The following is a 72,089-nucleotide window of genomic DNA, read 5'->3' as shown; positions in this document are numbered from 1 at the left end:
ATGTTAAAAAAAAAAAAAAAAAAAAAAAAAACCTGCAGATCTTAGAACACTATAAGGAGCCAAAGAACTAAGGTTGCAGTTGAAAATATCATACACTGTATAATTAAAGACTATCCTGAATTTTCTTTTAAAAAGAGGATATTCAATGAATTATTAGATTTGGGGAATTTTGTTGCAAAAAGACTTGAACTGAATAGAAAAGTTGAAATATAAGATCCAGGAGAAATATCAGGTAAACATCAAAGATTAATTTCAAGAGATTTAATAAGGACAAACTGTTTATGCTTTATATGTAGAAATGTAAACCATATTCCAAAATTATCATTAATAAGTGGGTAGTTTGAAAGAAAGATTGGAGTAGAGCTGAGTAAAATGTGCTTCTAAAAAGCAAGTACATGTAGTAAAAAATAAAAATAATAATTAGATTATACAAGATTATACAAGTGCTTGCTGATCAGGATATCAGTATTTTGGGATTTCAAGATTTAGCCCTATGCTCAGGTTAAGTGCAGTTGATTCTAGTGGAAAACTAAAACTTACAAATAGAAAAGATTCAGTCTCTAAACAATATGATACAATGGGTGGTCTTGTAACCTTTTTATACATCTAATACTATATAAATACTGGTTAATGTTAGAGTATTGGTTATTGTGATTTGTGGCTATTATATAAAATCTTACTTGTTTCCTTGGGGTGTTTCAATTGAAAATTATTTAGTTAGCTTCTTCTGTAAAAAATTCTTAAAGATTTCTGCCAGGGGAAAACTGACCTTGTCCTATCATCATTAAATCAAATACCTTAAGCTTTTGTCTGGGCCAAAAAACAGTCCTTAAGCTAAATTCTTATAATATTTAACCAAGCACTCTTTAAGTTACCTAATAATAACATGTAGGAATTTAAACTGGTAAAGCTTTATCTATTTTCTAATATTGCTAATGTAAAATTAAATACATATTTTTATTTTGAAACCTGCTAATATCAACAATTTTTTAATGATTCTCTTCTAATTTAGATACTGTTAGGTTAAAAAAATTCTTTCTTTGTTGTTTTTAATCTAATATTTGACATGATTATGATTGTTTCAATTCTGCCAGTAACAAGTTCTAAATTCTATAATGTTTAAGTGTAATAGTTATAGAAGTAAAACTACCCACAATACTTAATTAAAATGAGAAAGTTCATAGATTAATTTTATATAAGTTCCACTTAAACTTATTCATAATTTTCTATGTAAAGTAATGTAGAGATGCATTTAGCTGAATGGAGGTATCAACTAGAAATTGATTTTTATTTTGTTTTATGATACTATGCAGATATACTGTCAGAATTATACTTTTCTAATGCAGATGTTGCTACATTATAAACTAAAAAAAGGAAGGAAGAAACTGTTTGGAAATTGTAAATATTCTGAAGTATTTGCCAAAATAAAAATGAAGTTCCATCTAAAATTATTTGGCTATAATGTATGGAAATTATTAGACTTTTGATTTTTAAAGGTTACTGTAATAATACTAATTTGATTAGATATGTTTTTGGCATTGCTTTGTTTATAAAATTAAATCCCTTCCCTCAATGCAAACACCTTTTTTTTTTTTACTAGAGGGGACAATAATTAGGAATTTATTTATGGTAATTTATACTTTAAAACTATTTTTGTGAATTTTGATTATATTCAGAAGCTATGCTTTCAAAACAAATTACTCCTAACAAATGAAATATTAAAGATTCATTTTTTGATTTAAGTATTGAATAAAATCTCTATCAGGTTAGAGGTTTACAACTATATTAATTACTTCATGGAATTATAATAACTTTTTTACATTACAATATATTTTAAGCTTTTTCTAGAAAAAAAATACTAGTAGAAAGAAATGTTAAGTAAATATCTTTTTGTGTGTATTTTTTGAAAGTCTGACAAATTTTATGCTAGACAACATCTTGAATAACTTGAGTATTAACAACATTTGGGTCCAGTCCTGTGATTAGTGATACTTTACTGTTAGAAATAAAACCTTTTTGGGTCCCTGAACATTGTTTTTGAACTTCCTTCTTATGTTTATTGTGTCCTTGAGTCAAACTTAAATGATCTCTCCAAGAAAAATGTGAGCAGCTCAATGGGAGTGACATCTGAGATTCAAGGCTAGTAGATATCTATTGCTGAGAATAAGTTTAGGAGGGCAACCTTAGGAAGGCTGAGATTGGACTCTATTAATTCTTCTTTCCATACAAAATATCTTCCCTCTGGGTTAATATGAGCTAGGCTGTGTTATAATCAAGGGACTACTTCTTCCTTCTATAGAAAATCTCTCCAATCAGGGCAAATTAATCAGTGATTTTTTTTTTTATTTTAATGACAAAGCTTTTATTCTTTTCAGTCTGAGAGTTTAGTCAATACTTGTTATCAAGGATATATGATCCTTAATAATTGAACCTACCCAAAGGTATGATTATTGGAATTTGTTGTTTAAGACCTTATAAGATTGTAATTTATATTATTATGATTATGATTCCATGTATGATCAGCAAGAAATGCTATATAATGCCAGTAACTCTGTAGGGGTGAACATCTATGAACTTCAGGTGAAGTTCTCATGAAAAAGGCTGAGAGAATGACCACTGACATGTGCCAAGGTAGGTTTCTCCTGACTCAATTTCCCCAGAATGATATTTCCTCTCAAATGGAAGCTATCCCACTATTTAAGTCTAGCTGTGAAATTGATACCAAGTTAGGGGAACATTTTCTCCTTACTATAAATATATACCTATTTTCTTTTGTAGCAAATTTTTATAATTATAAACACAATATTAAATTTTTATTTCATAGGCTAATACTGGAGTGAATCTGAGCTACTAAAAGATGTAGATATTAGAATATTATCATTTCTATATCCAAAAAAACTAAGTAAATAGCATTTGGCCTTGTCACCTGCCTGCTACTAATTATATATTCCTACATAAGATAAAGTCCTTTAATGTCCCATAATATTATGAAGATATTTAGGCAACAATGGAAAGATTTGTGAAACCAGTATATTTTTAATGAGGTTAACATCATAACATGTTTCTGTTCTGGGTTAAGAAAAAGACTTTCAGCACAATTGAATATCTTAAAATAGTTATTTGTGGTTTATTTGTGTTACCTTAAAGAGAGTTCTAGTTTTACTTACGGGTATTCATTTGAACATGGTTAGTAAATGAAAATGTTTTATTTTAAAAGATTTATTTGATACTATTTGATATTTTGAAATTGATTGCTCAATATATTCATACATTTCATCCCAGAATTTTTTGCCACAAGTAAAGTTAATTTAGCAACTTTTGAATAAACTCATTCTTTTATTAGAGGTCATCTTCTTATAAAAAGTGTTCTGTTATTAGAGTTTTAGTAGAATTTCATCCTTCTAAAAGGGGAGGAATGAGCAACTAAAATATAACTAGAATAAGTAAGAAAAAATAGAGTAAAAATACTCGTTTTGGTGAAAAGTTTGTTTTAAAAAATAATGGAGAAAAAGATGAAGGAGGAAGAGGAGGAGAAAAAGGGGGGAAATAAATAATTATATATGACAAATATAAAATTTGGGCTCCAAATTTGAATTTCTTGAATATATACAACATGACAATTTATTAATATAAAAATATAAATTCTTTGGTCTAGAGGTTCTGAATTTGATGCTCTTATTAGAGCTATAAGTTTTGAGCTAGTTTTCACTACCTGATCTGGTTATGGGCAAAGCAAACTTAACTTGTATTAAGATCTATTTTTCTTAAAAAAAATTTAACAGAAAAAGGAATCTCTCCGCAAGTGATCTGAACCAAAGAAACAAATCCACTAGAAGCTTCTCTGCTTCTACACATTCCAGTATGCCTAAGGGGATAGACTGACTAAATGGACAGAAACATTGTCCCATTACACTCTCTAAGGTCTGCTTGCCAAAGGTGATTGACCCCAATAACTCCTATCAATGTGTTAGTCACTTTCTCTGGCATGGTTTCTCATCATAAGTTCCATATTTGTTTCTTTACAATCCATTGATGAAGCATTTGTCATATTAGTTAGTGATTCACTGAGAAGATGGTGTCCCTCAAAAATATCAGAGGGGAATGAAACAAATTATTTTACTATTATATTAATAATCAATTTTTAAATTAGTATTCAGACTTTTCTCCTCTGGTTTTTTTTTTTTTTTTAATTGAAGCCCAGCTCCACTGGAAGGTCAGCCTCTATAGGATACAACTAATTAAAAGTACCATTACCCTTATAGAACATGATTTTTTATTTTAAGTGGAACCCTATCCAAATAGGAGATTTTATTTCTTTTTAAAGTGTAGAAAAAATCCAGTATGGATTAGTTCTTATCCCAAAGAAAAGAATTCTTGTACACCACCATTACAACACAACTCATGAAAGAGAAAACCAACCAGAGTGGTCTGGATGGAGATGAATTCCCATATCCAGATCACTAGAGGTAGTTAAGTCTCATGGTCAAGTCAGCTTTCAGCAAGAGGAGCTGATGACTTCCTCATTAGATGTTCACCAATCAGAGTTGATCTTCAATTGTCAAAAAAATCCTTTTCAAGGATTATTTAAAGCTATTAGGCTATCCGTGTTTTGTCTTTGATTGCTGAGAGAAACTACTAATCATTACTTTATTGATTATTAATTACTCTGAAATTTTATCTCTTGGATAGGAAGGGAGGGAGTAAGGAAAGAAAGAAGGGAGGAAGGGAGGAAGAAACAAAGGAAGGAAGGAAGGAAAGAAGGAAGAAAAGAAGGAAGGAAGGAAGGAAAGAAGTAGGGAAGGAAGGAGAAAGAAGGAGGGAAGGAAGAAGAGAAGGAAAGAAGGGAGGGATGGAGGGAGGGAGGAAGGAAGGGAGGGAGGGAGGGAGGGAGGAAGGAAGGGAGGGAAGGAGGGAGGGAGGAAGGAAGGAAGGAAGGAAGGAGAGGAGAGGAGAGGAGAGGAGAGGAGAGCAGAGGAGAGGAGAGGAGAGGAGAGGAGAGGAGAGGAGAAGACAGGAGAGGAGAGGAGAGGAGAGGAGAGAGAGACTGGGAAGGAGGATCTTGACAAAGCAGATGAAAGGGGCAAATAGATTTTTGTTCATTTTTTTTTTCTCAGGGGAATGGAATTTCTGGGAATTGAGAAGGAGGATTTAAAATCTCTAGCTTAAATAAGATGATTTTAAAATATGCTTCCTCTTAAAGACACAAATGAAAATGATGGAATTTATATTATGAATTTTGCAGTATTCTTTACTAAAACAGTATTTGTAGTTACTAAATATCCACATTGAATGGAGAAGTGAGAGGTAATGGATTTTTTTTTCTGAACAAATGCACTGAACAATGATATCAAGTTCTTTCCATGTTGTGAATCAGAAATTCATACTGGGCCTTGTTTCATTCAATATTTTTTTGGCAATTAAACTAAATAATAAGCCCACAAGGCAGATAAAAGGATTATCTTCATTTTATTGCCTTATTAGTCATAATTTATGTTTTAATCACTTAATAATTTACATATTTGCAATTCTTTAAGGTTTTTAGAAGTACTTTCCTTAAAATAGGCAGTAAAAATCATTATTGCTTCTATTTTGCAAATGAGGATGTTGAGACTCAGAAGGATTATGTGACTTCTCTATAATCACACTGCTAGCAAATGTTGAGCCAAACTATTAATCCAGATCTCTTGACTCAAATCCAGCAGTCTTTTCATGATAGCCCCACTGGCGTTCAAAATAAAGCAAGAGAATAGTCAAAAACACTGTTTTCTACCTCCTTCTGCTTCATTCCTTCCTATGATGTTGATGTATTTGTTACATTTAAATAATGTACTTGTTCTGAAGACGTCACTCTGGCCTTTATTCTCAGAATTTTATTCTTCCTATTGCTATTTTCATGTACATTGCATTATCAGAAGCCAATTCAGGTATAAAAAAAAAAAATGGATCAGCTTTCTGCTAAAGCTCAAAACTCTATTAAGGAATAAATGAAAAGAATTGGAGGTAGATGGTTGTTTCTTACTGTGGTTCAGTGTACAATGGCCCCACTTTGATAGATAAATGACCAATATTTCACAAAGTCGTCTAGGTACATTTTCTCAATAGAGCAAGAAATCTCTTCTTACCATGTGGAGCATAAACTATACATCTGCTCTGATTGCTAGTAATGTTACAGACCGTATGATTAAAAGAATATTTGAATGATCTTGCTTGCATTGTAGACAACCTGAAAGAGAGATCTAGAAGAAAAATTACATTCACAAAGGAGACATTGAATGGCCTTTTATCCCCCTTTTTTTGCCAACAATAAGAGCAGTTGCTTTTCAGCAAGACACAATAACACTAGGAAACAAGATGCTGAACTTAATTAGTATTATCACAAATGGCTTTTAAATGAAAGACTGAACTGACAGAGGGAGCCATCTGGAAGTTTAGAAAATTCCAGACAATTCAATCATTCACCCTAACTTCTACCCATGGGATCTTGGTTGTTGCTTCTGCCCCATGTCCTTCTTAAACAGTTTTTACAAAAAGAAAAGGATTTTAAAAAAAGGATTCCATAGGAATTCTTAAGTATAAGTGAAACAAATTCAAAGTGTCACACTTCTGGGAGAAGGGTCAATAATGGATAGCTTAGAAATATAATGGAAACAGATCAATATCATTACAAACTCAAATATCATAATATTTAATAAATAAATAACAAGCATTTATTAAATGATTACTATGTGCCAGATACAGCTAGAAAAACAAAGAAAGACAAAACAATCCTTGGTTTCAAGGAGTTTACATTCTAATATATGTAAAGAATGGAACCATTTTTTTTTCATTTGTATAGCTTTTTATTTACAAATATATGCATAGGCAATTTTTCAGCATTAACAGTTGCAAATCCTTTTGTTCCAACTTTTTCTCTCCTTCTCCTAGATGGCAGGTTGACTAATACATGTTAAATATGTTAAAGTATAAGTTAAATATGATATATGTATATATGCCCAAACAGTTATTTTGCTATACAAAAAGAATCAGACTTTGAAATAGTGTACAATTAGCCTGTGAAGGAAATCAAAAATGCAGGTGGACAAAAATAGAGGGATTGGGAATTCTATGTAATGGTTCATAGTCATCTCCCAGAGTTCTTTTGCTGGGTGTAGCTGGTTCAGTTCATTACTGCTCCCTTGGAACTGATTTGGTTCATCTCATTGCTGAAGATGGCCACATCCATCAGAACTGGTCATCATATAGTATTGTTGTTGAAATAAATAATGATCTCCTGGTTCTGCTCATTTCACTTAGCATCAGTTCATGTAAGTCTCTCCAGGCCTTTCTGAAATCATCCTGTTGGTCATTTCTTACCGTACAACAATATTCCATAACCTTCATATAAACCACAATTTATTCAGCCATTCTCCAATTGATGGGCATCCACTCAGTTTCCAGTTTCTGGCCACTACAAACAGGGCTGCCACAAACAGTTTTGCACATACAGGTCCCTTTCCCTCCTTTAATATCTCTTTGGGTTATAAACTCAGTAGTAACACTGCTGGGTCAAAGGGTATGCACAGTTTGATAACTTTTTGAGCATAGAAATAGAACCATTTTTAACTCTACTTCAAAGAAGCAATGGATCAACAAGCATTTATTAAATTCCTACTACCTTCCAGACACTGTGTTAGACTCTGGGATTACTTTATGTCCCATGAATTTATAATCTATAAAGGGAAGAATATATGTATGAATGTATTTATAAAAGACAAGATAATGTGAGAGGAAGCACCAGCAGTTAGAATATCAGGAAAGTCCTCATATGAAGGTAGTGATTATGTGAGAGATGAAGGAATGTGTTCCAAGTATAGAGGGAAGCTAATACAAAAGTATAGTGATGGAAGATGGAGTGCAATGCATAAAAATAATAATAAATCCAGTGTACTTAAATTATAGTGTGTAAGGAGGGGAGTCATGTATAATAAGCCTATAATAATGAATAATAATTCCCCTTAAGTTTGGGGCCAGAGTGTAAATGGCTTTAAATGCTAAACAGAGGAATTTCTATTTGATCCTAGAGATAACAAGGAATTGTTATTGAGTAAAAGAGTAATGTCTTCAGATCTGAGTTTTAGGAAAATCAGATATGGCAGAGATATGGGAAATAAATTGTAATGAAGAGATATTTAAGGCAGAGGAACCAAATAGGAGACTTTTAAAATGGGACAGGTGTGAGGTAATGAAAGCCTAAACAAGGGAGATGATTGTGTGAGTGCAGAAAAGGGATAGACTTTTCTCACGTGATATTGAAGAAGTAGAAACAATAAGATCTGTGTGTTTAATGAAAGTCAAGTTGAGAATGACACCCACATTGTGAATCTGAGTGATTAGAAGTTTGATTAAATCATCGACACAAATAAGGAAGCAGCAGGATGGTCCTTGACACAAATAAGGAATGAGGAGGATGGGCAAGGATAAAGGAGAGCCATAGATGTCACCATAGGGATAGGGCTGAACTAGAGTATATCAAGAGATGTTAAAGATTTAAGTATTCAGTTAAAAATTTAAGTATTCATATGTAAATATGAAAAGTCCCAAGATCATCACTGTATATTTGAAGGCTAATTGCCACATATCTTTGCATAATGCCTAGGAAAATCTAGCTATTCCTAACTATTCTTTATATTCTTTTTCTTTAGTGAAAACCCAAGTTCTTTTGATAGTAAAAAGACCAACGCTTTGCTTCCTTTCTGAGTTCTTTGTCTCTGCCTTTTCCCTGGAGCCTCCAGTTCAATAGCATCTGAAATGTTCAGCCACGCCAACCTTAAATGAGGAAAGGAACCATTCATTTTTGTTTTTCTCTTCACCAGCAGTGGAAAAGGAGACTATTGTTTTCTATGGTTTTACACAGGGTAATATTATATTAATAGAACTGCTTTGCATGCACTTTGTAAATTAAATTGAAAGCAATTTTTCACTTAAATATTTCCCCATAGTGCTTTTTTAGCCTAGTGTGTGAAAGGCAGTTAGTAAAACTGATTATAAACAGACAAATGTAGTTTCACTGCCTATACTGCCAAATTTTTAAATATGTAGTATTTTCCTAAAAGTATCCCTTAAATTTTGATTGCCTTTCTGACCTATATAATACGAGTGAAAAGTCTAGAGAGTAAGTTCCTTATTAAACGTTGAGGATTGTGCTGATCCATAAACAATTTATAAACAATTTCCTCAGCAACATCCCCCACAATCTAGTTTGAAAAACAAACTCTGTCCCATTTTTAAAAATTTGTAAAGATTTTGTCTTTATAAGATCAGTGATGTATATTCAATGCAACTGGAGAACCATCCTTAGAGTTAATTATTGGTGTGGGGAAGAAGTGCCCATATTTCTTGTCCCAGTATTTGGGATCTGTTACCTTCTACTTCTTGATGGCAGTGAGGAGATTTTTGCTCTATTGGTGATCTAGGAGTCCCACTCTCCACTCCACTTCCAGGCTGTACTGGCTTTGCTTTTAAGCCTTTCCTCCCTTTTCCATCTCTGTCTTTTTTTTTCTTTCAGAAGTCTTATGTTTTTCTAAATGGAATTGTAGGAATCAACAGAGATAAGGACTTTGGGGACCTTTCAAATTTTTTGTGTGACTATTTTGTTGTTTATTCTTGAAGAGGACTAAAGATATGCTGAAGATGATGTTTTGACTTGCACATGAATTAGATCTAAGTGAGATTCAAGAAGTCATCATTCCTCACTTCCCCGGTCATTAAAGTCCAGTGGCAAAACAATGGCAATGGCCCAGGATGCAGTGGGGAATCTTGTTTTTTCTAAAATAGGTAGGTCTCTCACAGAATTCAATTTGTCTGAGGCAAACCCCATTCAATGACTAAGAGCTAGGTAAGAACTTAGATTAAAAAAAGGCCCAATTGGCCATTACAAAATGATCACTCTGGGAGTTTTGGGCCAGAGCAAAAAAAAAAAAAAAAAAAAAAAATGGCTATTCACACTCATTCTAAGCCATCAGAACCTAAACAATGAGTCACAAAGGCTTGGGTAGAGAGGAGCTAGATTATCACGCATTTTAAATGCCAAACTGATAAGATTTTGTATTTCATGCTAGAGCAAAGATTCTTAAACAGGAATCCATGAGCTTGCTTATTTTTAATATTTTTATGAGTATATTTCAACACAATTGGTTATCATCATAATTCTATGTATTTTATGCATTTAAAAGCATTATCTTGAAAAATGGTCAAAGACATGGCGAAGATCCAACACATAAAAAGGTTAATAATCTCTATCTAAAAAGAAATAAGGACCTATTAAAAATGTTTCAGTATCAAAGAGTGCCATAGTCAGAATTGTATTTTAAGATTGCTAATTTGTTAGCTGTATGATTGATGGATTGGAAAAAGAAGAAATTAATGGTAAGAACCACTGAGATTATTTCAATAACTGACTAAATATCAGTAGAAACAAATCCAGAGATAGTTCATTAACTATTGTTCTCTTCTTGACATCTTGACATACAAGTAACAATTTCTATATAATTAGTCATGTAACAAAAGATTTGGAATTAAGATCATACTAGTTAGGGAAGTGACAAAAGAAATGTTTCCTTTTGTTTTATATCTCTAATGTAATACTCTAGTTACCTGTTGGGGGCAACAGCATAATGGAAAAAAGTGTTTGGAGACAAGAAGACTTGGGTTCAAATATCTTCTCTGATACACTCTGGCATACTGAGAAAGTCACTTAAAATCTCAGTGCCCCACGTACTGAGACTATAAATTGCCAAACACTTGATTCTTTCCAATGACAGAGGAAGTTTCTTAGCAGGTAGTTCTCTATATCAGTGAAATGCTTGCCCTATTCAACTACTAGATGATAACCCCTGAAGTCAGAGACATTGACTGAATTTGAATTGTCACCTACCCCCAGAACATGGCTATATAATAGACATTCTATACTAGTTTGTTGAACCGAATGAGTGACTGATTCCTCAAAATGTGGTCATATTATACAGTTTCTAGATGAGTTAAATCAAAGGAGTACATATATCCTCCCAAGTAGACCTTTTTCTTTTATTTTTGTTATTAGAAGTAAATAATCCATCATTTGCTTGAAGCTAAATTGACAAAAAGAGGTTAGAGTAAAATTTTATGGAAACTCAAGGTCTAGAGATGACATTTTCTTTCATATGGCTTTTGTAGTTAATTTGGGTGTTTATAATATCAAATGACTTAGTCACTCAAAGTTCTTCTTAAAACAATATTGTTATTATTATACACAATATTCTCTTGGTTCTGCTCATTTCTTTGTTATTTTGTGCAACTAATAAAAGTATATATCAAACATGTATTTTACATACATATACATACACAATTCACCCAATATAGGCAATTCTACTCTAATTTGAAATATGAATTACCAAAAAACATCATGATGAGCAATATAAAAAATAAAAATCATATAACTTATAAGAGAAATAGGACTAGACTCACAATACTTAAAGGCTTCATCAGTGACATAAAAAGATAGCAACCTAATAAAAATGGTGGCATCTTTTTATGCATGTTAAATGGTTAATGAATACATAAATGCTACAAAATATATTGGGTACAACTAAGGAGAGGTACAACTCTGGACCTGAGAACTTTGGCTGGAAACTATGGACAAAGGAGTTAGAGAGGAGGAAGTGCTAAAGATTAGTATTTCCCCAACCACAAGTTCTACTGCACTAGAAGATATATAATACATAAGCACTCTACTTTAACAAAAACCTGAAGTTTGCCTGTGGAAATGGATGTCATCAAAAGATTGTAGCTTATGAGTTTCTGTAAGTGGTTCAGCTATCTGTATTATTATTATTCTCAGAAGAAATCACACAGATACCAATTTAAAACTGGAGTTATGCTCAAAATGTCCCTAAACACATCAATTATTTTGAAATAAATTTACATTTTTGAAACATGCATCATAGTAGAATTCACTGTATTTTTGAGTTTCTATGATTCAAAAGAATATTTCAAAGGAAGATAGAATGATATCTGTGTAGCAAAACAATGATGCTATTATTTAATCTGATCAGAAGATCAGATCAATATGATCAGGAGAACATCTAATTAGAAACCCTGATCCAAAGGAGAATTTGAAATAATAATATTTGCTAATAATGGTAACTGACTAGAAGGTAAGTTTTGTTTCCAAAGGGCAGGAAAAAACAAACACAGGATTTTTTATTTCTAAAAAAATATCCAGGAGCAGCTAGATGGCTCAGTGGATAAAACAGCAGCTCTGATGTCAGGACAAAACAAGTTCAAATCTAGCCTCAGACATTTTATGTTTCATAGCTATATGACACTGAGCAAGTCATTTAACCCTGATTGCTATAAGTGTGTATATAAGCACATACACATGTATATATAGATACATATATGTGTATAGATACATATATCTATATACACACAGAGTTTCTATTCTGTAGTGTCACTAATGCAAAAGAGAAGAAGACGTAGGGTACCATGAAAGGGGATTTTGCTTTTTCCATCTCAGATAGATTTATTGGTTCACAGATCTGGGATCTCTGATGTTGTTTAGTTCAACTCCCCACACTATAGCTAAATTAAACTAAGGCTGATTTCTCAAAAGCAAATAAAACCTATGTTCAATTCTAAGTGTTAAGTTTGCAATCATTAATAATTTTATTATAGAAGTCTAAAGAAAAAAATTAATTGAGCTACTAGACAGGGGTGGGATAAAAGGGCTTGTATACAACTATGAAAGGTACTTATTTCAAATACAGGAGCAAACAAAACATGAATTTTGCAAAAAGGACTGATTACTGCCTTATTGGGATGTGCAACTTTTGGCACATCCCTTTTAAAAAGTAATCTCTCTAAATGTACAGAAACAAAACCTCTTAAAATTCCCCAGGGCTCCAAATAAAGGAATAAAGTTTTGTTCTATATAACTTTCTTGTAAACAAATTAATTCAATATCCCAAGAATTACAATAATCTGACTGTAATTCACTAAGAGCCCCTTAAAATCTTATTTCAGGACACATTATAGAGCTTCACTCCAAAATTTAACATATGATGTTTACCCTACATACTATTCCATGTACAAGCAACACTACAGATTGGTATAATGCATCATAATCACAAATACAAAAGTCTCTTAGGCCTTGGTGATGCATGTGGGAATCAATCGGGCTAGAATGACAGGGAAAGATAATGTGAAATGTTGAAGAGGATGTGGGAAAACAGGGACACTAATACATTGTTGGTGGAATTGTGAACACATCCAGCCATTGTGGAGAGCAATTTGGAACTATGCTCAAAAAGTTATCAAACTGTGCATACCCTTTGATCCAGCAGTGCTACTACTGGGCTTATACCCCAAGAGATACTAAAGAAGGGAAAGGGACCTGTATGTACAAGAATGTTTGTGGCAGCCCTGTTTGTAGTGGCCAGAAAGTGGACACTGAGTGGATGCCCATCAATTGGAGAATGGCTGAATAAATTGTGGTATATGAATGTTATGGAATATTATTGTTCTCTAAGAAATGACCAACAGGATGGTTTCAGAAGGACCTGGAGAGACTTACATGAACTGATGCTGAGTGAAATGAGCAGGACCAGGAGATCATTATATACTTCAACAACAATTCTATATGATGATCTATTCTGATGGATGTGGCCCTCTTCAACAATGAGATGAACCAAATCAGTTCCAATAGAGCAGTAATGAACTGAACCAGCTACACCCAGCGAAAGAACTCTGGGAGATGACTAAGAACCATTACATTGGATTCCCAATCCCTATATTTTTGCCTATTTACATTTTTAATTTTTTTTCACAGGCTAATAGTACACTATTCAAAGTCCGATTCTTTTTATACAGCAAAATAACAGTTTGGTCATGTATACTTTTTTTGTATTTAATTTATACTCTAATATATTTAACATGTATTGGTCATCCTGCCATCTAGGGAAGGAGGGAGAGGGAAGGGAGGGAAAAATTGGAACAAGAGGCTTGGCAATTGTCAATGCTGTAAAATTATCCATGCATATAACGTGTAAATAAAAAACTTAAAAATTAAAAAAAAAGAAAAATGGAGTCAATAATTTATAATATATCATTAGTACAGAATCCAATGCAGTTAAAAACATTCATGAAAGTATCACCCCCACTTTCATCACAGAATATTTATTATATATATGGTACTATAAAGTGGACAGAGAAGAAGGAATAAGAGAGAGAAAAAGAGTAAGAGAAAAAGAAAAGGAGGTTATAGAGGTGTGGTGGAGGAGCAGGAAAAAGAGGAAAAGGAAGAGAAATATTCAAATAGCACTTTAAGGTTTGCAAAGTACTTCACAACAACAGTGGGACATTGGTGCTACTACAAAGTAGTAAATTTAAAGTAATTTGATATTGTCTAAAAATTAAAGAGACTGAGTGGAAGAACAGATCAGGTGCATAACATATGTAAGCAAATGTATCTAATACCTTAGTATTAGTATTGAATAACTACAAAGATCCTGTCTATTGGGATAAGCGCCCACTATTTGCTGGGGGATAAGGGGTGTCTTTTAGATCTATGGAAAGGAAAAAATATTAATGATCACACAAAAGGTAGAAAGGATTACAAAAGATAAAATACTTAATTTAGATTACATAAATTAGAAAGTTTTTACAGAAGATAATAAAGATAAGATTTAAAAAGAAACAATTAAAAAGGAAAAAAAAATCTTTGAAACAGGTATCATTAATAAAGATTTCATTTCCAAGATATATAAAGAACTGATTCAGATTTGTAAAAAACAAATAAAAAAAAAGCTATCCTCCAATTAATAAAAGGCCTAATGATATGAACAAATAGTCTTAAGATAAGATATCTAGGTTATCTATAGTATATGAAAAAAATACTCCAAATCATAACTAATAAGAAAAATGCAAATTACAGTAATTCTGAAGTTGATCTCACTCACACTTGCAAATTGGAAAATATGCCAAAAAATGGAAAGACAAATGTTGAAGGGACTATGGGAACACGGCCTATTGAGACTTTGTTATACCTATAAATAAGCACTGTCTTTCTGGAAAGTAGTTTTACATTGTACCAAAAAACTTACTAAAAAATGAGTGAACTTTGTCACAGAAGTATGACTGCTATATCCAAAAAAATCAAAGAAACCTGAAAAGGGCCTATATGCACAAAAATATGTACAGTAGCTCTTATCTGGTAATGAAAAAGGAAACTAAAAGGATATGCATCAGTGGAGGAATCATTGAAAAAACTATAGTTTAGGTATGTACACAAACACTATTATACTCTAAAAATGAGGAAACATTTTCAAAGAGACTTAGACTTATGTGAAATATTATTGGGTGCAATAAGAAAAAACAGAACAATGTATATTATAACATCAATTCTAAAAATTAATAATTTAGATTTTCACAAACTTATTAAGAATGAAATGAGTAATGCCAGGAGAACAATTTACATAATTATAATACTGTAAAGACAAACTGTGAAAGCTTTAAGGACTCCAGAAGACCAATGATAATATATATTATCTACCTCTTGACAAAGAGGGGACAAATAGGATGCTGAATGATATGTAAATATATATATATATATATGTGTGTGTGTATATATATATATATATATATATATATACATACATACATACATACATACAGCCAATGAGGGAATTTGCTTAACTATTCATATTTTTTTACAAGGAAAAATAAAATATTGTTCTGTAGCCAAAAAGGATAATTTGATTTGATTTTTTTTTGTCATTTCCAGAATTATGTAGATTTAACCCCCATCCCTAATAGGACTGATGAAGTAGGCAGAAGTTTAAGGGCATAATAGAGACAAGGCAAGCTTTAGAGCAGGGATGATGTAGGACAAGATATGTGTGCTAATGGGCAAATCACTCAATCTTTCAATAATCCAAACATTTGCCTAAGATTTTGTTGTATACAATTTGCCAATATGAAAAAGTATAGAAAATTTTCTCACTAGGAGACTTGTAGCAACAAAATAGAGTGGCTAGTTAACAGAATTGAATTCTAGCTCTTCCACAGCAGGCCTGAGAAAATCACTTAATCTCAGGACCTCAGTTTTCTCATTTGTAACTGAGAGGATTGAAGATAGTCCGACAGTGCAAAAAGCATGGCACTCACTATAGAACCCAAGTTCAGATCCTACCTCTCATGTTTGCTATCTTTGAGACCTTGTCTGAGACTCAGTTTCTCATCTGCAAAAGAAGAGGATTGGACAAAGCATCTGAAGTACCTTCTATATTTAGATTTTTACCACAATTTCCTCATCTGTAAAAGGAGGTTATTGGATTTTATATCCTCTATGATCCTTTCCAGCCCTAAATTTATACCTATGATCTTATGATTTCTTGCAGTTAAAGAAATCTATACCTACTTAATAAGTCCTATTTGTTGGAGGCAAATCTAAAATGCCAAAAGTGGCAAAAAAAAAGTAAAATGATCTTTTAATTTTTTTTCTTTTATTTATTTATCTTAAACATAAATAAAAATAGGAAAAGAAAAAAATTGCCATGTGCATAGCAGAATATGAGAGGATTCAAAATAAAAAGCAATAAATTTCAATTTCATGAAAGTCAATATAATAAATACTATACATTGTATTTAGAGCTCTCTCTCTTTGCTTCTTTGTAGGTTTTCTTTTGTTCTCTGGAGTACACTTTTTATTCTATTCTTTCCCCCCTTCCTTCTCCCCTCTTTCTCCTCAAAGAAGGCTACAATTAAACATGCACACACATGTATGAGTATGTTTATATATGTATACACATACATATATTACATAGGTGTATACATATTACACACGTATAGATATATATAGACACAGAAACATATTTATGCATACATAAATACATACATACACATAAATACACAGATATCTATGATCATACACATATATACAAAAATACATTCATATGCATCTATATAAAACTAAACTATGTCTGTTATTCCTTTGTTTCTCTGAAGGTAGATAACAGCCTCCTTCATAAATCTAATTCTTTCTATATTTTTCTAATAACAGTAACTCGTCATTTCCTATACCACAGTAATAATCTAAACAGTATTGATTAATAAGGCTGACATATAGTGTAGTTTCCTTATTTTTGATGGGAGATTTTTTACAGAGAAACTCACAAGCAAAGAATCAAGTTTTCAAGGTTCAATTGTGAGATTGCATTAAGAGGCTAGAATAAGTTGTAGAATGTAGCCCCCCCCCCCAGACCCAATTCTGTATTCTGTATATTTGATTTAACTGAACAATTCACTATGAGCAGCGGGACCACTGCTACTTCACTGAAATGTATTCATCTCTTGGAAATAGAATATTTATGTCCCCATTAATTGAATAACAGCAATATAAGCCACAAATGTCTACATTCAATTCCAACTTAGAGATAAAAACATTATCAGAGGTAAGTCCTTTGGGGTCCTAGTCACAAGAACACAGAATGAAATCTCAATGCTATTAAAACAGATAGCTGTACCATCAAAAATAAAATAAAAGAACTAAAGTCTTTTTTTTTTTCTATGTAAACTACAGGAAACCTTGCAAGATTTGGATGAACTAAAATTGTTGAGTGTTCAATGTGGTCTATTATTTTTGATTCATTGTTTTGAATGACTGTATATTATTTGCAGGGTGCTAAAGGATTCTCAGATTGCACCATAGGATAGTTCTTCATTCCTACCCACCCACACATACACACATTCACATACACTACTCCCTCAGGATCATCCGGAAAATGAAATGTACTTCTTGGGAGACCATGCAGAGAGAAAAACATCTTAAATAAATACTATAAGCTAAAGCTCAGTGAGATCTGAAGTGGATAAAGTACTAAAACCCCAAAGTAAACCACTATGAAAATTTAACAACCTGAAAAAAATACAAAATGGGTGTCTAAATATAGTTAATTTAGAAGGAGAGAAAATATCTTTTTAAAGGAGAAAGAGAGAGAGAAAATAAAATCCCAATAAAATAGTTTACTATTTTTTACTTATAGAACCTCAAACCATCAGTGAATTAGGGAGAGGTCTACTCCAAGAATGTGAAAACTTCCTCCCTTGAAATAAGTGGATAAGAATTATTTGTCCTAAAGGCCATGAAGTCAGCTGAAGGAGGCACTATGGAGCACTTGGAATTTAGTAAGCTATGGAAAATCACAAGATCATCTCCTGAATCCTTGGCCATTGCCAATCATCATGATTTTTGTCTTGCCTCTGGACTAAAATGACTTTGGAAGAGAGAGTGAAACTAACAAAATCTCTGCAATTCTACCTTACTTAAATCCAGTTTACATTTGAGCCAAAACATCTCCCTGTGTTACCATTGGTCCTCTTCAAAAACAATGGATGAATGACAACAAATTTTTTTCATATATAACATCCATTCAACTGAAAAAATAGAGATTACTTCTCATTCAGGACTATTTTAAATGAAATGATGATTGGTCAGGGCTATGACATACTGGGTATGGCCCACTTGGGAATACTCAATGCCTGCCCAATGCCTTTCTCCCTCACCCCCTTATTATTTACAAGGTGAGGATGGAGATGCTGAATCCCTGCTATGTAAGCATCTACTATTGTTTCAAGTTCTTAATGATTATAAATTATTCAATCTAGAATTGGAAAGGACCCTCTGATTTTCCTTTCATCATTTAACAAAATAGACCTAGACAGATGAGTTAATTATTCAGGGTCATACTGTTGCAAAATAGCATAAGTGAGATTTGAGCCTAGGTCTTCTAATTCCAAAATCGGTTTTTTTTCCTCTGCACCCAACCAGTTGACAACAGACATTTTGCATTCTCTAAACAATTCTTTTTGTATCACATCAAAGGAATGTAAGGAAAACTTCCATCTAGCTTCTTTTTGAAAGTCTGTTTCCCTCTCTAGGGATATCAGGTTTTGATCACCATTTTGTTAATAATAATGACTCATATTTATGCGTGCTTTAAGAATTATTGTCAAAGTACTTTATTGACATTCTCTTAGTTGATCCTCATGTTGCTGCTATTATCACCCCCAGTTTACAGAAAAAGAAAGTAAACAGCTCAGAGAAGGTAAAACTTACATATTTGGTAAGCATCTCAGGAAAAATTTAAATCTAGATCTTCCCTATTCCAAGTCTAGTGTTTTAGTTACTTTATGACACTGAACAATAACATAGTGTCAGTCAGTCAAAAAGCATTTGTTAGGTACTTATTATTGTCGGATACCATTATAAATAACGGATTCAAAATTAACACTGTTGACTGACTGGACTGATGCTGATTTGACAGTCCCCTCAACCAGGGCATATGTAGCATAACTATTTCTTTTTACTCTATATTCTTTCTTTTAACCTTGTATGAGATTAACAAGAGGGACAAACTAGGAGAAATAGGCAGGAGTTACAAAGCAGCAAATTTCAGCTTTATGAAAGGGAAAACACCCTAACACAGAGTTATTATTAAGTGGAGTAAGACATTTCAGAAACTGTGCCCCCCACACAGAGGCCTTCATGCAAAGGATAGAAGTCCAAATGTTAGGTTATTAGCTATATTTTAGTGGGGATTCTTTTTTGGGGGGATGGAGGTCACAGTTTGGACTTTATAATCACTGGGATCCTTTAAACCCTGAAATTCTGTAATTCTATAAAGGCTTTGGAGGATTTTGTTTATTTTATTTTTGAGATTGCCCCTGTAATTTTATTGGTATAGGAATTCCTGGTGGGAAAACTGTCTCTATCAGTACAAGTTGTGACCTGTTATACAATTTAGAACCTTGAATGGAACACTAGGGTGTGCTTCCAGCCCAGAGCCCAAGGCCACCATTGAGGGCAGAAATAATTGGGGATAAGGAGCTAACCTTCATCAGTACTAGTAACAACGACTGACTAACTCCCACAAACATGAAGAATTGTAGCATCTCTCATAATCCTATTTCCAATCCAGCCCTAACAGTCATCCTTCAGAGAAGTACCTAGGGAAGGGACCACTCATCCCAACCAAATGCCTGCCAACTACCACACAGAAGACATATATGCCGGCTCAACTAAATCAAAAGTGGAGAATGGAAGGATAGAGGGGGGAGAAATAGAGACAGAGATATAGACAGGGAGACAGAGAGATAGAGAGACAGAGAGAGAAAGAGACAGACAGAAAGAGAGCGAGAGAGAGAGAGAGTGTGTATGCATGTGCCACTTTAATCATCATTTCCCATTGGATCTCCAATGGAGACAAGACCTTGAACCCAAGAACTTTTAAAATATCAATGTTTCCAGTCCTCAGTCATCAGCCTGGGAAGCAATCCATGTAAAAAAGCACCATGGCACCTGCTGAGTTCACAACCTCTGGAGACCCAAAAAAGAAACTTCTTGCCACCACTGCCAAATAGTTTAGCATCAGAAGCTGAGATCATTTTATCAGTATAAAGGATATTAAAAAGGAAGCTTTACCATTCAGTTTGCTGCTGCACTATAAAGACTATGGGACTTTCCCATTTGACTTTTAGCTGAAACGTTCCATATTTGCTGTCTCTGCCATAAGATCCTAGAAGAAACTTACTTTTCAACTTACATAAACCACCTAACTCCAATGCTTTGCACATAGTGACTGCTTAATAAATGTTTTATTCATTCATTCAAATGACTTGCCCAGTGATACACAGGGCATGAACCTAGTTTTTCTGGAGACTGACTCTACATCCAGAAGATCCAACTGCTTTTCATGAAGGTTTTTCCATGGTGAAAACTGAACTGGCTTTATGTGGTATTCTTAGGTTGTACTTGGAAAGATTATAGTTCTAGAATTAAAGTGAACCTATACTTATATTCTGTGTATTTGTATGCAAAAGTACTGAAAAGTACACTGTGTATCTTTTCACCAGCAATGCTGTTGAATATGCTCACTTGGAGGTTCTGACTAGGGAAACATTTCATACAACCAATATAGAGTTCCTCTTCCTTGGGCAATTCAATTGCCTTACTTCTTTCAAACCATTCAGGGTAAGAATCCAGACGACAGACCAAAGGGAACCTACTCAAAAATGAATTTGTGGTGTTTTTAGTCTACCTACAAATCAATGGATGCTCTTAAAGACCCCTCATGGATTCATCTCAGAGGCTGGCAGCCAGTAGGCTATAAGGCATGCCCTAGTTGAAAGCTCCTAGTGATGGCTGCTTGCCTATAATTGCATAATCAAACAACATGCTTAGAATGTTTTTCTGTTCCATTCTATGTTTTCATAAGGTATCCTTCACATAGAAAGATCCCATGGACTAACCTACAGAAATGTTATCGTCTTATTGAACCCTTAAAGAAAAGCTTTCTATTTTAGCACCTACTTGACTACTTATTAAACAGAAATCCATGTGAGACATGTTTTGTGAACCTGGAGAAATTTCATTTGGCATTTCTTCCTAACCAAGATTCTCAGTGATGACTGATTCTCAAGATAAGGTCATGTTTCTTATTTATATTGACCAATACAAGGCTCTCAAGGTGGGATGATAGAAATATCTATCTGCCTTAAAGGACAATTTCCTTGTCAAAACACTAAAATATAACATCTAACTTGACACTGTCATATTAAACACTAGTTCTTGCACAAAGGAATTGGAGGAATTTGTATTAGTGGGATCAGTCAGAGCTATAACCAGGATAGAACAAATGAAGATTTACTCCACTGTGCTAAATTTAGAAAGTGCTATCAGTACTTGCAGTTCTTTGGCAGCAAAGAAACAACATAGTTTAGTTAATAGTTAGTAAGAATAATTTGTTAACATCAGGAGCTACCATATAGTAAACTGGGAGGAGTTTCTTCCCCACTCTACCCTTGTTCTCCTTCCCTCTTTCTAATCCCTACTCCATATTTCACAATGGTATCCCAGCACCTCTCTCTCTTTCCCTTTCCTACAAAAAGAAGTAAAGATGCTGCTGATGATTATGCTTCTTTCCCCAGGTGCAAAAATCCCTAGTTGTAGTTCTGAATAGGCTAAATGTAGAACCATACCATTTCTTGCTGTTTCTATACTAATTGCCGGCTCAACTTGAAGTTGTACAATGTTGAAATTAGAATATAGACCTAAAATAGAAGGAGAAACCCTGAAATCTATGGTCTTAATCTATAACAATGTTACCCTGGGAATTTGGAATGATAGAAGTTCTTGGTCTCATTGGTTTCATATCATAAAAGAGTGTAAACAGCCAATATGTCAAGTAGAAAAGACAACATTAGAACAACTCAAATTTCTGGAATGATTAAAAAATGAAGACAACTGATTTATTCTAGGGTTTGCTTATTTTAAATTAATTTTAAACAATCATGTTTACACACACACACACACACACACACACACCTTACCAACTTTCAAAGATACAGAAGGAAATTGTGCATTTGTTGCCCTGTCTGATTTCAGTTTCATAAAACAAAATGCCTTTGCTCTAGGTGTATCCTGGTTTCTCCTTCATTTTCCTAACTCCTTTTGTATCTTCTCTCCCCCTTTAGAATATAAGTTTCTTTAGGGCAGGGACTGTCTTAGTTTTCATTAATTGTATCCTTATCACTATGAATAACTCCTGGCATGCCATAGGCACTCAGTAAATGTTTAATGGATTGGAATTAAAATTGTTCATTTTTTTTTTCATTTGTGTCTGACTCTTCTCGACCCTGTTTGGGATTTTCTTGGCAAAAATACTTGAGTAGTTTGCCATTTCCTTTTCCAGTTAAATTTGCAGAGGGCAAACTGAAGCCAACAAGGTCAGGTGACTTACCTAAGGAAATACATAGGGTCCATGGCTGGATTTGAACTAAGGAAGACGAGTCTTCCTGCCTCCAAGCCCTGCACTCCATTCGTTGCACTACCAAATACCCAGCACTAAAACTATTGTGAACATAATTCAGTTGTTTTTTTCTAATTCAATAAATATTTATTAAACCCCTGTTATGTATAAAGTTACTATGTTCTGGCAATAAAGATATATCTTACAAAGAAACTGCTGAGATGAGTAAATAATATAATGAAAAGAAAGATTTCTAATAGTTATGATATAAGGGCACATAAGATAAGTGCAAAATCCAAGCAGAAATTTGAGAGTTGATGCATGGCTGTAAGTTGAGGATGGAAGACTAGGTCAGTGAAAGCTTCATAGAGAAAATGGCAATTGAAGTGGTCCTTGAAGAGTGACATTTCAATAGACCAAATGAGGTTTGATGGATATGGAAGGAGAGGATTCCATTCCAGGATCAAAAAAAAGAAGGAAAGATCAAGAGAGAAGAAAGAGCAAGAAAAGAATAGAAAATGAATAATAATTCCTTATGGGAAGAATATAGAATTATTGTTCATCCTTCATTCTGGAAGAGGCCCAATGATGTCAGAGGGAGAATGTTTTAGCTTGCAAGTGAATTGGAATATATTTGGAAAGGAGATGAGAATAACAGGTAGCAGGAAAAGCAGGATAATCGAATAACACAACAATGAATCTTACAGATCATTCATTCTAATGAGCTCAATAATTTGCCCAATCTCACACTGGTAGTAATTGGTAGAAATCCAGCATTTGACTTCAAGTCCATTGATTCCAAATATGGAGCTTACAGGTTAGGGTTAGATAGTGAGGCTATTTGAATACTGAGTGTTTTATTCAATAGACAATAGTGAATTACTGAAATACTTGAAAAGAAAAGTGATGACCAGAATAATACATAAAGATTAGTTAGGCAGTACAGTAAATAATACTCTGAAGATGTGAAGAAACCTAAGAAAGAATGCTGGGTCTTTGATGGGTAAGATGAAATGAAAGTACATCAAACTCTACTGCTTGATATAAAAGTACATCTTGCTGTATCTCAGTTCACTATTTTAAATGCCAATTTAACATAAAATGTTAGTCTCTTTCCCATGATCATTCTCTAACAGATTCTAACATTAATACTATTAGTTTGCTGAATGACCTTGAGTAAGTCCCTAAAATCTCTGCTCTTAAATTTCCTTATGTATAAAATGAAGGTATCAGATTATGTGACCTCTTGATCCTTTTTCAATTCTTACAATCTATCTTCCGTGAATACTTGTAGATACTAGTTATTCATCTTGTAACAGTTATTTTTTTACTTGATATAAAACCCTTTCTTTTTCTATTTTTTTCCTTTTTTTCTTCCTTTATGTTCTTGGTTGCTAAGCAAAAAAAAAAAAAAAAAAAATCGGATAAATAAAAAAATGGATGTAGATTTCCAGTAATATCTGTCTCAAGGGAAAAGGTCACTGAGCTCATGAGCAAGAAACAAACTGCCTTGTAAAGCTAGTCATTAAACTCAGTTTACTTAGTCCCACTGCACTATTTATGACAAGTCACTAAAATGTCACCCAAACCCACTGTGGAGTGAGTCATTCTGTTTTACAGGGAAGCTTTCCCTCAGAGTGCTAGCCTAGGTATGTAGGCAGGACAAACAATCACTTTATTTCCTCAAAACCAGAGGCATTTATGGAAACCCTGGATCATGAAAATTGCAGGTGTCTGAGAATGATTTTTAAAGAACTCTTCATGGTTCTGATTTTTAAGCATTTCTCAGGAAAGATAATGGGAGGAAAACATCATGCACACTCTCTGAACAATTACTAGAGAGTTTATTGGATAATGGTAGTGTTGACTTAATGAGCCACAAGACCTGGAAGTCAGACAAGATGACTGAGCCTGATGCATTCTCTGTGAAGTTTAAAAAAAAAAAAAACACCTCTGCAATAAACATCAATAATAATGTCTAAGAAAAAGAACAGCAATTCCTAGCAATAAATTTTGAAGACATTTGCAAAAGTCAAATGCCCTTGTCTAATGTGTTGTTATAGCCTCTCCGTGGAAGGCTTAACCCTTTGGCCACAGGTGAAGCTTTCATTCTTAGCATTTGTTTTGGCCATTAAAAGAACAAAAGATGCCAACATTTGGAGCTCCTGTGAATAATATCATTTGAAATTCTAAATCAGGAAAATTTCCCCATCTCTGGAAAATGGCTTGAGCATAAGACAGGCAGCCATCTGCTCTAGTTAATAAAGAGACTAATAAGGAAGCTAACCATTGTGTTTCCATTTCCAGAAAATGAGTAACCCCTACTTTGATGGCATAACTTTAATTTTAACACACACCGCTGGGACATGATCGGTTAACGTGATGTTGCCACAGATTCAAGTCAATCATTCCATTCACAGAATCAGGAAGACATGCTGAGTTTAGGCTGAAGTGAAAGATGAGGTTTTCATGTCACCAGGGAACTCATTATAAGGACAAACATCTTGCAGCTAAAGTTACTGCTTTAATTATACTCAGAAAACCCAACTTATGGGGGGAAAATAAGTTGGGAGAAGGGAAAATAACGTGATGATATTGAGCTTTTTGTCCAGCAGCTCATAAATAAGCCTAATTATTCAAACAACAGAGTGTTTGAGGGGTGACAGGCAGCATGAAGTAGGGCAAAGTACTGCAGAAAACTGCTAACAAGGGCTGAGACAGCTGGAATCCAATTGTCAGGAGGTGAGGAAAAAAAAAATTCTATACTAACTCAATTTGATAGTTTTCCTGAAAAAAAATTTTTTTTAAAGTCTGACATTTAGGTAGTCTGCTACTGTGTGGTAGTGATGTATTACTACTGTGGTTCAAAACTTAAGGTAGATTAAATTAATTTAAAATTTGACTGGTTCTCTATGCAAGATTCTCTCACAGATTTGTAATCACAAATTTTCTTTTTATTTGTTAAAAGAAAAAGATTTTAAATGGCTTAACATTATTACTAGAGGGCAGCCAGGTGGTACTGTGGGACAGAATGTCAGATCTGAAGTCAGGAAGACTCATTTTCCTGAGTTTAAATCTGCTTATTCATTTTCTAGCTCTGTGACCCTGGAAAAGTATCATCATGTAACTATGTAACTATATCATGTAACTATGCAATGTATCATAAATTATTACATATTTAGTAGTAGTATTAATATTTCTAGAAATAGGCAGAATTTAAGGTTAGGGTTAGGGTTAGGGTTAGGGTTAGAGTTAGGGTTAGGGTTAGGGTTAGAGTTAGGGTGCGAATTTAGGGTTAGGGTTAGGGTTAGAGTCGGGAGGCACGAATTTAGGGTTAGGGTTAGAGTCGGGAGGCATTTAGGGTTAGGGTTAGGGTTAGGGTTAGAGTTAGGGTCGGGAGGCGCGCATTTAGGGTTAGGGTTGGGAGGCATTTAGGGTTAGAGTCGGGAGGCGTATTTTAGGGAGGCCAATTTAGGGTTTGGATTAGGGTTAGGGTTAGGATTAGGTTCGAGAGGCTGGAGTATGGTATAAAATATTCTAATCTGTATAACTGATTTCTGTTTGCTATTTTCATGGATAAGAAGTTTTGTTCACTATTTGCTATCTTTAATGGTCTTCTATAAGTAGCATTTGGTGGAAGGAGTAAAACTGACAAGTGTAAGCTAATGGCTAATAAACAGGAAAGTAGCTTTGCTCTGACCTTTAGGGTGGAAGCAAAGATAAAACTCCAGTTTATTGTCTCTCAGAAATTAGAATATCTAGAATCAGCTTTGTTGTCTTTTATTATCCTATCAGTTGCAAATATGCCTGACTTGAGTTTATAAAGCAGTTTCCTTATCTGTGAGTTCCTTATATCAAGGACATTGCAGGTCCTTTCCCTCTTCCCTAGCCTATCTGGCTAATAGGGAATACTAGTGTCTTAGTCTTGAGAAATGAATAATAAGGCCTGAAAAGAAGCAGGGCAGAGTAGAAGGAACATTACAACTAATCCAAGACTTGAATGCAAGTCTTTGAACTCCAAGTACAAAATCATTAGTTACCTCAACTTAACCTTTTTGGCTTTGGTTACTTCACGTTTTCAACAGGTATATAGATAATAAATACAAATAAATACAAAATATTTTTAAAGCAAGGAATAAAATATATGCAAAAGAGAGGTATAGTCTCACTAAAGTAGGCAATTCCCCAAAGTCTGTAGGTAGGAAGTTGGAAATTAGGGACAGAAAAATTGGGTAGCCAGCTTCCCCCACACATCTTCAGTTTCTAATTTCTCTCTGTGTGTGTCTTTCTCTCTTTTTGTCTCTCTGTTTCTCTCTGTGTATCTTTCTGTCTCTGTTTATCTCTCTGTCTCTCCATCTCTCCCCTCTCTCTGTCTCTGTGTCTCTCTCGCTATATATATATATATATATATATATATATATATGTCCTCTCTGTCTCTGTCTCTTTCCTTATATCTGTCTCTCTCTGTCTCTGTATCTCTCTGTCTTTATCTCTTTGTGTTTCTCTGTGTGTATATACATATATATGTATATATTTCTCATGTTTGCATACAATTCTACCCTAGAAAGCAGACTTTTTGTAAGCATTCTTCAATCCGTAGTCATGTCTAAATATCAACACCCCAAAGCATCAGATTTGATAAAACCCTGGTGACACAAGAAATACTGTCTTTCTAGTTAATGCACCTAGTTAATGCACTTCAATGCAACCCTTGCTTTAAGAAAACTTCAAGAATTATCATAGAGGTTTATCTGGGGAAAACTTGCTTTCAAAGACTGCCTTACCTATAATTCTTAAAGCCATTTTATAAAAATACTTATATTTCTTAGCAGAACATAGCTTTTGAATTTGCTTTTTAAAATATTTAAATGAGGTTTCTTGATAGATATTTATAAGGATTTCATTAACAGATTATATTTGGCACCAAGGATGATTGAGAAAACTGTTATTTCCATGACAGGTTTGGACATTAAAGCAAAGAACTACATTTTTCTGTGTTTTAAAAAATTCTATGTTACAAGAGATGGCTCCTTTGGTAGAGGAAAAGGAAAAATAATAACAATAATAATAATAACTAGCATTTATTAATATTACTTTTACCATGTAAATAGCTCTTTAAGGTTTGTAAAGCACTTTAGAAATAATCATTTTATTCTCACAATATTACCAAAAGAGAGGTGTTATTATTATATTCTTTTTTCAAGTGAGGAAACTGAAGCAGACAGAGTTAATGTAACTTGTCTAGTCATATCTAGTGTCTGAGGTTAGATTTTAACTTTCTGACTCCAGAAAGACTTCCTGGTTCTCTAACCTATGTCACCAAATTCATTATATTCAAAAATGAAATTTATATTAAAAATGAAATATAAAATAATAATGTACATTAAGAAATTATAACAAAATAGTGAAGTAGACAATGAATATATATATATATATATATATATATATATATATATATATTTATATTATTTCCTCTCATCCCCTTTATATACTCTTGACTACTCCCAGCCCTTGGATTTTCTCTCCTAGCCATGATCTCCAGGGCAGTGCCTTTGAGTCTGTTTTTGTTGTTTTCCTTCTCCTTTTTCTGCAATAAAAAAGTACCTACTCATTAGTGCCTTACTAAGGAAATGATGGAAAATCACTAATAGATTATCCTTTATAAGTAATGTGCATGCATTTTAACAGAGGCTTTCGAAGTCTTACCACAAAGGAATTCAAAATTCAAAACTTTGAAATTACTAAGTTTGAAAATTTCAGGTGCCATGGCAGAAAGTGGTAAAGGAAATGTTTTAGGACAAGTAGACTTTTCAGGGTCCCTTACATTACTTTCAAAATGTAGCTGCCTATTCTGTTTCTTAGACTTCACAATAATCTTCATTTTCATTCATTCAATATAATTAAGGACTGGCTATGTGAATGTATGAACATCCTGATATCCTTTTTACATATAACATGTAACAACTTCTTGGGCCTCCATTTTTCTCACCTATGAAATGAGATTATACAAAGTGATCACTAATGTCTTCATACAATTAGTGCAGGAAGGGTTCGTTGAGACCATCTAAATAAATCTCATTTTACAGAAGGAGACTATGGTTCATAAAATTAAGTAAATCACTCTCACACAAGTAGCAAATAACAAGGGTTGGAACTTAGGTCTTCCAAGTATAAATTCACTATGCTATTCCCATTTACCATTAAACAAATAAACCAGCCAGAAGAAATCCCACAGTATCCATCAGCATATTAGGAATAAAATCAACTTTCTGAGCAATTGCATGGCAACTTTCCTCCATTTATGCTGAAATAGGGACTCTTGCAGGAAAAGTAAGGGGGGGACCCTGAAATTCACCTTACTAAAATATACTATTTTGAAAAAGCAGCTTTTATTCCAAGATTCTCTAGCAGCCTTATCTCTATTTTTTTTTCATTTCTTTTCAAGAATTTATAGTACAGGTAAGAGCTCAGCACTTTTATCTTCAATAATTCAGATAGGTTACTGAAATTCTCTTCAGCTTAGCATGAGAATATCTGATCAGAGGGATTACATCAGTAAGGAGGAAAATGGTGACAGCTTCTGGGGCATTGAACCCAAAGTCTGCAGGTAGCAAGGATAGAGGTTCAGTTTGAGATTTCACAGAGCAGCAAACTTTTCACACAAAAGCAATGCCTGAAAAAAAATCTGAAATAAGTAATCATAAATCTAGGAATCAAAATCTGAATATAAAATATCTCTTTGGATTAAAAAGAAATCATAATATGTATGAGACAGATAGATGACATAGTGGATAGAGGCTAGACATGGAATCAGTAAGACCTAAGTTTCAAATCTAAATGAGATCTTTATTAGCTGTGTCATCCTGGATAAGTCACTTAATTTCTCTTTTGTAAAATAGATATAATAATAGCACCTCCCTTATAAAGTTGTTGCAAAGACTCAAAGGAGATACATATATGGGAGAGAAGACAAGCAAGAAAAATTTTAAAGATTCAACATGTAATTATTAAGTAAGCATAATACACAAGCTTCTTTAATAGATTCTACATATAGAGTGATGGGAAAAGCCCTCACAAATCATTGCCTTCAGGAAGCTTAAAGTTCAGTAGAGTGGTAAGATATATACACATATAGACATAATATAAATAAAAATGAGAAAATGCATGGGAGAAAGGTCAGAGAAGTATGGAACTTAAAAAAAGAAGAAAGGATTTTCCTCAAGCTGGGAAAATCAGGGAAATACTCATAGAGAAATTAGGAGATTATATGGATCTTCAAGAAGAGGATTTTAACAGGTAGAGATGACAAGGGAGTCCAGTTGGGTATTGCTAAAAACCCAACTTTCCACATTTTTTTCTTTCCTCTAATCCCATCAGGAATTCTAATCAATCATCAATAAATCAACAAGAGTAGCTAGTGGAAAGTGTGATAGATTTGAGGTGAAAGAGTCTTTCTGAGTTATCCCAGTTCTCCCACTTACTTTCAAAGTGACTTTGGACAATTTACTTAACTTTATTTTCCTCAATTATAAAGTGAAGAGACATTCTACTTCCTTCCACCTCTAAATCCATGATCCTATAAACTCAAGCACTCTTTGGGAGGAGAAAAGATTACATTTAGGCTGAAGGGACAGTTTCTAAAGGCGATCAACAACACTGGGAATCCTTTGCTGTTCATCAGCAAATCTCAAAGAAAGGCTCAACTCTAGGTAAAGAATTCTGACAAGATCTTAAAGATAGGATGCCTCTTCCTACTACAGAATCCTCATTAGCAGCTACATGTCAGCCACATTTTGCCCTCCACACATATTTCTCCAGATTTCTGGATTCATTCATGAATTTAAAACTGTAACAATTCTTAAAAGCTTTAGAATTCTACAATGTAATGATCAATCATGACTCAAGAGAGCTGATAAAAGACACTGCCTACCTCATGTCAGAAATAATGATCTAAAATACATCAAATGATAACAATATTTTTGCATAGGGGCCAGCATAGGAATTTGTTTTGCTTGACTAGGTTGATATGATACTGGGAATATTTTTTCCTCATTTTCTATTCTTTATTACTTTTCTTCCTTTCTTCTTTCTTCTTTTTTCTTTCCTCCTTTCCTCCCTCATTTTTCTGTCTTTCTTTCATCTTATTTCTGTTTTTTCTTTGAATTGCTTTCTTTCCTTCTTTCTTTCTTCAGGATCATCTCCATGCTGCCTCTATCAGCGTGAAATCAGTTATCTTTAAATTCTGGACAAAACTCAGTTTGCCCTTACTCAAGTTATTGCTCCAGATAAAAAAGACATTTGGAGGCACAAGCCCCACTTGGCAAGTCCTCCCACCAAATCATACTAAAAAGAGAACCACTATCCTCCCCATCAGCTAAGTCCACAACCTTGATGTCATCTTCACCCCTTATCTCTCAATCATCTTATATATCCAAACAATTGTCAAAACTTATCATTTCCATTTTAACAGTATCTCTCTTAGATATCCTCATCCCTTCACCCACAGAGCCACCATTCCAATTCAAGCCTGACCATTTCAGGCACTGACTATAAAAGTGTCGTCTTTATTTCTCTTCTTCAAGACTTTCTTTACTCCAATCTATGCTCCACAAAACTACTATAGTAACATTTCTAAAATATATTTAATTATGCCTTTCCTTCCCATTCAATAAACTAATGCCTCTATCACTACTAGGGTCAAATATAAACTTTTCTATTGAGTAGTTATAGTTCTTCACAGTCTGACTCTTTTCTGTATGACCTGTTTACTTATTACTTCCATCCACACCATGATTAACCTAAACTGGCTTGGTTATTACTACTTGTACATACATGATTCTTTATATCCTTCTCTATGATGTTCCTCATACCTGGGATATTTTGCCTCCTCACTTCAATATCTAAGAATTTCTGATGTCCTTCAAGATCTACAACCTATAACAAGAGTTAAGTGATTTTATAGCCAAAGAAAATTGTCAGTCAGGAATCTCCCTTTACCAATACAAATCAGTACTTTCTCCCCATGTTCTATCATGGTTTTTAATGGTGCCTTTGATGGGATAATGGGAGATTAGACTTGCTTAGGATTTCAGTCACCATGTTTCAGAACCACAATTTAAATCTAGGTCTTCCAAACTCCAAGGCTAGTTCTACATCGATTGTAATACCCTGCCCTCAATTATATATTTGTTTAAAACCACCTTTACTCCAGTTATTCATCATAATTCCATATTTTTATGTGTTATATGCTTGTACCCATCACATACTTCACTAATGATTTCTAATGTACTTTTTTCATTTCCTTTAGAGTTCTTAGCACAATTGTTTTATATTCATTCACTTCTGATAAAATTACTTGCTAAGTGTTTTAATTCATCCATATTCTATTTTTCAGCATTAATCACTTGTCTTAATCACTTAGGCTAGAGTGATTTCAATTGTACAATATGTATGTTTCTCATTTTTGTTCTCTCCTTGCTGTGAATTAATTTTCATGTTTGGGTTGAATCTAATTATACAAAGACTAAGCATTCAGAAATAAATTCCAAATAAGTAACGTGTTATTTTCATAATGGTCTTTTTAACAGAAGGTTTATTATAATCCTTGTATCTATAATATCAAATGAAATTATGTTTCCTTTTGCCTTTGTGTACACAAAAACTTTATATATATAACTTATATATGTATATTTATATATATATCATATAAGTTATATAATACATATATAACTTTATATAATTATATATATATATATATTTATATATATAACTCATATGAGTTATCCTTCCATTAGCTGCAGCATTCAAGAACCCAAATTCATAAGGTATAATCTTTGTAATATGTCATTGCAATTTTTTATCTAGTGTTATGTTCTAAGATGTTTCTAGCAATTCTCTTGATGATAGCAAAAAACCCTGGAATTACAGAGATATCCACCAATTGGGGAATGGCTGAATGAGTTGTATTGTTTGATTGTAATCGATTACTATTGCTATAAAGAATAATGAATTCAATAACTTTAGAAAAAATGTGGAAAGACTTGCATAAAACAATGAAGAATAAAATAAACAGAAACAGAACATTGTATACAGTAATAGCAATATTGGTTTAAGAACAGCTTTTAATGAACAAGTAATTTTGACCATTATAAATACTCTAACTTCTGGTCAGCCTACTCTGAAAAAAAACTTTTAAATTAAAGTACTGTATGGTATAAATTTTCTAAGTAATATTACTGCCTAGGGTATTAAAAAAAAAACCTATCATTTATGACTAGAAATTTCATATACCTTTTCCATATTTTTTATTGTTCTATAAGATGGAGTAGTAATTTCAGTCTAATAAAACTCTCTCTTTCTCTCCCTCCCTCTTTCCAAATATATATATATATATATATATATATATATATATATGTACATACTTTCATACACTTATTTGTGCCTAATGGTATCCAGGAGAAAAAAAGATATTTACATGATAATTTTGTTGTATATTTGAAAATAATAGAAAATAATACATAGTAGATTTACAGTTTTATCTTTTTTATTGTATTGTTATAGAAATGCTTGCTTTATTCCATAACTTAAATTTTTTAAATATTTTTTTAAATGACCATCTTCCATTTGTGGAAATAATTAAATAAACTCATTAAAAAGTCATCCAATTTATTTTCTTGTAGAAAATATCTAATTGAGCTATAAAATCTCTCTGTTCCATATTTCCTTAGGTGTGGAATTATAAGGCAAAATACTACAAAGAAAAGATCTAGGTCTTGAAATCAAAACACCTGGGTTTTACTATTAACTCTCTGGTTTACCATTATGTGACCGTGGGGAAATTAGTACTTTTCTCTTAACCCCATTTTCCTAATCTATAAAATGGAGGAGGACTAGAGAAAAGCTGAGGTAGCTCCCAACGCTACATCTATGATTATCTGCTTCTGAATCAAGCATTACCACAATTCTAGCAAAGACTTTAAATAGGGTTGAGTCAAGAGAACAGAGATCAAAAAAAAACAATTATTTGGCTATAAATAAATAGAAAGCTAAAAGCTGGCATTTATAAAGAGCTTTAAAGTTTGCAAATAAATAAACATATTTAATATGTTTAAAATATTCATACTTAAATATATATATATATAATCGAACTTTACCCTCACAAGCAAAAAATTATTATTATTATAATCCATTATCATTTTAAAGTTATTTTTACTTAACAGAAATTTATTTTCTGTCCTTCCCACAGCCACTACCACCTCCTATTTAAAAAGAAAGAAAGGAAAAGTTTTTAACAAGTAGAATAGCTAAGCAAAACAAATTACCATATTGGCCAGTATTATTACTTTCTACAAATGAGAAAAATGTGGACCAGGAATAGCACTGAAAGCCAGGTTTCTCCTTACTTCAAGTCCAGCATTCTTTGTACTGTACCATATTATTTTTCCTATAAATATTTATATTAATTTAGACTTCTTTTGTAAGTATTTTTGAGATGTGATTTATTGTTTGAACATTTCATTCATTCATGAAAATATGGATATTATTGTTGTTGCAATGAGCAAAAGTAGAATGTGGCATATTTCTTGTGTATGAGGAGGCTAATCACCATGAGAAACATGTATAAAGGGGATTAGAGGGAGATTGTGTGTTATCATAGATAGGCTCTGAGCTTGTATTCACAAAATAAAAAAAAAGTAAAGATGTTGTTTGTCCTTCATTCTCAAAGAAGACCAATGACCTTAGGAGGATGATATTTTGACTTGCAAGTGAACTAAATTTACATGAAAAAGAACTGCAAAATCATCAGTCTCACTATCTCCTCCAGAGTCATCTGAGTCCAGGGACAAGACATAGGTCAAGATAACTGGAGATGGCTTCTAGAGTTAAACCTTGAATGTTTTGATGGATGTCCTGGAGAGAACTAATAGAAAGATAAGAATAAGAATGAGAAGAGATGGAAGGATTAGCATCTATTCTAGTGGAAGAAGAATCCAAACCAATAAGATCCTAGATATGAATTATTAAAGATCACCTGAAGCTTCATAAAAATTAATAATTGCTAAATTAAAATTCCGTACTTTCCAACTATTCAATAAATGTTTGGTACTGATAAAACTTCTTTGTCAGAAATATCTTAGCTAGAAGTAGAAACAGCAAGAAGCAATGACATAAATTGAAATGTATGAGAAAGGATGATAGATTTGGAATATGATTAGACCTTAAAGTTCATCTAGTGCAACCAAATCATATTCTGTGTAAGGAACTGAAACACAGAGAGGAAGAATGGCTTAGACTAAGGGTATAACTTATTTAAGGTAAAAACGCAAGAATAAGATGCCTTCATTTCAAATTCAGGATCCTTTTCACACTGTCTCCAAGAAGGATGAAATTATTTTGTTTTGTTTTGTGTGGTTTTTTTATTATACAAAAATTAATTACATAAAATGGACCAGAAAAGGTGGACCCTGGTGTCTTGGGACAAAAAACAATAAAGCCTTAAGGTAAGGGGCAGAGAAGTGAGAAAGAAGTGCTCATCCAGGGAGAGAGAGACAGTATTTTATGTGTGGAAGAAATATACAAATGGTAGATTTATGTGAGGGCAGGATAGGTTCCCAGTCTAGTAAAAAAACACAAAAGTTTAGATAAAGGAACACAAACTTTTCCACCTTCATTAATTTCTAGAGCTGATCTTAAAAACAACAACTTCTCTGGTCAATGCCTGATTTGTCTTTACTAGAAGAAGGATTCATTTTAGCAGAAGAGACCAAGCATAATTCCCAGTCTGATTCTCCTTTCCTTTCCTCTCTATTCATCAGCTGACCTTTAAAGTATGAAATTTTATTTTCAATGCCAGCTGAGGATATTTAATGTGATTTTAGCGATGGATCCCCACCCAACTAAAATCTGTTTCTTTTGAATATTTCAAATAAATTTTTGACTGGAGCTGTGATTTCCTTGGTGTAGAGAACTCTCAGTAAGGAAACTTCCTCTTCCAGTGAAAATAAGTATCTGCTCTACATTTGTCTCAAAAAGCTGCCTGTGTTCACAGAGAGCTAAGTTATTTGCTTGAGTCACATAAGTCACTATCTGTCAGAGGCAGGGAATGTAACCCCTATTTTCCTGTCTCTAAAGCTGGTTATCTAAAACCCACACCCATTTTTATGCCCCTTCAACTTAATGTATCAGTTAGTCAATTAATAAAGCATTCTTTATGCATAATGTTACTACTCCATTTTTAAAGGAGCTGACATTCTTCAAAGCAAGCAGTAAGAAAGTAAAGTAAATCTAAAGATAGAGAAAGAGCTTCTAGTTGGGGGAAATGGAGAAGGCTATAGAAAGGAGGGGCCCAGGAAGCAGAAAACCAATTTCACAAACTATACAATTCTGTTAATGGCTGGCTCTACTTTACCTTCATTTGGGCAGAGATAAATGGAAAATGAATAGTTGTATATTTGTCATGCAAGTATGAAGTCAGCAAGCTTTGCTTTGCATAATTTACTAATAATTCATTTATTTAATTCCTTAACACAACTGACTTTGTATAAAGGGGTGTCATTCATCAAGGTACTACTGAACATTTCATTTTCTATTAAAATTTGTATTTTCTTTAAAACAGATTATTTCTTATATAACTATATTTGTGGGAAGGAAATTTCTAAAAGCTGCCATTTGTGATGTGATAATTAACTTAACAAACTAGAAAAGATAGACCCTTTAAGAAATAAAAGCACTTTTGAAAAGAGTAACTATTATGGTACAGCATCTGTCTTTCATCTTTTGCAATCACAAAAATATTTCATAATTGTCATTTTCTAAAAGGAAAAATACTTTCCATCAGAGGCTAATACTATTTAATTATACTACTGGATAGATCCCCAATCCTTAAAAAAAAAAAAAAAACTAATTATTTTTGAATACATGGAAGATCTGTCATTTCCTCCATGCAAGCTACTCCCTCCACCAATGCAGATCTTGGTAGATGCATCTTAAGAAGTTACCTAAGGCACAAAATGGATAAATGACCATAGATAATAAGTGGATAATAAATGCCAGAGGTGAGATATGAACTCTATGTCTTTTTGAATCCAAGCTCATCATTTTACCAATTCTGCAATACTAACTCATATTATTGTGAAAAAAGGCTGAGAAAGGAAAGGGGGCATACAGAACATATAAACAAGAACCACAAAAAGAAGAAAAACATTAAGCCTGTGGTACAGCCAGTGGTATAGCCACTTTAGACCTAAGAAATTGGCAAATGCTACAAATCAGGGTTTGATTTATTGTTCTGTTGATTGCCTAGACTTAATAAAGTGATAAAGGAAATGTTAATAGTGCAGATTAAGCCTAAAACTGTTGTTGCCATTTTCACTCAGAGAACTTGTTGTTAAACACTTACTGGCATACCTCGGGGTTCAACAAGATTTAATTCCTCATAAACTTGGGTTTCAATTATAGAAGTATTATCTTCTCTCTGAAACATTTTTACCACCTTCTAGGTAAAAAGTAAATAAATAAATAAAGCTATCTACAACTTCTGAAGTTAACTCAAATTTATATATACATATATATATATATATATATATATATATATATAATTGATTGCAGTGATAATAGACTCAGAGCAGTAATACTATTGAAACAATAAAGTATTTAAATGGAACATTTTAAAAAGTAAAAAGGAAAGAGAATCAACCTTATTTTCCTTGGAAAAGAGTTGTTTGGAGTTCTTCCTTAGAGAATTGTTTAGAGCTCAAATGCACAAATTCACAGATCCATGAAAAATTAGCATAAAATTTCAGTAGCCTGAATCTTATTATGCTAAATTCAGTAAAGAGACACATCTTTGTTTAATCAATTATCTTTCCTTTTCAACTCCCAATTTGGCTTGTTTCAATCATTATTATTTATACTGAGTTATATCTAGTTTATAAGCTTTCTACAATTAGGATATTTCACCTCACTACTCTACCAAAGACAGGACTCTCTGTGTCAGATCCAAAAACAAACAAATAAAAATAAGGACACTTTCTACTGATAATTCTCAAAAGTATTCCTTGCTTCACATTGTCATAAACTCAAGGACAACTTCCATTTTTATCATCCTCAACTATCCTTTCCATATCTCAGATATTGGGCATAGCACACCCACAATCTGGAAAACTGGTTTAAAATTTTCAGAGGGAAATGTCTATTTTTTTTCTTTTCCTTTTGTGGAGTGCTTACAGCCTCTTATTGTAAAATTTGGGTTGATATTATACAATACTGCACACATTTTATGCATTTCTGATTTTCTAAACTTTCTTTCTGTGTCACCTGCTGACCTTTGAGAGTCATCTACAGCTTCCACAAAATTCCCCAAAACTTTCCATTTAATTTCTTATGCCAAGCTATAATATATTGAAATCACAATGAGGAAAGTCATTATATCGAAGGGATAATGAATTCCTAATCCTGCAGGGAAAGCCCACATACCTCATGGAAATTGAAATTCATGTTCTTTTGAATTTTTAGACTCTAAAATTAGGTAGGCATCCTGGAAACAACAGGCAAATCTTTTAGCAATCCATCAGGAAAATTGAATCAAAGCATCAGAGAAGAGTTGTTTTACAAAGTAAAAATATGTTGTGGTCCTTATGTTCTTAAGTTTGAAATGTGTTCATTTTAAAATTAAATTCAAATCAATTCAATAAACCTTTACTAAGTGTCTACTATCTCATATCTAATGTGATAAAAATGCTGACTGTTAAATAATAATTCAACTTTAAAATTTTGGTTACTAGATAATTAGGTATATGTCCAACTCAAAAACCATCATCATTATTACCTCATGGGTTCATGAAAATCATCTCAAGCAGTAGAGGGGAGTATCTTAAGCAGTGTGAAGGGAAGGAGGTTCCATTTTAATGAAATCACAGATTTTTTTTTTGAAGTTCTGATGTATCATATACTAGATACTGTACTTGACACTATGGAAGGAAAATAAGAGTGAACAAGAGTTACTTCCTTCCTGCTTACAACATGAGGTATAAATATTTTAGACAAAATGACATCACAATTTAGAGTCTCAAAAATCAAATGAATATGATCTTATTAATGAGGAAATTACCTCTAGGAGTTTACATTTCAGCTCCTCCATTCAGCTTATCCTATGTGATTCATTCATTTTTATATAGATTTATCACAAGAGGTAAAAACCAACAATTCTGGGTGCTTTCATCAATTTCTTCTGAAATCATAAGGACAGATTTGAGAACACAAGGTCATAGATCATAGAATAATAGTGTGAGAGATACAAGGATCCTGATAAGATCTACCAGATAAACCTGTGGTTTTACAATTAAGAAGCAAAATTCTAGAGAAAGTAGTGAAATTCTAGAGAAAGTAGTGAATACCCAAGGTCACCAAACTATAGGCGACATAACCAAGATTTAACCACAATTCTCTTACTCTAATTCTGCAGTTCTTTCTTGTTATACCATTATTTGAATCTAGAACTTCCATTTTAGGATACTATGGTTAGATTCTTTTATTCAGCAATATTTCAAAAGATAAAAATCACAATCTGAATATTTCAGAACTTATCAACCTTCACAGAGTTCATTAAGTGAAAAACAAAATATTATGTGAATAATACACTCAAAGCGTTTCATGAAAATATATTAAATTCAGATGGCAGCTGAATTATGATACAGTAGGTAGGCAGTTGGACTTAGAGTTAAAAATAGATATGATTCAAATATGGACCATCACAGATAAGTAGCTAACTATATAAACTGGTCAAGTCACTTCAGATTTCTAGGCCTCAGTTTTTGTTTTTGGTTTTGGTTTTGTTTTCATCTAAAATGAGAATAATTGGATTCAATGACTTTCAAGGCTTCTTCCAGCTACATATTTATGATCCATTGAATGTTGTTTCAGTAGACTGATAAAGAAGCTGTTATAAATGCAGTCAATATAACTAAAGTAATTTTTTTAAGAACAGAATGCTTTCACATAGACATGTTTTTTTATCAACAGATATACCTGTGTTCCTTAAGCATTTAATATTGCCCATTCCAATAATCCAATTATTTGTTTCCTTTCTTTAAAAGAAAATTAGTTCCTTTTTGAAAGAAAGTTAAAAACTTATTAATACCTGAGATGAAATACATTCAATTTTGTCCTAGAAAAAAGTTTGATTTAATATAAATCTGAATTTGTCATAGTATATTTCTCTCATTATACATAGTCATTGTTTATTCAGTTCGGAGGCTGACTGCTGAAATAATGGATTAGTTGCAATGTCTGGTATTTCCAAATGCCTTTCCTCATTAAATGCCCTAGGTACAGTATATACATCACTGCCCAAGAAGCTTTTTAATACATCAGAATCCTTCATTGCTTTTACATATTCTTGTCAATGCTTGACAGTTTTATAAACTAAGTTGAGATTAGCATCTTTCTCCGGGTGCCTTTAAGCTGCAGCATCAATAGGAATGCACCAGCTAATAATGTCAGCTAGCTGATTAGCAAATGTGACAATTTCAGCATATGGGGATGTTCACATTTCCTCCCTCTCCTAAGCAGCCTTTTCCCAAATTCCTGCCTTGAAAATTTAAACCATAGAGACAGTAGCTTAATAACATATATCCCAATACTAGACATATATGTAATGAGAATGTCTAGATGTCTTATTGATTTTTATTTCTGGGACTAACAGAGTTCAAAGTCATCTATGCAATTTTGGTGTACTACTTTACCTAAGGCTGCATAGAGCCATCTGTCAAGAGGTTATTTTTCTACTGGAAAAGGAGTGCCTGGCTTTGCAATTATAGATTTTTGTCTATTTGGTTTCGTTCATGGATGGTAAGGCACTGCAGTGAACTGAAGAGAAAGAAGATGGCACGTGTGACAATGCTCATTTGTATCTATACTTGAGTCATAAACATTCATAAATCACTGGAATACCATAAGCACCAAATTGATTAATTTCACCTTAAAACCCCAATCTCCCCTATAGCTGCCTGAGGGTGATTAACTATGAAGAACATATCATTTCTGAAAAATAGAAAAAAAAAGTTGGAAACAAAATGGAGGATCAGGGATATATAAAGACAGAAGGAAGGAGAAAAGGAGGAATAAATTTAAGAGAACAGAACTTCTAACATCATCTCTTATACATGGGGACCCCTCTACTACCTACCCTCTGATAAAGTTATTCTCTGGAACCATATAATGATAGCACATAAGCTTCAACACATTTGTGTATTTTTTCTTTAGTCAATAAGAGGATAAAATTATTTCAAAACAAAGGCATTTAATGAAATGGCATTGTAATATTTGTGATGTGACACTTCTCCCATAAACCTTAGGCATATTGTCCCATAAATATTGGTACCATCAGTGAAGTGAATATGCATGGGGATCATGTTTGAGAAACCTCTATGTGAAGAACACATATACAGGAACAACTCATCCATCCCATGTTGCACATCTCCTGGGAATTGTTCCATCATAGTTTCTCTTTCCATCATATTGATTCTTGGCTTACCCTTGGGTCTTCTGGATCAGCTAAACCATCTCAGATTCAGTTTGCTAGGGTAGAGTATTTAGAAACTTACTTATCTCTTTAATCATAACTTCCTCACCCAACCATTACAAGTCAAGCCAAGTGACCTCAGGCTAATACTGATTTTCTTTCCTACCCCTTTCCTGGATTTAAATACTCCTTTTTCAGATGAGTTCTGACATTTACAAATTCTTTGCTGGTTTAGTTGCCAGTGGTTAATCCAATGAGACAAGGTCAGTCAGGATATCTCACTCATATTGGCTGTTTTTATTATCTTTTATTAGCCTGGTTGCTTTTTACCACAATTTAGCCTAACATACACATACACATACACATACACACACACACACACACACACACACACACACACCTGTTAATCTTTCCGGAACTGATTTAGGAGACAGCTTGATGGAACTGAGAAAGAGTTGATAGAGGGCTGAGCTTGGAATGGATCCTTCATTTGTTTCCACCCTTTTTTTTGCTCCTTTTCAGAAATGATATTTTCTTCATAGTTGACCACCTTCAGGTAATTATTGGAGAATTGGGGCTTTAAAGTGAAATTAATCAAATCTGGCTTCAGAAACTTACTGTATTATCATGAATAAGTCACTTAATACTTTGCCTCAGCTTCCTCATTTGTAAAATGAGCTGGAGAAAGAAATGGAAAACTACTTTAAAAAAAAAGCCAACTCTTTGCCTAGAAAACCTTATGGACAGTATTGACACAATAAGGTCTTCAGGACCATGAAAAATCAAACACAACAAAACAATAGTGATTTACTTAGTTTTGTTTATTTGTAAGAGGTTGAATAGGGAGAAACCATAATTTCATTGGCAGTCCAAAGTCCCAGTGAGAAAGCTCCCTCCATCAACTCAAATCATCACTTTCTCTGTTACAGTCTTTAGAAAGATGCTCTGATGAACATTGAGATATTAAGTGACGTGTCCAAAGTGACTCAGCATGTGCCAGAGTCTACATTTTTGTTTCTTTGATGTCTATTTTTATCTATCAAAATATGCTGCCTCTCCTGATTTTACTAGCAAGTAATAATATTGAAAATCTACAACATTCACAGTTATATGCATCCAAACCCGGAACTAATTTAACTGAACAGAAAATATTAAAGAAATAATTCCCAATATCAGTAAATATATTATATAAGGAAGCAAGATAAACATGTTAATTTATCATCGTTGTTGTTGTTTTAATGGGTGTCTTCATTTGTTTCTAATGTTTTCCAGAGTTTCTAATTTATCCACTCAGCAAATACTTCTTGAGCCTGTATTAGATATGACCCATTATGTTAGCACTGATAAAAAGAATAAATGTCCCTTGCATTCCAAGCTTACAGTCTAAATGGGAAACTAGTACATTCATATATAATACAAAGTACACGATTCAACTCATGTAAATGATAAAAATAATCTGAACTATTTCTGAACTCCTCTAAAACATTTCAGAACTGGAAGCTCTGATTAGATGGCAGAGAAGGGTGTTATCTAGATGAAGGAACTGGTATAAACACAGGCACATAGATAAGATAACAAAAAACTGATGTAGTAGAAATGGTGCTCAATCCTTCATAGAGGGCTCAGAACTTTCTAGAGAACACATTTTCTATCAGTAGCTCTTGACTCTTTGACCATCAAGCTGATTACCTAAAATCTCATCATCTTGCAGATTGAAGCAAACTTTGGTACTCGATATCTTCTCACCTTCCTCTATTGCTCTCCTTTGTGATTAAAAGACTGGATGGTAGAGCAATAAACTCTTTCCAAATCCTTTTTCAGAGGGCTCAGAACTTTTCAGATAACTACATTGTTCTCTCTTAATTTCTTTTTTTTTCTCCTTAATTTCAATTCCATGGAATACGATGCCTCAGTTCAACTATTGTCCAATTTGTTGTTCTTGTTATTTTTCAGTCGTTTCAGACATATTTGATTCTTAGTGATCCCATTTGGTGTCTTCTTGGCAAAGATACTGGAATAGTTTGCTATTTCCTTCTCCAACTCATTTCACACTGACTTGCCCAGAGTAACACTGATAGCATATGATGGCAGATTTGAACTCAGAATGATAAGTTTTCCTGATTCATGACACTCCATCCATTGTGCTTCCTAGCTACACTTCCCTTTTCAGATTCTTTCCATATATTGTCTTCCCCCATTAGATTTTATTTCCTTATATGTATCTCCAATACTTCAAATAATACCAGACATAGTGAATGCTTAATTAACATTTATTGTATTGATTGCTCTAGATCCAGAAGAACATGGTTTTCAGATGCTAGTTTTGCCACTAACTACCTGTGTGATCTCAAGCAATTACTTGATCACTTAATTTTTCTCTGGACTCATTTGCTCTATAAAATGAAGAAGCTAGACTCCACAGCCTAGCTCTGAATTTGTATTTCAATGTTTAGAATGCAATGAGCTGACAAATTTGGGTAAAGTAGATAGTTCATGTGGGGACCTATTTTGGGTGGGCTTCCTTTGAAAGAAAATCTCAATTCTTGGTGGAAATCATGGCCATTATTATTGTAAGTGGAATTTACTGACAAATGTTTTATGATCAACTCTCTGAAAAAAATATATATATACAATATAATTTTACTTTTAATTGTCATTATTAACATTTATTCAATCATTTTCTTTAGTCTAGATGATCAACAATCCACAAACCAAGATCTGATTGTAGCATTTGCCAATTTCCAAGATGCAAATGTTCACCCTGAAAATTTAACAATTGGTTCCTTGATACTTTTGATTTAAAGAAAAGTTTTCACCCCTTTCCAAAATTGTGATCATTGAGTTCAAGACAACTCCTCCTGGAGTCTGGGGGAAAAGTACAAGGGAAGTAAGTATGCATGTGAGGAGTCAGTGAGACAATGCTGGACCATAAAACACAATTGAAACAGGAAACTGAAGCCCAGAGGGGTGTAAAGTGACTTTTACAAGATCACAGAGTCAGGATTTTAACCTAGGTCCTTTTATTTTAAAATCCAAGACTCTTTTTTGGCAGAGCTGGTACCTAAGCTTGGGGAATTCAGCTCATTAATTTAAATCAGTAACCTGATTCATAAAAAAGACAGGAGGATAGGAAATAAGTAGGCATTTAGTAAACCAGAAAGAAGAACTTGGAGGTTTAAAGGGAGGCAGAAAGATTTGAAACAGAAAATAAAAGACAATTTTTCGTAATGTCTTGGAGGGAACTATAAGAATGTGCAAAAATGTTGTAAGGAATGGTAATGTCAGCCATATGGGCCAAGAAAAAAGGGGAAAAGTGGCTTTTAAGTGATTGGGAAATTTGGAAATAGAATAAGCACAGGACTGAATTTAGATGAAGCAAAGCTATCAAGACCTTCAGGAAGTGCAAGGAAAATGATTGAGAAACTCTGACTTCCTTCTCTAGTCTTTCTAAGAAACCCCTAAGGTTATACTTCCCCTATAAAAGATCTACTCATGATGAAGATCTTTGCTAAGTTCTCTTCAGAACTAAGTCCACTATGAGGTACCCTCTCCCTCTCATCATAATGCCTTTCCTCTAATGGCATTTCCTTTTTCCTTACTCTAAATAATTCTAATTAGTCTAACCTGCCAGTTGATGGCTTACTCCCACTTCACAGAGATTTCCTTTCTTCTGGTTAATTGTGATTTTCCCTGAGGAACTTGTCTTTTTCCTGGCTATCTCCCAATTCTATTTCATATTTGTTACTTCTGGTGCCTATTTTACTCCTTCATTTTTTTGTTACCTATTGCTTTGAATAAACCTTCATTTTGCCAAAGAGAATGATCATTGTGAATTTGTCACATGTTTATTTGAACAAGGTATTGCTATTCTGGCCACATCACTACCATATGCCGGACATTGTACTAAGCACTTGAAATACAAAGAAAAAACAGTTCCTTAGAAACTCAGTCTAGTGAAGAGGCAATGTACAAACAACTATATATAAATAATATAATACACTGCAATATTGTCAATAGTATCAAAGGGAAGGCACTGAGATTAAGACTGGGAAAGGCTTGTTTAGCTAAGACTAGAAAGAAGCCAACAGAAATAAAAACCCAGTCTCTCTCCTTCCAAATCCAGAGCTTTGAGATTAAGACTGGGAAAGGCTTGTTTAGCTAAGACTAGAAAGAAGCGAGCAGAAATAAAAACCCAGTGTCTCTCTTTCCAAATCCAGAGCCCTTACACTTGATCTGGGAATTGTAGTAATGTTAAATTGCCACAAAGTAGGGGAGAGAATCCCCTTTCAAGGTTCAGTAACTATATTTTATAAATCACAAACAAACAGGTAAATCCTTGCTCTGCAGTATTCAGTTGTAACCAAAACTTGACAATTTTAACTTTTGTATTTGCTGTTAAAACATCAACCAGGAAGGAGAGAGAATTGGATCAGTTGAAATAGGTGAGTGGTATATCAGAGGGGAGAGTAAGTAGACAGCATGAATGTAATAGCTAAGACACCCCAACAAGATTAGGACCCCCCCTTAATTAGTGTCGGATATTCCCACACTTGGTCTCCAAATTAAGGGGCAACGATTTATTACTCTGTGCAGCGGACTAATTTCCAAGGGAATTTTAGCAAAGAGTCAGCATTAAGGAGATCATTATGACGCCAAATGAATTGGATATTGAAGTAGGATAAATTTCCAAGGGAATCTAGCAAAGAGGCAGAAGCAAGGAGAAAACTTTATAGGAAAGAGAAACAAAGTATAGTAGGTTGATATGCTAATATTATGGTTTACAGATACAATTGCAGAGTGCTAAGGATAGAGTAGTTCCCATCACGGAGTTCTACAACTTACTAACCAAAAAAATTTGTATTAAATTATTGTTATTGGCCAGCATTATTTGTGGTACGCTCAAGGCCAGGTAGCCTTTGGTTTTTTTCAGGCCTTGAATCTTTCTCACACTTCATCAAGCAGACCTGCATTTGGGGAGTGGGGAAAAGTCTGAGGCAGGTAGATTCATCAGCATGAGCAGGGGCAGTATAGGGAGGAAGAGAAGTTCAAGTGGAGAGAAGAGGTGCAAAAGAAATGTATTTGATAACTTCATTATATATTTAAAAGGACTAGCAAAGTGTACATAATAGATTTACACTTTCAGGTACAATCATCTCTTTTGCAATCATCTTTTTTAATATACAGTTATGGAAATGATTTCATAAATTAAAAATAAAATAATTAAAAAAAAAAACTAAGAGGCTGAAATTGGATTATTAATGGTCTGTCTAAGTGATGGGCTATGAATTACATCCATAATGTCAGACTTCTAGAAAGGCACAATTGTTTAGCCATTTTTCAATCATGTCAATTCTTCATGTTCCCTTTTACGGTCATGGCAAAGATACTGTTGTGGTTTTGCATTTCATTTTCTAGTTCATTTTACAGATGAGAAAACTGAGTTGAACAGGATTAAATGACTTGTCTAGGGTCACAAAGTGTGAGGATAGGTTTGAAATCAAGAAGTTGAGTTTTCCTGATTCTAGCCCTCTATCCAGAAAGGCAAAATATCCAGTGTTTTATTTTCAGTCTAAAGAGCCCCTAAAACTGACCCAACTAAAATTTATGTGGAGGTGGAACTCTGGCAAAAGAAGCAGTAGGAGAGCTACAAATCAAGATTGGAAGACAAGAACAAAGCCAGGTTCGTGTACCAGTTAAATGACTCTAGAGAGGAAGACCACTGAGCTGGATATTCAGAGCAATCTCATACACTTCAAAATTGCAGCACGTTTGGTAGAAGGCATCCTAAAAATGTATTTTGAAAATTTACAACAGTTGAGCCAAATCCCAATCAGAGTAATTATTTGGTGCAATTTACACATATAAAGTACAGTAGTTCACTGGGAATTCAGACCATGGTAAATAGTTGAGGGTATCCCCAAACTGTAAATTTTCGAGAAAGCAATTCAGCTCCTCCCAAAATGAAACAATGAGAAGAGTGTTTTTCTTAGTAAAACACTTTTAAAGTCCTAGTTCTGATACATACCAGCTGTGAGAACTTGAAGCCATCTTCCCTCTCTATACCAATAAATCTTGTTAAATGAAACTAATATCATTACACTAACATCACAGGATATTAAGGAAAGTGCTTTGTTAACTTTAAAGCATTATGTAAGTGTCTAAATTGTTATTCTTTCTCGGAATAAACAATATTAAAGGTAGATTTTTAAATCTAGGTACATATTAATCCAAATTAATTTTGCACTTTAAAAAATGCAACCAATATTTAAATGGTAACCAAAAAAAGTACTTTAAAAATTAAAATGTTCAGAGTTGGTTTTTAAAAAGATTGCTATAACATTGATGCTCAATTTTATAGAGTCCAAGTAGAAAATAAAATCTTTTCAGATTAATAGATAACATGAATATTTAGAACATTTTTATTTGCTATTTTGTTTGCCTGTCTACTCTCAAGTTGCCTCTAACTAATAACAAAACTCATATACACATAAAATAAATGGGTAATGGGGCTAATCCATGTAGTGCCTGATGACATCCTCTCTCTACCTCTAAATAAATAGATCAGGACAAATTACTTGGGGTTCAAGGTAGTCTCTTAGTTTAAATTAACTTTTAAAAAGAAATTTAATAATCCCCCACCAGTACACTTACTTTTATTAGTCATCCTGAGAACACAATTAGCTTAAAGTAAGAATATTTTGCTGAAATAATAAAATAAGGAAAGTAGTAATAGAATGTTTCCCTATAAACCTGGTAGCACTCTGTCCCATAATAACAAACTCCAAAATTCAGAATATATGAACACATGTTTTGAGTAGCATATATCAAGAGAACCTGGGATGCCCAAGTACACACATAGATATATCAGTTGTTTATAAACGTAGCTTATGTTTTTAAGGTTGCAGGGCCATAGATATATTCTGTTGATGTCTTCACACCACTCATACATGGCCTGCTTACTGCATGGGAATGCGGTCTTTGCAAGCTATGTCATCTCTACCTATTGGGAAGATAAAGACTATAGTTCCGACTAAACATTCTTTCCACAAGTCTGGCATAGCTACTGCTCCGCTGATAATGGGCACAACATTGTGGAGTTTCTCTCTATTTCCAGATTCTGGATTTCAGAATCAGCTGGAACTCTCAGCAGAAATTTCTACTTATCCCCCTAAGAGGGGAACTCTGTCATTTCTCAGAATGTAGAAGTCAGAACCTTAAGTTCTAATTATCTGGAAAAATACCTCCCTTTCAATAAAACTCCAGAGATTGTATAGGTATGAACCTGAGGCTCCCTTCTACTCTTTATCTCCATTGCTAGATTTCCAAAATTATTTTCCTAAAGCATAATTCTGATCATAATATTCTTCTCAATAAGCATCGTTTCCATATTAGTGACTCCCTTTTTGATTGTAGTGTCAAATACAAACTCCTCTGTTTGACCTTAAAATTTTTACTATCTAATCCCTTTCTAGTCTCCTTACAAATTACTTCACTCTTCCCTTTCCAGATTACTTTAATCTACTTTGCATATATCTTACATGTATATAGTTATCTATATCTTATTTCCCATATTAGAATGTATGCTTCTTAAGGACTGTTTTTGCTTTTCTTTGTATCCCTAGTACTTAACACAGAGCTTAGTACTAAGTAAACAATCTATGTCGACTGACTTCCAAATTGCTAGCACTTCACAATATATCCTAATGCCCTATTCACTCTTCTCAACCTAGAACCCTCCATCTCCTATCTTTGGACCTTTGTAATAGCTTATTTCCATCACTGTAATGTACTTTGTCCTCACCTCTAACTTTTGAAGCCTCTAGTTTCCTTCAAAGTTCAGTTCAAGAACTTCCTTCTCCATGCAGCCTTTTATACTTCCCCCTCCATCTATGGCACTCCTACCCAAAACTATCTTGTAGCAATTTTACGCACATTATATACTAATATGCATTCAAGTCATCTGTCCCCATTAGAATTTAAGCTCCTTGAAGGACTGCTTGACTTTGGTCTTTGTAATCCTACTAGCCTGCACCTAACTAATAAATTCATGTTGATTGATTGATTTTTTAAAAAATAACAAAAGCAAGAGCAAAATGCTTATATGAAGAGTTCTTAACCTGAGCTTGCATACCTCATAAATTTCATGGGGAGCTGTAAACCTGGATAGGAAAAAAATACAATTTTAATTCAATAGAATAGGTTGGCTTTGTAATTCTTTGCACTTTATTTTAAACATTTATAGACATTTTTCTGAGAAAGGGTTCATGGGCTTCACCAGATTGTCAAAGGGGTCTATGACATGAAAAGGGTAAAAATTCATACACTAGACCATTGGTTCTCAAATTTTTTGGGTCTGTGGACCCCTTTAAATCTTAAAAGTTACCAATGATTTCCCAAAGAGCTTTTGTTTATATGTTACATGGGCTAGAACACTCTAATTGATGAGAGTTAATTGTTAATTTTCAATGTGAGCATTTTTACCCATGAAATATACAAATGTTACAAAATGAATACTTGATTAATTGATGAAGAAAATGTTAATAAAGCAGACTAAACTTAAAAGTGTCTTGTGGGTACATTTTCCCCAGAGAGAAGCAGTAATTAAATATTTACCAGCACAATATCCATTGACATTTAACACACTTGAAATTAAAGCATGTTCATATTATCATTAAAATAGTTTTGATCTTTTAGAGCTCCAAAAACAATCTTGAAGACCCCATGAATCCCCAGACTGTACTTTTAGAATTACTGAGGATAGATATGTGATCTCCAATTCCTTGCTTCAAATTTTCTACTTTTTCTTCATGTGTATCCTCTTTAGGCTTTGGATCTTCCCCCAGTTCCACAATCCTAGCTTGAAGGGAGAACAAATGAATGCATTTCCCTGTAGTAAGTCGCATTCTTCCATTAATGTTTTTGATACAAAGACTTTTCGTGACATGGACATGATCTTGAGTATTTAATGGATATACCACAAAATAGTGCAAGCTCTATTAGGTTCTATTCAACAAGAAAAAGTAATATGTTTCACTATGCACACACTTGGTGTCTGTTACCCAAGGATGGGCCTAGCTGTGTTCAAGGAGGCTCATCACCAAAAACCAGTCACTGGATGAGGAAATATGATTTACTTGACTCTCATACTTAATAAATCCACCAAGGTTTGGTCTTTTGGGGAAAACTGTAGTCTACATGATGAGAAATCCTGCCACCAATGGAAATCATAGATCTTAGGAAGTATTCTATTCAGTTGAATTCAAAAAGTATTTTCTCCTCCCCTCACCCCAGGGAACTGGAGAAAAAGCAGCAACCCAGCTGAACTCTCCAGCAATTCAGTTTCCGGTGCCTAGAGACTGTTCAGGTTTAACAAGCACACAACAATGAGGTTAGCACACACACACACACACACACACACACACACACAAATCCTGTGCAGACCTTCAGTTTGGTAGGTAAGCTAATAACTCTTTTCTCCCATACTTTCCTTTGCAACATCCTAAACACTGAGCTAAGTCTGGCAGTGAGAGCATCAACTTCATCATCTATGTATTCATCCCTGGAAGAAATGTTGAAAAGATTATCTTGGCAAAAGTGATGCAGGAAAGATTCCAATCTTTGATTCCCAACCCCCCTAGTTAATGTAAATTACCCTTTGACTCACAAATCCTGGTCCCTTTCAATTCCAATAGAAGATCCAAACCTGTCCCAGCCCCACCCGGATCTGAGCCAACTTTGGGGGCTACACCCCAAAGCCCCTCGAGCTAAGTCTCCAACTTAAAAGGACCACACTGGGAACCCCTCTTTGCAGAGATTCCAAACATGGTCGCCATGTGAGGACCCTCTGTCCACTAGACCCTCTGTCCAGTGCCCTCCTTGTCTCTACCTTCACCTATCTGCTACTTCTAAACTCAGTAATAAACCTCTTTTATTAATCTAGCTCTCCGGGCCAATAAATGCTTTTATTGGGGAAATCCGGGCCGCTACTAGACCTCATATACCGCCGTATCCTTGCGCCGAATCCAAGGGGGTTGCAGGGGAACTCTGTTTTACTCCCTGTACCCCAAACCTGCCACTAGACCTTAACTAAACCCTAATTTGTTGACCTCAACATGTGGTCTACACCTCAACATTTGGTTCCTGACCTCAACAAAAGTACTACAAAAATACCAAAGAAAATAACACCTTTAAAACAGAATAGGCAGAATAGTTTTAAAAAAACACATGAAAATAACACTTTTTAAAATTGACAGATGTAAGAGAAACATGAAAATTCACTGAAGAAAATTCATTAAAAGCTAGAATTGAGCAACTGGAAAATAACAATTCCATCAGACATCAAGAAACATTAAAAACAAAGTCAAAAAAGTAGAGGGAAATAAAAGAAAATGTAAAATATCTTATTGGAAAACAACTGACCTGGAAACTGGATGTAGGTGAGATAATTTAATAATTATTGGATTACCTGAAAGTCATGATAAAGAGAGACATACAGAGGGGGAGGGGGAGTGAAAGAGAAGATATCATTATGCAAAAAATTATTAAATGAAAATTCTGGGAAGATGGTGGAGTAAGTAAAAAAATTCCAAGCACTCTAGATTTCCTCTCCAAACAAACCAAAATTGTGCCCCAGGGTGAACAACTTGGAGCAAAACAGAAGACACAAAAAAAGTGTGGAAAAATAATCAGGATCACACATGATATAACAGCTTACCATGTCAAAGGAATGGAAGATTTGGGATATGACATTTCAAAAGCAGAGGAGCAAGGATAATAAACAAAGGCTAATAAAAATTACCTACCCAGAAAAAGTGGGTACAATCCTTCAGGATAAAAGAAAAGATATTTAATGAAATAGAATTCCTGATTTAAAAAAAAAAAAAAACCAGAAAATTTCGCATTCAAATACAAGACTCAAGAGAAGGATAAAAAAGAAAACCTGGAAGAGAAATTACATGGGACTTAATAAGATTAAATTGTTCACTACAAAGGAAGATAATATATGCAGTTTCTAAGAATTTTGTCATTATTAGGGCATTTAGAAGTTTGCATATACAGAAGACACAAGTATGTTGATTATGTTGGGATGATCTAAAAAAATTAAATGATAGAAAATGTACTGGGAGAATAGGGAAAATATTTCACAAAAAAAAAAAAGAGGCACACAAGAAAAAGCTTTTATTGTATACACAAATATACATACATACATATATATGTATATAATATATGGATATATCCATAATACATACATACACATAAAATGTATTATACATTCATATATAGGCATGTATATATTAGTTATATTTGTGAATATATACACATATGAATGTATATACATTCATATATACAATGTCTGCTTCAGTGGCCTTCATGGCCATTAGAACAAACTGTTCTCTCCCCAACCCTCTAGGATAAGTCTTCATATGCTTGGAGTAAATCTTTCCCTATTTCACCAACAAGTTTGAAGCTGCCAGTACCCTCAATCTGATTTAACCCATCCATCTGATTGTGGACACTGCTAATGCTATAGCTTCTGGGAGCCACAGGTGAGAACTGGATGACAGGTGGGACTGAAAGTGGATGAGCTTTAAAAAGCTTGGCAAGCCCTCACATCAAAGATGCTAATACCATATACATCCCTATGTATGTATGTGTATACAGTGAATGAAGCAATCTCCATAAGGAGTTTGTATTTTGTATTCTAAAGAGGCAGTATAGAATAAATATTAAGAGAATAAATACAAAGACAATATCATTAAGTAGTTGCAATAGTTACATTTAAATTAAATACAGTGTAGTTTAGTCAGGAGCAGTGGAGGAAATTAGAAAAGCTTTCAAGTAGAAGGTAGTACTTAAGCAGCTTCTTGAGAGGAGGGAGGAAGCCAGAGCATCAGAGGTGAAGAGAAAATACCTTCCAGAATGCAGGATAGTCAATGCCAGGGGACAGAAAGGGGGGGTGGAAAGTTGTGTCAGAAACAAAGTAAACACTAGTTTGACTGGATCATAGAGTTTAAGTGAGAATAAAGTCAAAAATGGATGGAAATAAAGGTTGTGAAGGGTTATTGTGAAGGGTTTTTAAAGCTAAACAGATTAATCTTTAAAACAACAGGGATTTACTCTTGTTGACTCGAATAATCACATGGTCAGTTCTTCACTTCGGCAGCAGTGTGGACTGGAACAAGAGAACTCTCAAGGCACTAGAAACTTAAGAAGCTGTTGTAACAATTTAGTTGAGAAGAGATGAGATCCTGGACTAGGGTAGAAATAGTAATATAAAGAGGTTTTCTAATAGATGTTGTGATGATAAAACAATATCTGACAACTGATTGGATGTTTGAGATGAGAGCAATGAGTCAAAGTTGATGTTGTGAGGTTAGAATGTTAATTTTTCTGAAACTCTCCCTATCCAGTTACCAAAATGGGCATTACTATAACAATTAGACTTTGTTAAGAATTGTCTTTAAGGGATTGCTTCACATTTTGAAGGCAAGGCAGAATAAAACTAAAAGTGGATTCCAACTTGCAGCAGGATATCAGGTCTACTCAATATTCACCTTATTACCTGAACCTACACCAATAAGATGCAGAGACCAAAGTAAAGCAGCAAGCTATTTTTCCTTTACTGATCTGAGTCATAGAAATACTATTTAAACCTTATGACTGAATTTAATAGTTCCCACTGATTTTTTCCATTTATGTCTAACATTGAAGAAAAACAACCAAAGCAAACACAAAGGATTTGTGTGACATTATCAAGCTGTTAATTAAATGCTTATCCTTTCTCATTGTTTTGATCCTCACCTAGAGATAATGATCCTAGTGTGGACCTCCTACTGACTTTAAAATAGGTATAGTTTTGGCTCTGCCTCATTTTCTTAATGATAGTCACATTTTAAGTTTTGTTTAGTTAGCAACCAACAAGTATTACTGAAGAGTATGAGCTACTTCTAAAAAACTGAAAGAGAAGTTCTAAAATGTTAGCTACATTGATTATTAGTTATTACTTTATATGAAATCCCTTTATTTAATCAATGATATTAGTAGTTTTAGAAAAGCAACATTACATGATAGGAATAAAGGGAGTAGGAAAACCCTTGAATCAGAAATACCAGACTTTACCCTTACCAACTCTAATCTTGGGCAGATTTGTTCACTTCTTAAGACTGGCTCCAATTTTTTTTCTATATGTATAGGACCAAGAAGGAGCTCCAGTTCTTTGTTTAGATCCTCCACAGAATGGCTATTCTGGGTTTGCAGCAAAAGCCTAGAAATATATTATGTGATCAACAATTGTGGAATGCCTAAACAAATTGTTGTGTGAATGTCATGAAATATCATTGTGCCATAAATAAGAACAAATATGAACGACCTTAGAGAAATGTGGGAAGATTTACATGGACTTATGGAAAATAAGGAACAAAAGAGTAATATACACAATTATATAATCATGTAAAGAGACTATTTTTGAAAGCAATAACATTTTGTTGAAGCCAGATGGCCAAAGCTAAAACACACATCTTTTCTTTCTGTTTAATGAACAAAAAATTATCAAAACAGGAAGTCACATGAGTTATCAGTCACAATAACTATAGTACATGACTTTAATTGTATATTTGACTCTTTATGGGAGGATAAGGAGTATTTATTGGAAAATGAATGAGATAGCAAAACAAAATGCATTAACAAAGTATTTTAAAATGATAATGTTCATTGACAGAGGTAATCTCCAATCTATTTATCCAAAACTTAATTCTATCTCTTACATATGGATCACCACCTAGGGAAAAATCATGATATATAGAACCTTATATAGGTTAATTACTAATAATTATTCACACTTTTTCCCTTCCATTCTTTTTCCTTTACCTTGCTTGTAACGGACTGAAACTATGTAAAGGTGTACTTGAATCAGACAAACAAGCACTTAAGGCTGATTACCTATTCGATATGACTCTATTAACTTATGTTTGGATAAATGGCTCTTTTCTTCACAGTTGGTGCTGGGTGAATGTTTGTTGTTAAGATAGTCATAGGTAAGGATTAGAGGGTGGGGTGAGACAGAGCAGAGATGCACTTGGCTGCAGGAAGAGGAGAAAGGTGGAGATTCTCTGACTGATCCTGAGGTCTCCAGGGAACTATCTTATATTTAACACTTGCCTAGTATCTTGGACAACTTATTTTCTATTCTTTTCTCCTTGCTGATCTCTTCCATTCCTCTAGTCCTTGATTCTTACCTCAACTCAGTACTGGTCAGACTCCAACAATTATCTCCTTCCATTCATTCCTTTCTCAGCTACCTCTGTTACCTTTTGCACTGAAGCCATCTGCTCCTTCCTTGGCCCATTGCTGAAGAAACACAGTTAAATAAAGCAATTTCAAGGTTTTCTACTTTGAAAAGAGCACTAGTATTAATAATTACAAAATTTCAAGTCATCAAAATGTATCCTTCAAATGGGCTCTCTCTTTGTCTCTCTCTGTCTCTGTCTCTCTTTCTCTTCTCCTCTACCTTTCTCTCTCTTTCTCTCTCTGTTTCTGTCTCTCTATATCTCTTTGTTTTTGTCTTTCTCTGTCTCTCCCTCTGTCTCTGTCTCTGTCTCTGTTTCTGTCTCTGAATCTGTTCATTCTCTCTCTCTCTCTCTTTCTCTCTCTCTCTCTCTTTTTCTCTCTCTCTTATTTAACTTTGTCAAAGAAAGTCAGAACTACACATAAGTGCTAACTGATAAGTCTTTGTTTACAAAGAACAAAAGGAGGATCACCTATTTTTGGAAGAAAATAGGTTTAATTTATCTTAGGCATTAGTTTTTAGGAGTTAGAGTAGGGATGCAGGTTGAAACAGGATGTGATAGGTCTTTATGTAGGTGATTAGCAATAGGAGGGAATATTGAAAAGACCAGTATTGGGACTAGGAGAATCAAACAAATTAGTGCTATGAGAGTGGGGTTGAGCAGTTGTTGGGGATAAAGGAGCAACTACTAGTATTTATCTTCTTCTCATTGCTTTCTGTCCTCAAAGAAAAAAAAATTGGGGATTTTTTGTTATCTAATCTTGAAATAAAAACTATTTTTTCAAGTAAATATTATTGCACATATGGATTATTTTTCATCCTACTATTTGTATATGACTAAATATAAGCTAGTATTTCAGAAGCCTGAGAACCATTCAGTCACTAATTTTAATAAAACCCTGCTTCAAGTTCCTGAAACTCTTATTTTACAAATTAGAAAGATGAGACTCAAAGATGGTTATAGAATTTGCCACACAAGTATTCCATGAAAGATTTAAGACTGAAACACAAGTATTCTAATTCTGAATCTAGCATCCATTCTATTTCATGTGAAAGGAACTTGGAAGTAGAGAGCTGAAACTCCAAAAAGGTATGCTTGAATCAGAAAACCAAGCATTTTAAGGCTAATTACCTATTTGATGTGGGGCAATGACTCTATTAGCATATATTTGGATAAATGACTCTTCTCATCATTGGTGCTTGCTGAATGTTTGCAATTCTTTAAATATATTTCTATATTCATCATGTACAAGAAAAATCGACCAAAAAAAGGAAGAAATGAGAAATAAAACAAAAGCAAACAATCAAGAAAAGGTGAACTTTTTGTCTTCTTCAATATTTGTTAAGAACCACATTAGTAACAACAATTTAGAGTTTTTGTTTCCCCCTCAATAAAAGTTTTGTTATTTTTTTATTTGAGTTATATTAGCTCTATTTAGAGCCCTACTCCTGTGTGTTACTAACCTACATTTCCATTAATGTAAGGAGTGATGTATATTGCCATTGTAGGTTTATGTGTTAAGCACAAATCTGCGTAGATGTAGTTCACAAGGAAACACTCTAGAGTTTCTGCCAATCATAGTTCTTTTTTAAAAAAATATTATTAAAGCTTTTTATTTCCAAAATATATGCATGGGTAATTTTTCAACATTGATCCTTGAAAAACATTCTCTTCCAAATTTTCTCCTTCCCTCCACCCCTTCCCCTACATGGCAGGTAGTCCAATACATGTTAAATATATTAAAATATATCCAATCATACTTTTTAAGGGAGACCTGAAATTAATGCAGATAATAATATATACAAGACAACACAGCTTAAATGAACTCTCACTGGCAGGAGCTCATTCTAGGAGAAATTCCCTAAAGTCTCTAATGTGGTAAATTGAGAATAGGTATATGCTCAAGGTACTGGCTCATCTCCATGTTGACTTCTTCCCAGTCTTTTTTTTTTCTCTTCAAAGACCAGAGAAGAATCTAGAATCATTTGTCTTCTTTTTCAAAGCTGAAATCCAGAATACCAAGATTCTTTTCTTTTAATCTCTTGATGACTCTACTGAGATTAAGCAACTTCCTCGAGAAGAGTCCCATGAAAATGGGCTTTAAGTCACAAATTTCCCTAACATCCATATTCATCCCCATAATAGCTGAAGTTGGTGAAATGACTATTGAAAGCCTATTGCTATCCTCTCTGGCATAATCTAATTGACAGAAAATTATTTAAGTAGTTTAAATGAGCATTTTGACAAACCTATGCTGTCAGATTACAGGAAAACAAATACTACTTAACTCCTGTCAGACAGAAAGTGTTGAGACAAGGAAAAGAATCAGGGCAGAGAGAATTCAATTTATTTAGAACTGAGGATTACTGACAGCAAAAGTATAAAAACCAATCCACATTTATTAGCTCTAAGAAAGTCAGAAAGAAAAATTCTTACCAAAAACCTTCCTGCTGGTATAGAGGAAATAACAACAGTACAATCCTGAAGAAATGAAAACAAGGTAAAGGTTCCTTGAGGATTTCCCAAGTCCTATTCTAGTGCTGGTTTATACCATGCCAGAAAAAATCAAGACAGCATTGCTAAGACAAATTTTTATGTGTTTTGGCAATATAGTCTTTTTATACACATCACACACACACACACACACACACACACACACACACACACACAATCTACTATTTCTACGTCTCTAGGACAGATTTGTATCCATTTGTATCCATCCATGAACCTGATCTATATGGCTTGATATAATGCATTTGTGAGGCAAAAACCTAGATTTAGGAGTACAGTCTAAGGAGGAAATGAGCATTTATTAAGCTCAATGTATGTATGTGCTAATTATTTTACAAATATTATCTTGTTTAGGTATATTGGAGACCTCACTAGCCAGCATGCAGCCAGTCTTCACCTATCACCATTTCATTCTTCTGCTATTCTTCTTTAATTTGTCTCAGTTCAGCCTTGATATGTGGTGCTCCCAGTTCACAAGCAGAGGGAATTCCAAGGAGTGGTATTCGGGTAACTCCAGTGAGGCAGACTTTATCTTGGATCTGCTCATAAGAGTCAATAAGTAGATCTGCATTCTCACAGACAAGTGACAGAAAATATAGTGACAAGTGAACAGTCAGTCTCTTAGCCAGAAACTTACATGCAAAGAAATTTTTAAGCAATTTCTTAAACATTTTATTGTATCCTTGGCCAAAGAAGAAAAGAAGGTAGGTATAGGTTTCACTAAGCCTTTACATACACATATCTCAGAGATATTGTAGATTCAGTTCCAGAATACTGCAATAAAGCAAATAAAGCAAATCACAATTTTTTTTATTTTCCAATACACATAAAAATTATGTTTTACATTATGCTGTAGTTTATTAAGTATATAATGGTATTATGCTTTAAAATGTACATACATTAATTAAAAATACTTTATTGTTAAAAAAAAAAAGTTAACCATTATTTGAACATTTAGTGATTTGCAGTCTTTTTGCTAGTGGAAGTGGCAAGCTAGTGCTTGCCTCCACATTGATGGCTGCTGGCTGATCAGGGTGGTATTTGCTAGAGGTTGGGGCATCTGTGGTAATTTCTTAAAATAAGACAACAGTGGAGTTTGTCACATAATTAAATCTCCCTTTCACTTGAACACTCAGAGGCCTTGTAAGGTTATTAATTGGCCTTATATTAACATTGTGTCTCACAGAATAGGGAGGCTAGAGAAAGGGGAAAGAGATGCAATGCAGGTTGGTGGAAAAGTCAGAATACTTTATTATTTACCATGTTATAAGTTGCCCATCTTATGAAGGTATGAATTCTGGTGCCTTAAAAACAACTAAAATAGTAATACCAAATATTATTGATCTTAGACCATCTTGGATGTAAAAATAATAAAAGAAATTTTGGAGAATTACCCAAGTGTGACACATGATGTGAGAATATGCTATTGAAAAAACAAATGTCATCAATAGACTGTTTGACTCAATGTTGCCACAAACCTTCAATTTGTAAAAAATAAAATATCACATATATATATATATATATATATATATATATATATATATAAAGATATATATTTATACAGAGCACAATAAAGCAAATCACAATAAAAATGATTTGTGGAAATCAGCTTCATTGGGGAACCATTTTTAAATGTAAATTGTGAATATCTAAAATCATTTGGCAAAAAACTGTACAGACAATTTATCTCCTCCCCACAGGAATTTATCTCAACATTTGATATAGCTGTTAACAAGAACTTCTTTGATCATTATTCTGATTTAGTATTAGAATGTTAGATACAAGTGTGAGCATTCAATGCAATAAAAACTAAGAATGTGAGAAACTTAAACTAGAAGATATTGATTAACTAATTACCACCAATGGCAAGGTAATCCAATCATCCCAGTTAGTTCCAGAAATGCAGGAAGCATATTTTCACTGTCATTTTGGAGGTTTTATTGTGAGTCAAAATTGACGTGGCCAAATTGCTGTCCAAAGGCAAACACTGAAATCTAGAATAGTATGGCACTAATTTACAATCACTCCATGTTTTCTGACAAACATGATCAAACTGATATGCCAGGAGGACAGAGTCCTCACACTGTCATTCTCTTTGCTCACAATGAACTTGTTGATAAGGTTCAGCCAGGTGATAGAGTTCAAATCAATCCAAGGAAGAGCAATGTCAAATCCAACTACAAGACCCACTTTAATGTCATTCGCTATCATAAGTCTCATACCAAGTATCTGCTGATTGTGATGAAAAAGATGAACAGAAACTTTTTTTTAGGGAATCAAGTAGTAATGCTAAAGGAGCTTTTTAGGAAATCAGAATTTTCTGACAGACATTATTCAGATCTTGAGTCCAAGAATTTATAAACATGAAGATACCACAAAGAATATTTTGCTTCAGTTTAAGCCATTTGCAAGAACAGGTAAGGGTTTTAGTCATCTTGAAAGGGACAAATTCCCTGCTGAGATCATATCTTTCTGTATGGGAATCATGGGACCAACAAATTGCAAGTGCTACAATATGTCTACAACCTTATTCCCTGAGAACAGCACATACCTAGAAGAGGCTCTCATGCAGTTGGTCTTACTGCATATGTAATGAAAGACCCAAAAACAAGATAATTGTTCTTATAGACAAGTGATCTTGAGAGACTAGGGTATCCGCTGTATTAATGGCGTGACAATTTGGATAAAAGCACAAGACTGGTACTTCAGGAGGTGAGGAAACAATATACTCTCTTAATTGCCAAGGCTGAAATTATTTATCAGCAGAATTCTTGAACTTCTATCTTAGCATCAGCTAATCCTATAGAGTCTCAGTGGGATCCTAAGCAAACATGGAGAACATTAAGCTTTTCCATATATTCTTTTCAAGATGTTTCCTCATTCTGGTCCCACAAGATGAAGACTGATAGGAATCTTGCCAACCAGGGCACATTATCAAAGTGAAGAACAAATAAAAGAGGAGTTTAATGGATATGGCAGTCCAGAAGGACTCCCATTGCAACTCTATTGTGAATCCTAGTCCAAGCACAAAGGCAAGTCAGATTTTATTTGAGGTCTATATAGCCATGAAGATGACAAGTGACAAAGGAATGAGTTTCTGCTTACTGGATTCATTGATACATTTGTCAAAGCCTAGTGTTTTACTTCTTCAAGACATCTCCTTTGTGAAGTACTCAGTCTGCTACTCACCCAAAGAAGGGCATTGTGGATATATCTATTCTCACTATAGGAATAAATTCACAACTAGCAAAAGAAAAGAAGAATGAGCTGAAAGGCTTTGAAGAAATTTATTCAATCAAAGGACTAAACACCAGCTCTAAACTACCAACAATTCTTTGAAGATATTCTGGGACAATCTGTCATAACCATTCCTCAGACGTGTTTGAAAAAACTTTATAGGCTTTGGATGATGATGACTTCTTGACAGTAACTGGAAAGACTATTTGATTACTTTGAAGAAATAAGATATGAATAGTAATGAGCAATGTTGTGTTTTGCTTTTCTACCCTTGATTGCTTATATAAAACTACTGGTTTTCCTTCATTATTTGCCAATCAGCTAACAGCACTGCCATCAATTCCATAACTAAATTTCTAAAACAATACTTTTTTTGAAATTTGTTTGGTTTCAAAATATTAATCAGGTATCAATTTTTATAATGAAATATTAAGTGTTTTAAATTAAAGTTATTTTGTTTTCAAAATGTTAATTAGGTTATCAATTTTTATAATGAAATATAAAGTGCTTTAAATGAAAGTTTTCCTTTATATTAAAAAAGGTTATTTAATATGTTCACATGTGTGAGGTACTATGTTAAGTACTTTACAAATATAATCTCATTCAATCCTTAGTACTTCTAGGGCAGAGGTATTATTATTATTATATCTATATTACAGTTGGAGGAAATAGGACTGGAGTTTAAGTGACTTGCCTAGCAAGACATAGTTAGAACATGTCTGAGGTTACTCATTTGAACTCAGATCTTCCTGTCTCCATGACTAGCTCTCTATCCAGTTGCCTGATGTAGGTAGAGGCAAATCTAAGTGGCCCTTATGAAGATTAACTCCAGAAATTAACTTCTAACTAGCCACAAAACAAATAATTCAAAAATAGCATTTTCTAAATCATAACTCCAGCAATGACTATTTTCTGCTGATTTTCTGCAGATTAGAATTTAGTGTTGTCTAATCTTTCATAAACTTCACCCCACTATCTTTCTTTATTTCTTCCATTAAAGATGCCCTGATAAAATGGAGTCCTTCTGATTCATTTGTTATTTGGAGAGTAGTCATGGTAATAGCCCAAATGTTATCTCATTGTTACTATATGATCAGCCTATCTTTTTCTAGACATACATGTCCTTGATAATGTTTTTATACCAATTCTTACAAATCATTATTGAAAATATGCTAAAAATGTACTTATACTTTGTATGGGTCTTTTCTATAATCTCTAGAATATTCATCATTGGAATTTTTCTAAGATATTTATATTCCATGATTTGTAACTCAATAGCATCACTTAAGAATATTCATTTTAAAAATATGAGTTTTGTGACAGAGAATCACTAAGTATCATTCAAAGCTATGGTTTATCTCCATTGACAATAACTTTTTTTTGAAGGGAGATCATATCTATGATTTTAGTAGGGGATCACTGATGAAGAAACTATTCCCAAGAATATAGAGTAGCATCTTCTCTGCAAAACTGCCCTCCACAATACAGACCAACATCTTATAGTTGCAACTTATAGTCTTAAAGATTTTATTGCCTGGGTATTGAGAGGTTAAGTGATTTAGTATCACATTGCCAGGATGAGTCAGACATAAGGCTTAAAAATCAAATGTAGCTGACTGACAGTAGAATAGCAAAAGGATGCTGCAACACCTCCACATGAATGGGTGACAGTAAAGACCTATTTGAAATTGATTGTAGCTTCAGTAAAACAGCAATATAAAATTAATACTACTAACTTACCATTTAAATTAAATTGCTAAGGAATTTAAAACTAAGCAAAAATAATAGCCAAATTTGTTTTGAGGAATGAAAGATCTAAAGTCTCAAAGAAAATAATAGGAGAGGGGAGACAAGAATTAAGGAGCCATATAACATTACCAGTTCTCAAGATATATTTTTAAACTAATCATTAAAAGTAATTGGTGATAATTTAAATTTTTATTTAGATGGTGGGGTGGATAGAGCGCCAGGCCTGACATCCAGAAGATTCATCTTTCTGAGTTCAAATCTTAGCTCAGACACTTACTATCTGTGTGACCCTGGAAGTCACTTATCTCTGTTTACCTCAGTTTTTTCATCTGCAAAATGAGCTGGAAAAGGATAGGGCAAACTACTTTAGTAACTTTGTCAAGAAAACCCCAAATGAAGTCTCAAAGAATCAGATACTATTGAAACACTGAATAACAATAATAACTGCAACAATTTAAAATTTTATATAGACTTGATATATAAGACTCAGAATCACCTAAAACAGCATACCAGTATCTGATAAGTTCAAGTATACAAATTACTTTGGGAAAGGAAAAAGTTCTAAAAAAAACTGTGGAAGAGGAAAAGGAGGAAGAAGAAGGTGATAGAGGCAGAGACACACAGAGAGAGAAATAGAGGCAGAGACAGAAAAGAGGAGGTGGGGAAAAGACGGATAGCAAAGGTTTTCTTTATACAGGAAAAGAATATAATTGGTTCTTCTCCAACTGCCAAATAAGTGAAGAAGACAGACATAAAACTGACAGGAAAGTTGACTACAAAAAGAAAATATCCTCTGAGCCTGCATAGTAACTGTAGGAATTATAGGATGATTGAAATCAGAAAGGTAGAGCTCTTTAGCTAAAATGCTACCATTAAAGAAAAAAACCAGAGAACATGTCTATGAGAATTAAGTGCACATGAATGTTTGTGGCCGCCCTTTTTGTAGTGGCTAGAAACTGGAAACTGAATGGATGCCCATCAGTTGGAGAATGGCTGAATAAATTGTGGTATATGAATATTATGGAATATTATTGTTCTGTAAGAAATGACCAACAGGATGATTTCAGAAAGGCCTGGAGAGACTTACACGAACTGATGCTGAGTGAAATGAGCAGGACCAGGAGATCATTATATACTTCCAACAACAATACTATATGATGACCAGTTCTGATAGACCTGGCCATCCTTAGCAATGAGATCAACCAAATCATTTCCAATGGAGCAGTAATGAACTGAACCAGCTATGCCCAGAGAAAGAACTCTGGGAGATGACTAAAAACCATTACATTGAATTCCCAATCCCTATATTTATGCCCACCTGCATTTTTGATTTCCTTCACAAGCTAACTGTATAATATTTCAGAGTCTGATTCTTTTTGTACAGCAAAATAACGGTTTGGTCATGTATACTTATTGTGTATCTAATTTATATTTTAATATATTTAACATCTACTGGTCATCCTGCCATCTGGGGGAGGGGTTGGGGAGTAAGAGGTGAAAAATTGGAACAAGAGGTTTGGCAGTTGTTAATGCTGTAAAGTTACCCATGCATATAACCTGTAAATAAAAGGCTATTAAATAAAAAAAGAGAGAGAATTAAGTGCACATAGTTTAGAGTAGTATCTCTGTGGAAGTGATTTTCATCTAACTTGAGCTTCCATTCTTAGTTGCGAAGTAGGGTAAAGAGATTTCCTTTTGACCTGGGGACTAACTTTGTTTTATGACATGAAAGCATCTGAGAATGGGACCTCTTATTTCTTTCCTACTTGGAAAACAAAACTATTTCAATTGAGAAAGTTCCAAAGATGCTGAGAAAGATTTCCCTTAGGAGGTGATCTATTCCTTTCCATTTTCCCCTAACAAAAAAAAAAAAGGATGTGCTCTATTCAATGCTATTTTATTTTTGAGTCAATTTGTTATTTGTATTTGAATAACACTGAATTTGGAGGCAGATAATAGTTCATATACTATTTGTTTGTCATTATTATTGTTGTTTGAGGGATTGAGTTTTCGGTTTTGCTTTGTTATGTTTTACCATCTGCAAAGTCTTGAGCAAATTACTTTTCTAGACTTCATTTATCTCATGTGTAAAGTGATGGGGTAGGACTCCTTATTTCCTGAGGTTTCTTCCAGATATAAACCTATGACCCTGTAATCTCTTATAGGATGTACAATAAAGGCATTCCTTCCCTGAAACCTTTCTCAGAGGAATTTCTCCACCATTACAATTCTGTGGCCTTTAATAGACTGGTTTAGCAGTCCCTGTATATGCCAGGGATGTACAAGAAGCAGAATTATTTTATGTCTCTTAGAGGGCTTGTCAGGGAATTAAAGATGTACCAAAAGAAACAAGAATCAATGGTAAGAAAAAATGAAATGAGGAATATTATGGGAAAATGTGTCTTCTTTGATGGTGTTCTGAATAAAAAGATGGTTAAGGGCTTAATGGGACCTTAATTAAATGAAAACATCCAGAAGCTGGATATCCAAAGGATGTTTTAAAAAAATCTTTGTGGAAGGATAAAAAGAAATGGGAGGATTTACTTATTTAAAAAAAAAGGTTAGTTAGAAAAATGGCTTCATTTTCATGAGGGCTAACAGATGAACAATGTATATGATATCCATAAAATATAAAAATAATTAAAATAATAACCATAGTACACATAACTTAGGATTATCTTGAATCTAATTAAGTTGTATCCACTACACCACCTAAATGTTTTGTTAGAAGAAGGTCTCCAATTCATTGAATAAATACTCTAGGAAAGTATTTCATGTATCCCATATAGAAATCTAGAAACCATTGGTTCCCAAGGTTCACTTATTGGAGAGGGGTTAAGCAATTTTGCAGCTACAATTCAAGTTTTTATTTTGACTACAGACAAGTAGCTACAAATCATATTCAGCTTTTGAATTAGAAAAATGATTATCAAGGAAAAAATTAAGTTGTAATACCACTGTATTTCTCAGACTCTTACACATGTGGTAGGAGAGTAAATGTTCCCCAGGCAACTCAAATTCTTAGATAAGTGTCCCAGCTGACTCCATCTCTCAGACACCAACTGAGCTTCCCTGATGGTCCATTCTGTTTCCAAAGTTGCTGTTTCTTTCTTTCTATAAAGTTGCCATTTACTTCCTCTACAAGATGCTGCTAGCATATGCATTTGTATGCCTGTGGGGTGTTTTCTTCTTCAAAGGGAGTATTTCATTCTTTTGTAAGGCTGCCCACCATGCCTAGGACTAACCAATACATTTTTCCTTGTTTTAAATCCTTAGCCATGTGAGGCTGGCACACCAAGGGGACCCTCAGGGAGCTAACTGTCAAGATTTTTTTTAAACCTCATTTAATCCCCTTCAACACAAAACCTTCAGACTTTACTGATTGTTAGGCTAGAAAGAGTAAATGCCTTTCAACTATTGTCATGCCCCTGGCAGCCAGCACCAGAGTCATGCAAATTACCCCAATGATTCAATAAGCTTGAAGGATCCACTTAAGAACTTTGGAGGGAAGAATTGATTCCCTTGTCTACCTTTTGTCTGACATTCTTTCCAATATGGCTCAGACTCTTGTCCTCCTTGCAAATAGAAACAAACAAAAAATTCATAGAATAAAAGGTATGGAAGAATCACAAGTTTCACACCAATGAAATCATAAATCACTGAAGTTATGAAAAAAAAAGAATAGTACAGGAAAAATCCCTGATTTCTTTCGCAAAGGGAATTCTTTATAATAAAGATTTCAATCTATCTACTATTGTGTAGATAATTTTGAGGGCGTTTTTAAGCCATATAGAGGTTTTAAGAGATTCATTTAGCATCACACAGCTAGTAAAAATCATAGGTGGTATTTGATCCCGTCATCTTCCTGACTAGAATACTGTTCCATTTTTGCTTATGGACATAGTTGGAGGTGAAATAAAAGTCATAGCATGCCAGAGAGGAATAGTCACAGTGATTTAAAACTTTGTCAAGTTAAAGAGAAAAGGAAAAATTTTGAAAAAGGAAGAATCTCTTCTAGTTTCATATCAAGAAGAGTTAGAAATAAGGATCTTTTTTTTTTTATTCTTACCACTCCTTCCCTCCCCTATCCTATCTCCCACCAAAAAAGGAGAAATCATAGAAATAAGATAGGAGCATAACTCAGAAAATAAAGAGATTCTTTTAGTAAATTTTGGGCAAGTTCAAAAAAAAAAAAACTATGGTCATCAGCCATCTATTGAAACCAAAAAAATGACTTCATAATCATTGTATTTTTTTTCTTTTTGCCCTCAGTACAATCTGAAAACTTCATTTCATGTAACATTCGTTTCTTTTTGGTCTCAGTGAATAATTTAGAAGAGGTTCTTGAATTGAGTTTATTTTACTGGTTTAGGGAGAAGACAGCACAGGAGAAAAGTATGACTTTTCTCAATTTAGGCACTGGAATATTCATCATGAATAACTAAATAAGCAGCCAAAGTTTTAAATATACATTTCACCTGTGACAGCCCTCTGTGAATAACTGCCGCCACATGGTGATGAGATTTAGATTTAGGGAACCAAAATGAAATTAGGGTTTCTGGTGGTTGGGAGTTAAATGTTAAGGTCTAGTGGTAGGTTTGGGGTTCAAGGAACCAAATGGAGAGGTTTGGATCCCCTGCAGATTGCGCCCTTGAGATTCGGCGCAAGGATAGGGAGTTTTGGGGACCCCCTTCTGGTGGTGCAGAGGTTCTCTGTAAGGGAATTTACAGACCCGAAAACCTAGATTGATAAAAGAGGTTTATTATGAGGATTGGAAGTAAGGTTAGAAATCCTGACAGAGAGACATAAAGTCTTGTTAGGGAAATAGGTGAGGATAAAGAGAGGACGCCACTAGAAAAGCATATTATTCCAGCAGGAAGATCTGTGGAAAATGGAGTTTTGCACTGAGAATGCAGTTCTCAGTGGACAGAAAGTCCTGGCAGCAAAGGGAGCTGCCAAGGTCCATCTGCAAAGACCTTAATTGATGGAAGCTCATTATATTGGCTGTCTTGGTGGGGATTGGGAAACCTGAGCAGATCAGAACCAGTGGGGACTGGGAGAGCCCAAGTTGGCGCAGATTGAGTTGGGGCTGGGACAAGCCCAGGTTTCCTATTGGAATTCAAAGGGATGCTTTTGACCAGGATTTGTGAATCAAAGGTCCTGGCATCCAGGAAAGACAACTTTTTCTAGCAAGGATATGCCTCAGCCAGGAGGGACTGAGAATCTGAAAGGAATCACAGATCAATAGGAAATATAGTTTTTTAAAGGTACCCCAGCCCGCTTCAATGGGACTCTAAAGACAAACAGCATTTTAAGCAACAATTAAATAAGAAATCTAGAGGTGATTTCCTATACCATATAACCAATGAACAAGGATTAACTTTAAACTTTTAATTGTTTCTGATTGTGTGACACTATTAGGTTCCTTTATAGCATTGGATTGAGAGTCAAGAAGACCCAGGATGAGATACAAGTAAGTCAATTAATTTCTTCATGACTCAGCTTCCTAGTATGAAAAATGAAACGGGTTGGATTCAATGAACCACTCTTCTTCAGCTACTCTTTAGCTCCTTATAGGTGGAAAGTGGCTGAACTATTTAATTCATTGGCTTCATTATGTCATGGAAGAAAGTAAACTTTTAGTCCCCTCAATGACATATTCATTCTCTATGAGTCACAGATTATCCCAGTAGATTTAAACTCTCAGGAATTCTATGGGTCTACCAATGAGAAATTTCAAATACTTAAATTTGCTATATAAAATAGACATGGCATCATTTCAAAAAGATTCAGCTTGGGAAACAAAAGAAATTAGTAGATCATAGCAGAAGACTTGGACATAGAAATTCATAGATTCACAGATCATTATGTAATTCATGGTGCCATTCAGACACAGAGAAATGTACATTAAGGAATAAAGTCTAGATTGCAATAACAGCATCCTTGGTACTCTTTATGGATAGAAGAGGGGTTGTGATTCTTAAAAAGATAATGTTGATTGCCTTTTCTCTTCATGCTAGAAGAGAAATTTCTCAAGAAGGAGAAAGAAGGTGCAGATACAAGTCTTTAATCACTGAATAACAGTGATTGTTGATTTTCTTTTAGTCTTTTTGGGGGGAGGGGAGTTGGAAAAGTGATTCAAGAAACCATGAAGGGTCAGAGATACAAGAAATAGCATAAAATGGCAATATAAGAATGAATGATAGTGAGCTACTTATTTTGAAATTTATACATTTCCAAATGGGTAAATCTAAACCCAAATTCCCTATTGGAAGAGAATGGAAAGTATATGGACAAGACTAATAATACCCACATTCCAAGAGATGTGGAGAGTACACTTCTCTTCCATTTTCACTTTCAACCAAACAATCCTCCAATCCTAAACATACATAAATAGCAATAAATAATAGACTTATAGTTAGAAGGGACATTGAGTATAAAAAAAGTCCATCCCCTTCATCTTACAGATAAGGAAACTGAGATCTAGAAATATGAAGTGAACTATCCAAGACAAGCTGGATTAGAATCCAGCTCCTTTGATTCTAATTCCCTTTGCACTATATTCCTTCAACCCAGCTGCTATTTATTTGAGTTTAAATTGTGGAAATGATTACAAGGACAAGAAAAGAAATCTTCAATTCTGACTTGTCCATCTCCTGGCCAGAAATGAGTAGGCAAATTCAAATGACATACTTATCAATCAATCAGTAAGTCTGTTTTAAGCACTTACTATGTGTCTGGAACTGAGATACAATGGATAAAAATGAAACAGTACCTGCCCTCAAAGAGCTTACATTCTCTGAAGGAGAAAACAGATATGTAAATAAATGTATTTCAAAATAAAATAAAATGAATTTCACAGAGTAGGGTAAAAACCCTGACATCTAAGCAATCAGGAAAAGATTGCCACTGAAGGTGAATTTTAAGAGTCAGTGCTGATGGGGGAATACATTCCAGTCATGAAGAAACTCATACAAAAGTATGAAGATGGGATATGAAATATGATGTGGGCAATACAGCAAATTCAACTTAGCTAGACCCTAAAACCCACTCTTTCTCATATTTTCTTGTATCCCCAATCAACATTCACCCAGGAGTAAAAGTGAATAATATTGGACTTAGAGTAAATAAGAACTGAGATTGAATCCTGCTTCAAACATTGACTAAGTATGTGACTCATCAAGTTGCTCTAAGTAACCCCCCTCAAACTCAATTTCTTTTTTTTAATTTAATAGCCTTTTATTTACAGGTTATATGCATGGGTAACTTTACAGCATTAACAATTGCCAAACCTCTTGTTCCAATTTTTCACCTCTTACCCTCCTACCCCCTCCCCCAGATGGCAAACTCAATTTCTTTATCTGTAAAATGGGGATAAGAATAGGAAAGATAGTTATGTATCATAAAGTTAGAAAAATAGGTTGGGGCTGGGTTGTGAAGGACTTTAAAAATCAAATAGGTAAATTTCTATTTGTACTGAGGAGGGGAGCAGCATTATCAGAGATATACTTTAGAAGTCTTTGCTAATTTTAGAATCCCATCTGAGAGGTTACCTAGTAGTCCATCATTCTCTACATGTGCATGTTGATCATTCCAGACAGGGAGAATGTTTTTAATTTTTTTAATTTAGTCCATTTATTCTTAAATACATTTCTAAATAGAATTTATCCTGTCAGTGCACATTTAGGCAGTCTTACCAAGAGATCTAAAAATTTAGGTAGCAGGCAGCTCTATATTCTAACTCATGGATCAGCAGTCAAAGTGAGAAGACTTACTTAGAGATGGGAGAGAATTCGTCCTCTCTCTACCAATAATAGAAACAAAGAGGGCTTTCTCCACTACAGCTCTAAACAAAGTTTCAGTGTGTTCTGGGGAAATTAAAATTTCAACTCCTTAAGGAGATACTACAGTGCAGGAGTGATGTATGTGAACAGGACAGGATGCATCAAGGTTCAGAACATTACAGAACCTCCTAAATTTTAAACAGGCTCATTCAAAAGAGATATGGCAAACAATCTACACAAGAAAAAATAAGTGGATAAAGAATTGATCCATTTATTATATACAGTTGATCCAGCATCTCATTGGGCTCTCCATTAGTACACATCTGTAGATCTAATATTACATAGACTCAGTGTAATGAATTTAGAACCAGAAGAAGAACAGATAAACATGTATTTTGGGAACTACATGGTTACTTTCAATCATCTCAAGATATTTCCTGATAAGAAAAGGCCATTTGTTTTTGTTTGTTTTTTTTTTCAAAATGAACATACTCCATTAACTCTATATGACTGTGAATCATAAAAAAATTCCACCAAAAATGAAAAACCTCAGGTCACTCAAAGAGAAATGGAGTGATATATGATAAACATAAACCAACCACAGTAGATTGTTAGCAATGATTTATATGCAAGAGGTGATATAAAAGATTAATAAATAGAGATATACAGATATATTTTATATATCACCAGAGCAGGGGGACCAGTCATGTTGAAAGAATGTAGGATATTATATGTTGTTCTGATAGATATTTAAAGATCTACATGAAGACGTCATCATTTTGGATAGATTCTATGTGGGGGATTTATGGAAGGACATAGATAAGAATCAAAAAGGACAACAAGGCTTGGATGATTCATAATCTATCCTAGTGAAAGACCACCTGCATCCATGAGACCATGGGTCCATCAAAATATAAAAGTATATTCAACTGAAAGGTATTCTGTTCAGTTACAAAGCAGAATTTCTTGTTAAAAAAAATACTTAATACAGCTTTTGGTTGAAGACTTTCTTTTTCTTCCTTTTTTAAACCTAAGTCAATAAAAATGAAATAATAAGAAAACAAACTTTTAATGGCCTCTAGATAATGACACCCCTGCTAAGATACCAGTTTGGTACCCTGCTGTTTAAACATCTGCCATTTATCAGGCAATTGCTTGTTATTTCCCATCATTGCATTAACAA

At 33.9% G+C, this 72,089-nt stretch overlaps 1 pseudogene; it reads left to right on the top strand.

The window, feature by feature from the left end:
• The first annotated feature begins 29,344 nt into the window (after positions 1-29,344).
• LOC100916228 lies at positions 29,345-61,402 on the top strand (annotated as a pseudogene).
• The last annotated feature ends 10,687 nt before the right edge of the window (positions 61,403-72,089 follow it).

Source organism: Sarcophilus harrisii, chromosome 6 (assembly GCF_902635505.1).
Source record: "Sarcophilus harrisii chromosome 6, mSarHar1.11, whole genome shotgun sequence".
Lineage (NCBI taxonomy): Eukaryota > Metazoa > Chordata > Mammalia > Dasyuromorphia > Dasyuridae > Sarcophilus > Sarcophilus harrisii.
The sequence above is the reverse complement of the archived record's forward strand: the minus strand, read 5'-3'. Positions and strand labels throughout refer to the sequence as shown.